The sequence below is a fragment of the Cupressus sempervirens genome, chromosome 11, assembly GCF_028749045.1.
Source record: "Cupressus sempervirens isolate cs-2001-9-10 chromosome 11, ASM2874904v1, whole genome shotgun sequence".
Taxonomy (NCBI): Eukaryota; Viridiplantae; Streptophyta; class Pinopsida; order Cupressales; family Cupressaceae; genus Cupressus; species Cupressus sempervirens.
In genome coordinates, this window is record NC_143128.1 from 54,098,068 (window position 1) to 54,170,156 (window position 72,089).

Genomic DNA, 72,089 nt, shown 5'->3' on the forward strand with positions numbered 1-72,089 from the left:
CCCTTGTCTCAAGCATTTTACATCTCCCTCATTTGCATTGTTATCGTACTAGTATAGAGTTGGAAATTTCTTAGTGGTTTTTATATTTGCTACTAACCTTTGGTAGATGTTAGATTTTTTGTATTTATGCATACATTTCATGATAAATTACTATTTCTGGTTTTCTTCATTGCATTTCCATTTCATATCTCTAGAATCCTTTGAGGTTAGCTCACTAATAGTCATTTTTTGAAGACATTCTACACTCGTTTTAGTCTAGATTCACATACTTCATTCTCATTTTGAATTTTCATATCATTTGGGATTCATAGTTGTATTTGGGAGAGCACACTCACATCCCACAATCTAAAGTACACCAATAAGGCCTCTTATGGGCTCCCTTATTGAGCTGCTTTGAGGTTGTGTGGGAACTCTTTCTTTTTGGTTGTATTAAGTTGTAAAAATCAAAGTCTAACATTAGTTGTTTTTGATTTTTTTTGAGTCTTTAATATTCATATGAACAACTAATGTTTGTTTGTTTACACGTGCTCCTGACAGGTTAGGTTTTGACACATACAAAACCTAATGTGAATGCCTCAATGTTGCATCTTTTCCTTCAAGGATTCAATGCATTCAATAAGGAATTCTTAGAGGATGGTTTCGATATGTTGGATGATGACTTGGATGATTACCTAGGAGTGTCATCTTATTTTCTAGAGCTTACCAAATGTTTGTACATCTAAATCCATCTTCGTAAAGAAGTTAGGATTTTATATGTCTTTGTTGTCTTTGGGAATCTCTCAAAGTCTAAGACACATAATATATACTAAAAGATGCTACATAATTAGATTGGTACGTAAGAAACATGTCTGATGGTTTCTCATTATATGATTGTTTCTATCCCTTCTCCTAAGAAGGTTAAATATATTTATTTTAATAACTGCTCACTAAGTTCTCTCGATTAAAAAATAATTCATATGAATCGATAAATTAATTCTTGCAATAAGAAAGAGAATGAGATTTACACGTATTATTTATTGTTCATTACAATAAGAGGATTTAGAGTTATCTATCTTTTCTATCAAAGTTGTAATTATATTGTTGATGCATAAACAATAAAGTATGGATGAGTTGTCTAAGGTCTGAGTGAATACTAGGGCCATTGGTGTTGTAATTTTTTTTGAATAAGAATTGTTTTTGGAATGCTAAGAAATAGATTCACATATTTTTTTGGCTTGGGACACTATAGTGGTATCAAAGCTAGTGATTTTTCTAGCTTAAGTATTCAAGTTTCAACTTTGCACATTTTAGTTTTTTGTACTGCAATAACTGAGCAACCAGATATCACTTGAGGGAGATTAGGAAATAAAGTAATTATATAGAGAGTATAGAAACTCAATTTTCATCTATAGAACCTATTGAAAAGCATAAGAAGCATAAAGAGATAGACAAATGATGCATAATAGTTACGCAAGAAGAGCGTTTGATAGGTTGATTGATATGATGACACAATTTCTTCACAAGATGGCTAGTAATCTGAACACGCCTAGACACTCAACAAGTGGAGAAAGTGCATGTAAAGGTAATAATTTGAATACCACTTAGAGGCACACTCAAAAGATAGTTCTTTCTTTGCTACAAAATTAACCTGGCCTACTTTTTAAAATGAGGATGCTCTAGAACTTTAAGCCCAAAATTCATTACTTGACAATATTAAGACTTTCCATGTAAATATATCTCTTCCTAAGGAGATCTAATTTCATTTACCAAATAGATTATCTTAAAGAAGTCCCAGAATAGTACAAACCTAATCCTAAGCCATAAGAATGATAGAGAGATGTGCAAAAAGTCTTGGGCAAGTTAATTCTCTCCTCCGATGATGGATCTAACAAATGCTCAATTTGTGCATGTGTATAGAAGTTAGACACATATATGACCATTTGAAAAATGAGAAAATATGAAGTAATCAAGTTTTCTACCTTGGACCTAGATGGTATTGCACATGCGTATAAGTAGTCAAGGTCACAAATCCATCACCTCATTGTTAGAAATGCTTTAGAATAACTGAGAGGGGGGTTGACTCATTTATTCAAGGTCCAAATGTCCTAATAAAAACTTTTTCACCAAGTAAAGTGAGTTCATTAAACTATTCATGCATTAAAGCTTAAACTTTCCTACTTAGCAGGTTATTGTAAAATCTACATGCAAAAATAACACATAACACAGTGATTTATGTGGAAACCCAATTTGGGAAAAGCCACCAGTAACATGATACTCAATTCTCACTCTTCTGAAGTGATGCCCTATGAAAGGCCTACCCTATTAAAGGCTACAACACATTGTTAAATGTGACTTGATTAAAGGATTTCAACCACCATATTAGAAGTGGGCCTGGTTAGAGGACATTAGAACATTCTCCTGGAATGCCACCCTATTAAAGGATTTACAAATGGCTATTAAACCAAGTCCATAGGATTTTACCCTAACTAATACAATTGTTAGAGAGTAACAACAAGGGCTTTTGACCTGATACAAATCACAACTTAACTTGCAGATTTCATATCTCAATTCAACTCACACATTTGCCTAGTTTTCAGTCTTTGTAACTTTGATCGCTTGTCCTCCTTTTAAGATTCATCTCCTTGAGTCTCCATGCTCGATGTACCAATGAAATCTCCTATATGGTCACTTATCAAAGCAGAGTCTTTGTGCTCTATTCTTCCTACTCGATGCCTTCTCCTTGAAACCCTTCAACAACTTTGCAACTTGGCAACTCTTGCTTCTTGACCTGTAACTCCTTAAATAGGAGTTTGGAATACTCTTCCCACTCATAATTTTAGTTTGAATGGATTAGGTAGGATTCAATGAATCTACCCCTTATCTTGTTCCTTCTAGAAACATCATGAAGAATCCTCCTGAATTTTCTCAAAAATGGTTTACCTAAAATTTTGTGCCTCTAGCTCATCATCCTTATCCTCTGTCTGGTTCACAAAATTCAAGGTAACAAATTTATCAGCTCAAATCTAGAAAACCTTTGACTTTTCAAATAATGCAGTAGCTCAACACTATTGAAATTTTGGTGCTGAACACATATTGTGTTACTTGGTACCAACTAGATTTTACTAACACTCGACATCTACTATGGATTCACTTGCCATGAACTAAATTTTACTGATGCTCGACACCTATTACTTGCTCGATACCTGAAATTTCTTAGCTCCTTCTATTTCACTCAACACACACTAGATTTTGCATTGGCTTAGCACTTATAAAAAATCTGCTTAGCATGAACTAGCTTGCTCGACACTCACTAATGAACTTAGTCAAGCTTTGTAGACAGCTTTGTTAGAACTTATTCTTCCAAAGTTTCTAAGTGTAGCCAACATATGTATCTTCAAGTATACTATTAATTCATCATTTTATCATTTTCTTAACTGATCCTTGCACTTCATTACAAAACCATAACTCAACCTTTCCCTTAGGTGCTTTTGTTACATCTCATTGATTAAATCCTCTTCATCAATCAACTAAGTGATAGTACTTGGATCTTATAAGCAATTGTCATGCTAACAAATAGCAGGTTTGACATCAATGACAAAAAAATAATTTAAAATATTCTTTATCAACAATCTCCCTCTTTGTAAACAATCTTCTTTCTTCAATAATGATCTTTTCAATCAGATTTCCAACACTCATATGATGAATTCTACAAAATTTTGATTAAAAGGCATTTGATGCCTATTTCAAGGATTTGACTCAATTCAAAGAGTGTGGTTTAGTGGAGAAAAATTTACCAAAGTTTCAAAATTTGATGGTGCAAGACATCACAAATAAAATATTGGCTATACTCTTCATTGAAGGATTAACTGAATATCTTATGAGGCCAGTCAAGGCTTTTGAGATACTTAGCCTACAACATTCCATCAAGTGGGCTTTGGTGTTGGTGACTACCATATTATAGAATAAGTTCTAGGCCAAACAAAACCTTCATTCCAAAGAAGTCCTTTCACAAATGTCAAAAGACCAAGAGTTTCCCATTGAGACCAAACATTGAGATATGAAAGGAACTAAAAAGAAGCTATGTTTGAACTAAAAGGAGCCAATGTCACTTGAACATAGATGCCTTGAGAAAGAACATGTGGATTACATAAAAATAAGGTATGATGATGAATCAAGACCTAAGGAATCCAAACCAAAAAATGAATAACCCCAAGAGGACATGGGAAAATAATAAGATCAACTAAAAGAGGATGAGGTCATTTTGGAAGGCACTCTTGCCATGCTTTCTAGTACTCCAAGATACAACATGGAATTCTATGAGGTCAAAGGGTAACTACACCCATTAACATCAATGCCACTCATAACTTTATTAATGAGGGATTGTCTACCAAGAAAGGCCTCAAGTCAAAGGACTCTGAAGGATTTAGTGTTATGGTACCTAATAGTTTCACCATCCAATGGAATGAAGATCTACCAAAAAATTTTTAATCCAAGAGAATATTCATTGATGGTGATTATGCCAAATAGTATGTTCTATCCACAAGAAATCTCATATCTATAAGTATGGAGTCTTATTGACCCATTTATGATCATACTCTATACGATGATTATGACATAATCTGAACCCTTATTGACATTAGTTCAACGCTAAATAATTATGGTTTATATTTAGATTAGTTCTATTGTTACTAGAATTTACTTCCTTCATGTGGTGATTAACAAAAAAATAAGAAGACTTACCAATGTTTGGATGCACATTGCAACTCAATCCTTTACTCCCACCCACAATCTAGATAAAACAAAATGAAGCGAGTTTCAATTTTTTTTTGTTTATATCCCAATTTCATTAAAATTTAGACATTTACCTTTAGTGACATCAAAAGTTCAACAACAAACTTAAGTGATGACAAAATTTCAAACTTTTTAGGACATTAAAAAAGAAGAAGTGAAAATCACAAGCCAAAATGGCCTTTGGTTGAAAATGAAGGGCAAATGTATTAGTGCACACAATGATAGGCAACAACCTACAACACAACAATAAATTGTGAGCCTCTTATCTGGGATGTCTTCGGTTTGAATCTACACAAATTAAACAATAATAATAACTATAGTTAAGCATAAATAATAATAAACAACCTTGGCTTTAGCCTATTACCAATCAATAAAAAAATAATAAGCATGCAATTATTATTTTTACATGCCTATGATATTTTAAAACATGGAAGATGAAGGATTTGAGCAAGAAAAATTCATAAATCCTGTAGAAATCCTACATGCAAGACCCTGTCATAGAGAATCAAAGACAGTAGAAGGCAAGGGTTTGACTCTAAAATATGCAAGAATATATGATCAGACAAAAATAATGAGAAAAAATATACAATAGATCAATCCTTATAGAAGGAGATCATAATACCTAAAAGGGAAACCCAAAGAGTTAAAAGGTATTTAATAATTAATATTTAATTATTAAATAGAAATGAAAGTGCATAAAGGGAAACCTTAAGAAGGGAGTAAAGTTAATTTAATATATGTAATTAAATTAATTCTTTACTCTAATAACCCCCTTAAGATGAGAAACACTACAACTACAAACAATGCATGAAAAGGTAAGGAAACTACAATGATGAAAGCATAAATGGGTCCCAAAAGTATGGCTTGATGAGGTACCCAACACAACCAAATCTCTAAAAAATGGAGAAATGGGGATAATCAAGTGGGAAAAAACCTACTCCAAAAAGAGATAGAAGAATGCTAAAACAATAAATAAGGAAGGAGTAACTCATCACTAAGAGCCCCCAAGGAAAACTTCCTTCACCCCAAGCATAGAAAACTATTGAAGATACCATAGGGATGCAAAAGGTTTAGTGAAGATGTCAACAACCTACTCAGCAATAGGAATATACTCCAAGCTAAGAGAGCCCTCCTGAATCAAATGCATGATGAAGTACATATGAAGCTCAATGTGCTTGGTCCTTTGATGCTTGACTGGGTTGTGATAAATGTGTATAACACTTTGATTGTCACACCAAAGAAATGTGGAACTATCAGCCGAGAAACCAAACTTTGTCATCAACTTTTGAAACCATAAAGTTTCTTGACTAGCTAGCATAGTTGCCAGGTACTCTTCCTTTGTAGATTATAATGCGCAAGTATGCTACTTCCTGTAGGACCATGTGATAGGACTAGAACCAAGACAAAAAAGAAAGATAGAAGTAGACCTCCAATCATCAATATCACCATTCCACCAATAATGTGAGGATCTCCTAATGTATAGTGAATGCCATAACATGTAGTACCTTTAATGTACCTTAAGATATGTTTGGAAGTTTGATAATGAAGCTCATGAGGATCATATGAGAATCTAGAGACAAGTCCTATAATAAAGGAAGGATTAGAATGTGTGTGTGTCAGGTACAACAAACTACCGACAAGTTGTCTATATAAAGTGGAATCCATTGTAGGAGTAGAGCAAGTAGTAGATAAAACAACACCCAACTAAGAAGGAGTGGGAGAAGGCTTGAAATCAAGCATGTTGAATCTCTAAAGCATATCAAGAGCATACTTATGTTAGAGTATAGATCTCCCATCTAAAGATTGAATAACTTGTAGGCCCAAAAAATGATGCAAAAGTCCAAGGTCTATAATCTCAAATTTCTCTCTTAAAGCTCATTAAACACTCTAAATCATAAAGGGTGAGCTCCTTGTAATAAAGTGGTCATAAAAATGTAGCACAATTATCAATAGATCATCCCTATGACACTGAATGTACATTATAGGGTTAGAATGACATTGTAAGTGTGATGCAAGAAAGAAGGAATACATCTTCTCATAACAAGATCAAGGGGTTTGTTTGAGACCATATAGAGACCTCCAAAGCCTACACACCATAGAAGGGTCTTGCACAAAATCATGAGGTTGCTTCATATAGATCTTCTCATTAGGAATCCATGCAAAAAGGAACTCTTCACATCCATCTAAAATAGTATACATCCCTGAGAAGCTACACATGAGAGTACAAGGTGAATATAATTCATCTTGGCAATAGGAGAAAGGGGCTCGGAGTAATAAATACCCTCTACCTATGAAAATACCTTTGGAATAAGATCTACCTTATGCCTATCAATAGAACCATTTTCAACATACTTGGTATGGTATACTCACTGACACTAAACCAACCTTCTTCCTTTTGGAAAATGACAAAGATCCCAAGTGTGGTTCTTCATCAAAGAAGAGTAATTGTCTATTGCCTGTGAAAAAATTTGTGGATCATCTAAAATGACATGACTCAATAGTCTAGTACCAAATGAATGAGCATGAGTCTGATGAGCATCTAAAGGATTTCCTACCATAGGTAGCTGCATCAATAATATCATGAGCCCACTTGGGCACCCATTGAACATCTAGTGGAGGTGGAGAAGGTGAATCATCATCAGGATCATCCTCAAAGGATAAATAATACTATAGAGGATAAGAGGAAGTAAAAGGTAGTGAGGAAGAAGCTGGTGATAGAGGTTCCATCTGAGGATAATGCTCATCAAACTAGATATCTTTCCAAAAAAAGACCTCTCTAGAATCATGATCAAACAATGTATATGCCTTTACATCCTCACAATATCGAACACATATGATAGGTCAAATCTTCCTCTTCATGGTTTTCCTTTGAGTATCTAGAATAAATTCCCAAGCCTCACTACTAAAAATATGGAATGTAAAAATATTGGGCTTGACATGAGTCCAAGCCTCCTCAAGAGTCAAATGTCACAATGCCTTATGCGGCATCTAATTTTGGATATAGTTGAAATGGAGAACTTGTAGCTCAAGGTTGTATCATACAATTGGCCATCTCTCGTAAAGTCATGTTCTTTCTTTGAGAAACCCTATTCTACCGAGGGGTATGAGGAACTGTGAACTGTTGTTGTAAACCATGCTCACTACAAAACTATGTGAAAGAATGATTGACATATTGCCTCCCATTGTTAGAGTGTATATTAATGAAAAAAGACCAAACTACTTATCCACATATGGATTAAAGATTCAAATTGAATCAAAGACATCAAACTTGTACTTGGAGAAGTACACCCATGTGCATCTAGAGAAGCTATCGATGAAGGTAAGAACATACTGGGCACCTAAAAAAGATGGAATGGAAAATGACATAAGATCATTGTGTATCAACTCTAATGGTGCCTTAGCATGTGTGGATCTACTTGTTAGAAAAGGATCTATGTGATGTTTTCCAAGTGCACAACCTCGACAAAAATTGTTAGTATAAGATATTTGAGGTAGTTTAGTCACTAGTTCTATTGGGCCCCCGTTGCACCAAAAGCCATGACTATTAGTGAACATGGAACACCACATAATTAACCACCTGTGGGCAGGGGAGCGCGTCACATCACCCAACAATCTCCCCCTCGACGCGCATACCAGGTGCTTACGCGGGTCGGGATGGCACCGGGGAGATTTGAACCCATGACCAAGCCAAAACCAGGCTCTGATACCAATTGTTGGGCCCACTTGCCATTGCACCAAAAGCCATGACTATTAGTGAACATGGAACACCACATAATTAACCACCTGTGGGCAGGGGAGCGCGTCGCATCACCCAACAAGTTCCTGTGTACTCATCAAAAGTAGATATCTGTAGTTGACATGGAAAAAATGCTCATGCCAAATTTTTTGCATTGTGTTTGCATGAGAAACAAGAGAAAAACATATAGAATTAGAGCTCTCAAAGCCATCAAATTGATATAAGTGAGACTGTAGATCAACACTACGAATAACAACAACCAAGTTAGGATCATGGAGATTTTGAATAACCACATCATGTGGTGAGAACTTAACTATCTTATTAGAGACAAAATGAAAAATTTGATAGATAGACATGAGGTTCGTACAAAATGGAGGGAACCAATAGAACATCCCCTAGAGAACCCCCTTCTAAAGACATTATGCCAGAACTTGAAACTAAAAGTTGTGTAGAGTCACCAACTATAATATGTGTAGTAACACTCTGAGCAAGTGAGGTAGCCAAATTAGGTGAATGTGTCATATGGTGTGAAGCACCTGAATCAATGATCCAAGAAGAAGGGGAAAAAAAGCTCATGTAGAACGAACATATCCTTTTCCTAAAAGAGGAGGTGTTGGCTTCAAAGAAGAAATAATATATTATTGTATGACCTCCTCTAAAGCCTCAAGAAATTTACAACACCTAGAAATTGGATGTCCTTCATTGCCACAAAAACTACAACGATCACCTATAAACATCTTAGTCTTGGAGCAAGACTCACCATACTTGGAAGGTTTACCCTCTAGAGTGGGATTTTGTGTATATGATATAGGAGATGGATAAGGGGAACTCTTACTACTAGTTGAATTTTTTTGGGGCTTCAGTTTCTACTTTGGCTTCCTTGTAGATGTTTGAGAAACCAATGCCTCATTCTTTGATGTTGTTAGAGAGTCCAACTATGTAAGCTTAGCATGTTAGGTAGACAAGAAAATTTAAAAGTTTCCTCGAAGCTTTGATAGAACTAGATAAATGTACTCCTTATTAGTCTTCACTTTCCCACAACCTTGTAATAAAGATCTATGTTGTTTAAACCTCATCAGAAATTCCTCAATGCAGAGAAAAACATCAAGTATGAGTGACATACGCTTTGAATCAATATGAAGTGCTCTGAACTCATTGATGGTACCAAATAATTCCTTGAACTTGGCCCACATCTCTCAAGGAGTATCTGTTGGAAATAGAGATGGAGTAACTGAGAGGGGAGGGGTGAATCAGTTACCACAAAAATAAATCCATAGATCCTTAGATGTCTTAAAATATAGCTGCTGATAATCTCACAAATAAATATGAAACTTGATAGATGTTCTGATAACTTATTTAGCATTTAAAGTGATAACATGCAAGCATAAAGAAATAACATGAACACAAGAGACACCATATTTAACGTGGAAACCCAATTTGGGAAAAACCACCAAGTAACTAGTTACCAATTTTCACTCTTTTGAAGTGAGCCCTGTTAGGAGCCAACCCTGTTAAAGGTTACAAAACACACTATTAGGTGTGACCCTATTAGAGGATTTGATCACCTTGTTAGAAGTGGCCTTGTCAGAGGTCTTTAAAACAATTCAACTGAATTGTCACCTTGTTAGAGGATTTACAAAATGGCTGTCAAACCAACTCTGTTAAGAGATTTTGAATCACTGTTACAATGATTAGAAAACAACAATGAAGTGATCTAAAATATATGCAACTTATCTTTACTGAATACAGATCTCTGTTCTGCTTCACTAGATCCTCACTGATCGAATGCAACTTTGTAGCTTCATAGGGATATCTAATCCTTCCTCAACATTCGCTCATATATTTTCTTATTCATACATTCACACTTTTATGCATCCACACAATTCTTCTCTTTTTTGAATTCACAACTTGACCTTTCATATATACCTTACAGATTGTCAAGTCGGCTCAATTAAAAGTTACAACAACTGAAAAAAATAAATCAGTCGACTGCATAAAAAAATTAAACTTAATTCTTTAGAACAATAAAATTCTTCACTACCTGACCCAGCTCGGTGACCACTGCTCAGAATGGTTTCCCCAGTGTTAACCAAATGGAGCTTGGTAAACACTACAAACCTTGTAACTTCCTTCGGAGATCGAGTTAACTCGATAAATACTGACCTTCCTTTGTTTACCGAGTGAGCTCGGTAAAAGCTAATTTTTCTTCGCTTACCGAGTGAGCTCGATAAAAGATAACTTTCCTTTGCTTACCGAGTGAGCTCAGTAAAAGCTAACTTTTCTTTGCTTACCGAGTGAGCTCGATAAAAGCTAACTTTCCTTCGCTTACCGAGTGAGCTCGGTAAAAGCTAATTTTTCTTCACTTACCGAGTGAGCTCGGTAAAAGCTAACTTATTGTGTAATGTTCAAGAATGCTCAGTAGTCACTATAAATTGCTTTGCTAACCATCTGAGCTCAGTAGACTCTGTCTAATGGTTGATATGACATTTGTGTAACATCAAAGACAATACACAATTAACAATTGTATCCAACAATATCACACCCATCAAGATGAAACTGCAAGTTGTCAGAAACATTCAAAGAAATCTAACCCATGGCCTCATCCATCTTATTCTTGTTCTGTATGGTCTGAACAAAACTTTGGAAAATTGATTATACTTTATCTAAACAAGACCACAAACCCTTTGAACAAAGAATTCATGTAATGGTAGTTATCCATATGTGATAGTTATGTGGGTTTAGAGGATCTAGACAAGAAGAGGTCTCGACCATTTTTTAGAAGATGTCTTTTTATATAGTTCTAGTTTACTAATGTAAATGAAAGTAACGAGAATAGAAAAACACCACCACAATGCAAAAAATTGAACCCCAGTAGCTAGAAAGAATGCTTATACAATGATAAGAGAAAAAAAAGATTATGTTGAGTACCATATCTATCTTTGAAAAAATATAATGAAAATAACAAAGAACCTAGAAATTTCTTGAGAAGATCTTTCTTACGCATCTTCTCGATAAAAAATTGGAGCTAATTTGAGAAAATTAGGCCCCCCAAAATGCAAGAAAGATCAACTAGCTTCAATAGAAAAATAGATACCATAATTGAAAAAAAACCTAAAAAACCCTCCATAAATGCATCCATCTTGGAATAAGCTTTCTGATGATATCTCATTTGCCCAAAAATGCCTCTATATGCCTAGGATATCACAAAAAAATGACAAGCTCTCTAGAAGCAAAAAAGAGCCTAAAAACCCATTTTAGGTGCTAAAAAATAAGCCCCCTGGGCAAACATGTGACCACGAGTGGGCTTATTGGGGGTTAAAACCCTTGAGCGATGTGCTAGTGGTCATTTTTGGCAAAGGGGGTGTGACAATGGAGATTAGGGGGTCTAATGGTGGAGGTTGGGTAGAGTGTGACCAACGTGTCTTGGTGGCGGCATTTCTCCTATTGGACAACACCGAGGTGACCACTCGGTGGAGTGGTAAAAAAACACACCACATTTTTTAAAATGCAAATTTTTTAAAAAAAAAATTTCAAAAATTTCTCATTTTGTGTGCCAAGAGGGTCATACACCCCTTGAAGGCAAAAATAATTTGGCACTGAAGTCAATTGTCTCCAAAATTGAAGTGTTTTATATGGAAATGGAGATTTTTGGGAATTTTGATTTCAATGGTGAGGTCTATTTGAGCCAAAAGTGCATTAAAAATTAGAGACCCCAATATCTAATAAAAGATACCCAAAAATGCTAGATCTAATAGAACAAACCCTTGTTCCTATTTTCTTTAATAAATTTCAAAAAGTTGCAGCAATTTTGACTTTGATACCATGACAAAGTACAACAAATCCATAGATCTCGTAGAACACTTGTGGCACAGGAGCATTCCAAAGTAATGGAAATCCTGTATGTAGGAGCACCAAGCTTAGATTTTCTGGACCCTATGTTTCATGTAGTTAGGGTTCTGTTTGAGACATGTCAGTGGGACTTTTCCTATCTGTGCATAATGATTGGAGTGATTACATTGGAGTTAGAGCCATTTTGGTGGTTGTTGGTAACATGTTCCCATTTCTTAGACATGCTTTGGAGATTGCTTCCACGAGATTCAATTTGAGTGGGTTGGTTTATGTGCTCTTGGATGTAGACCATTGGATGGCATTTGGTCATATGGCTAAGGCCACACAATGTTATTTTACCCTATGAGTTAGTTATGCATTGTAAACTTAGGGCTTGTCCTAAGTATGTATTTAAATTTAGTCTATCAAGTTGACTTGTGTCTTGAGTATGTATTTAATGAGTGTTTATTTTATGTAACTTGTTAGGCCAACTTGTGGCTTGGTTTAATATAAGTAGGGGGTCTTTTCTTATCTTGAGACATTATTGAGGCATAAAGGAAGCATTGAGTAGCTAAGAGAAGTGAAGTTCAGTAGAGCTAGTAGATAAGTGTGGGCTTGGGAAATATGAAGGTTGCTTGGTGGCTTGCGATCACAAGTTTAGATTATTCTTGGGGTTTCTACTAGATTCTAGGTATGGGCTAACTAGAGTTGGGATCTTGCAAGGTCTTTTAGAACTTTTATTATATTTTCTTATGTATTTGGTTGTAACTTGGAAGGCCTTATAACTAGGCATGTTGAATGTAAATCTTATGATTATATTATAAGAATTGGCGTTGTTTTGGATCTAAATCTCTGAGTTATTGTTATTCTTCCACTATGTGGTTATTTTTTATGGGCTAGGTCATCTCCTTTTGGAATACATTTTCCCTTTACTATATTAAGTGGTATTAGAGCTAGTTGATCTTGTGGATTTTTTACTTTGAGTTTCCAAAGATCTTGGAAGATGCCTCCGAGAAGATTGGCCCAAGGATAATTGTAGATCTTTGTGATGATGTAGAGACTAAGATTTCAAAGAAGGTTAAAGAAAATTTCAGATCTAAGATGGAATTAATGAAGAATAATATGGATGTTGAGGTCATAAGAGCTATAGCATGAATAATGAGGAATGTGGGTACAAAAGATGGTTATGAGAAAGTTGTTGAAGATATTGAGGTTACTAGATCTAATGGTGAAGATAGAGTTGATTAGATTGAGAGGCTTGTGGATGATAAAACTAGTTGGTTGGATAGATTTGGAGCTTAGTTGAAGTTGAAACATAAGATGGAGGTTTATAATTTTTTAGGTGCTTTTAATCTAGAAGACCTAATTGATTGGATTAGTGAGGTGGAAGATTGCTTTGAGTTAGAGTATATTCGTGATCTACTCAGAGTGAAGTTAGCACAAGTGAAGATGAAAAGATATACTACTTTATGGTAGAAACAATTATACAGAGATAGAAAAGAGGAAGGGGAAATGAAGACCATTGGGTGGATATTGATGGTGACTAAGTTGAAGGATAAATTCATTCATGTTGATTATGAACTAGAATTTTTTAAAAGATTGCATAATTTGAAATGAAAGGATATGAATGTGAAGGATTACATCGAGGAGTTCTACAAGTTAATTATTCAATTTGGACATAGAGAACTTTCTAAAGAAAAGGTTGTTAGATATATCAATGATTTGAGACTCAATATCTAGGATGAGATTGGTATGATAAAGATTGATTTAGCTAAGGATGCTTATTAGTATGCTCTAAGAGTAGAAGATAAGTTGAAGAGAAGACATTAAGATAATTCCTAAGGGAAAGAGAAGCAAGAGAAGGATAAATAGATTACCAAGGATGAAAAAAAACCTATTGAGCAAAATAGAAGAACAAGGAGAGGTGCATTTAGGGGAATTCACTATAGATTTGGTGAAGATGGACATAGATGTTTCTAATTTCCCAATATAGATTGGAAGGTTGGTGATCAAATAATTGTTATGGTGAATTAGAATGTGGGCTTGGTGAATGAGCCTACAATGGAGGATAACTTGCTAGTTTGGTGAGTATTTTTTGGTAAAAAGGTGTTGGAACCTTGTCAAAAAAGGAAAATTTTCAAGACTCAATGAAAGTCTAGAGATAATTGTTGGAATGTAATTGTGGGTGATGGTAGTACTAATAACCCAGTTATTGAGCAGATGATTTAGAAGCTTGGTTTAAAGAGAGTGAGACATCCTTGTTCTTATAGGATTAGTTCATTGCAAGATGAGCATGGTTTGGAAGTGAGGGAGAAATTCCTCTTTAATTTTCATATTGGGCAATATGTGGATCAAGTTTTGTGTGATATTGTGGATATGAAAAATTATCACATATTACTTGGTAGACCTTGGTAGTATGATTTTGTAGGGCAACACATGATTGTGTCAAGAATGTGCTTTGTTGAGAAAGGTGGTAAGAAGTTTTTCTTGATTCCTTTGTCAGATGTAGAAGTTGGTAGGAGCAACCTAATTTTTGGTAGTTGAGTTGAGTTGAAGGATTCCCAAAGGGTTAGAGATCGGTGTGGAAATCAAACATGTTGTGCTCCAAAAAAAGGATGCAAAGATGCAGAGTAACAATTGTTTGTTATAGGGAAGGATTTGTAGAAGTGGAACAAAGGCAAGAGTGTACAAGTTGATAAGTTGGAGGACATGTATGTGAAGAACCAATTTGGATTTTATGTGCTCAGTCTTGGAAGATTTTCTTCAAACTTTTAAAAAAAATATTTTCTTCACACCTGGGGTGTTTGATGCAGGAGTATCCTAAGGTAGTGGCAATCCTATATAGAGGAGGATCAAATTTGATTTTTTTGGACCCTATGTTTTGCATACTTAGGGTTATGTTTGAAACATATTGGTAGACCTTGCCCTATGCATGCATAATGATTGGAGTGATCGTATTGGAGTTAGAGCCATTTTGGTGGTTAGTAATCTGCTCCTATTTCCTAGACAACCTTTGGAGATTATTTTTGTGTGCATCAATCCAAGTGAGTTGTCTTATGTGCTCTTGGATGTGGACCATTGGATGGTGTGCGGTCCTACGGATAAGGCCACATAATTTTATTTTACCTTATGAGTTAGTTATGCATTGTAAACTTGGGACTTGTCCTAAGTATGTATTTAATTTATTCTATTAGAGTGACTTATGACTTGAGTGTGTATTTAATGTGAGTATCTATTTAAAGTAACTTGCTAGGCCAAGTTGTGGCTTGGTTTAGTACAATTAGGGGGCATTGTCTTATTTTGAGAGATCATTGGAGCATGAAGGAAGCATGGAGTAGTTGAAAGGAGCGAAGTTTAGCAGAGCTAGTAGCTAAGTTTGGGCTTAGGAAACAAGAAGGTTAGTGGTTTGAGAGCACAAATTTAGATTCTTCTTGGGGTTTATACTAGATTTTGGGTATGGGCTAGCTAGAGTTGGGATCTTATGAGGTACTATAATTTCTTATGTATTTGGTCATAACCCGAAAGACCTTACAGTCGGGCATGTTGGATGTAAATCTTCTAATTCTATTATGAGAATTGGCATTGTTTTAGATCTAAATCTTTGAGTTATTGTTATTCTTCCATTATGTGGCTATTTTTTGGGGGCTAGGTCATCTCCTTTGAGGATACATCTTCCTTTTACTACATCAACATGCATGCAAGAACCTATCACAAAGAAGCAAAGATAAGAGAAGGCAAGGGTTTGGATCTAAAATATGCAAGAATATATTATTAGACAAAAAAAATGAGCAAAAATATACAATGGATTAATCCTTATAGAATGAGATTGTAAAACCTAAAAGGGAAACCCTAAGAGGTAAAAGACACTTAATAATTGATATTTAATTAGTAAAAAGAAGTGCAAGTGCATAAAGGAAAATTTTAAGAAGGGAGTAAAGTTAATTTAATCAATCTAATTAAATTAATTCTTTACTCTAACACAAGAATATTGTACTTGTCTGTTGTGAATGTAGTTATTTTTGGAAATATTTTCAACGAATAAATTTTATTTAAATTTTAGGAAAATATAAGTTTTTTTTGATGAATCTTTATGGGGATTTTTGTCAAAGTTTTTCAGATAATTCTCTTTCAAACCCTAGATGATACTAATTATTTTCCTCTAAAGTTAAATATTATATTTTATACTGGTTGCTCATATCTAAGTTTTCAATAAAAATTTAACAACATGAATCTATCATTTACATCTCACAGAGTTTTCTAGTCAATACATGTTTTAAATTTCATTCTAAATTGTAAACCACAATTATTCCACATATTTCATTCCATAAATTTCAACAAATAAATTTTAGCAATGTGACAGACACGAGGTAGACATATAGTCCAAAATAATTTTCACATAGGGATTCTCAACCCTACCTCAATTCAATAGCTAAAATTATGGACAATCTCATGAATGCTTGCAATCCAAATTACTCCTAAGTTTTTAATAATTCTTTGACTTCAATTCCCAATTTGTTCTTTCAAAGCCAAAAATCCTCTAATATAGAGCCCTAACTGTACCTAGGGTTTATGTTATCTAATTTTTCTAAAAATTAATAAAAGAAAGAAATAATTTAATTATCAAACCCTCTCATGCACACTTAAAATACTTTATAAAAAAACTATTTTCTTTCCTCCAATTTATTTAATTGTGCAAGCCTTTTTTAAAGCACAATTCATTATTTGAATTTATAATAATAATTAAAGCCCATTATTCAAATGTAACTCTAATTTAATCATTATTAACTAAATAATTATGATAAATTAATATTGAAGAATTTTAATTCCCTTTACCCAATTTCAAATCGAGGTAATGGGTCAGAGCCTATATTATTTATTATTATCATGTGTTGAAATTAGTTACTATTATGTATTAAGCTCGAGTAGACTCGAAACCAAGACCTCCCAAATAAGAGGCTCACAATTTACCATTGTATTATAGGCTCTTGTCTTAAAATCAAGTCTTTTAAAATTAATACACATATTTAATTAATTAAATATCATCATATTTAATATTATATTATTTAAATCAAACAATATTTAATAATATGAATATCGTAAGATTAATTGAAGCATCATAATTAAACCATTTACCAAGTAAACTATATAGCCAGAACCATATTAAAACAACATGAGAAAAAGTAACTAAAATAAAAATTAAACAACACGTGCAAAGGAAAACTCACAGGTTTCAAAACAGGTAGATAGGCATATACAAGTCCTCCTTATCAGGATAAGTAATTAGGTTGTTGTTGGAATTGGATCTAAACATTATCTCCCCATTCTTACCACTGAGCTCTTGCGATAGGGCACACTCATCTTGGTAATTTGAGGAAGTCAATGTCCAATAGTTACAAAATGCATAAAATATGATCATACATATATATATATATATATATATATATATATATATATATATATATATATATATATATATATATATATATATATATATATAAAGTGGTGTATCATGTAGATCCTGACTAGTAGGTGACTATGACTCCCTTCCTTAGCCATATCAGGCACATCAAACAAAAGTGCAAAAAAAAAAATGCACACCATACACATGCAAGTACAGGATAAGTAGTATAATAAATCATGAGTATGAATAGCATTATAATCCAATATAATTAACTCATCATCATGATGATAGAATAATCATCAAATAACACATGAAATGAATCAACTATGAAATCAATCTAGATATATAATCAAGTCATGAAATAATGTTATATAACTATAAATCAACTATCTCTAAAACTAAAACATGCATGAAATAGGCCTAAAAGAGTTTGACAATCTTAGTGTAAAAGAAACGTATGGGTGCACACTACACAATAGATGGAGGCAACTTAGACTTTCAATTTCATCAAAGTCTATGTTCATATTTGGGAGAAGGTCATCAAAGCTAGAGTATGTAGAGAGAAATTCTAGTAATGATGCCTTAGATTTAAACCATTGATTATCAATGTGGTGGTGTGAGTGAAAACTCAAGTCTTAATATTGGGAGTGTATAATTTCAATAATACAAATTGATACAATCTCAATAAAACTTGCATGCAAGAACCTATCACAAAGAGGTGAAGAGAAGAAAGGATAAGGGTTTAGCTCCGACAATATGTAAGATTGTATTATCGAACTAAAAGAAATACTAAAATATAAAATGGATCAATCCTTATAGGAGATCAAAAACATAAAAGAGAAACCCTAAGAGGTAAAGTATTTAATAATTAATATAATTACTAATTGTGACTAATGCAAATGCATGAAAGTGAAATCTTAAGAAGGTAGTAAAGTTAATTTAATTAATACAATTAAATTATTACTTTACTCTAACACACACACCCCCTTAAGATAAGGAGCATTGGAGCTAAAAATAATCCATGAAAGATAACAAAGGAACAACAATACTAAAAGAAAACTTGGGTTCTGACAATATGGTCTAATGAGGTACCCAATCACAACTGAATCTCTATGAAATGGAGAAATAGAGAAAACCACATGGGAAAATCCCTACTCCAAAAAGAGATATAAAGAATGTTTAATGTTGAAAAATAAGGAAGGTAGGCCTCACTAAGACCCCCCAAGGACAACTTCCTTCACCCAAAGCATAGATCATAGTTGAAGATATCATAGGGATGCAAAAGGTTTATCAAAAATGTTAGCAATCTGCTCTACAGTTGGAATCTATTCCCAACTAAGAGAGCCATCCTAAATCAAATGCATGATGAAGTGCATATGGATCTCAATGTGCTTGGTCCTCTAATGTTCAACTAGGTTGCTAGAAATATGAATAACACCCCAATTATCACACCAAATAATAGTAGGACTATTAGGAGGGAAATCAATCTCTGTCATCAATTGTCGAAGCCATAAAACCTCTTGATTGGCTAGCACTATTGCTTGGTACTCTACCTTTGTAGATGATAAAGTGTGAGTTGCCTACTTCTTGAAAGTCAATCTAATAGGACTAGGACCAAGGTAGAAGACAAAGCCAAAATTAGACTTATGTTTATTAATATCACTAACTCAATTTGAGCCTGTGTAACCAACAATGTGAGGAGCCCCTAATATGTATTGAATGCGATAAAGTTTAGTGCCTTGTATTTACCTCAAGATACATTTGGGAACTTGTCGATGATTCTTATTAGGATCATGTGAGAATCTAGAGACAAGTCTAATCGTAAAGGGAAGATCAAGATAAGTCTATATTAGGTACAATAAACTACCCACAATTATCTATATAATGTGGTATCCACCATAGGAGTAGAGAAAGTGGTAGATTAAAAAACACTTGACCAAAAAGGTGTGGCTATAGGCTTAGAATTAAACATGTCGAATATCTAAAGTATATCAAGAACATATATTTGCTAGAGTATGAGAATCCCATCCAAATATTGAATAACCTATAGGCCCAAAAAATAGTGCAAAAGACCAAGATCTATCATCTTAAACTACTCCATCAAAGCTCATTGAACATTCTAAATCATAGATAATGAGACACATGTAATAATGAGATCATCAAAATATAACATAAGTACCAAAAGATTAGTCCCATGCCATTGAATGTATACTATAGGATTAGAGTGACAATAGGTGAAGTGTGAGGCAAGAAAAAAAGATCACATCTTCTCATACCAAGCTCGAGGGGCTTGTTTAATATTGTATAATGACCTCCTAAGTATGTAAGCCATTGAAGAGTCCTACACAAATCCCTAAGGCTTCTCTATATAGATCTCATCATGAATGTCCCTATGCAAGAAGGTAATCTTCACATCCAAATGATATATTGTCCATCCTTGAGAAGTTGCAAGAGAGAGTATAAGGAAAATAGAAATCATCTTGGTGATAGGAACAAAGGTCTCAGCGTAAGAAATACCCTCCACTTGTGAAAAAACCTTTGCAACAAGACATGCCTTATAACTATCAATATAACCATCTACAAAAAAACTTGGTACAATATACCTACTTGTGTTGAACCAACTTTCTTCCTTTCAAAAGATGACAAAGATCCGAAGTGTGATCCTTCATCAAAGAAGAGTACTCCTCATCCATAGACATATCCCACTCAAGGTGTCTCGTTGCCTCTAAAAATTTATAAGGATCATATAAAATGGCATGACTTAAAATATTAGTACCAGATGTATGAGCACAAGTGTGACGAGAATATGAAGTATCGTCTGCCAAAGGTCCAATTGTATCAGCAGTATTTGGTGGAGGTGGGGAAGGTGGATCATCATCTAAGTCATCCTTAAAGGATATAGAATACTAAAGAGGAGAAAAGGAAGTAATGGGTAGTGAGGGAGAAGCTGGTGATGGAGGCTCCATATAAGGATAACACTCACTATCCTAGACATCTCACTGAAATAATACCTCTCTGTAATCAAGATCAAATAACTTGTATGCCTTTAAATCCTTACAATAGCCAAAAAATATGAGTTATTAGCTCTTCCTCTCCATGGATTTCCTTAGAGAATATAGAATAAATGCCCAATCCTCACTACCAAAAACTTAGAAAGTAGAAACATTAGGCTTGACATGAGTCCAAGCTTCCTCAAAAATCAAATATCACAATGTTGTATGAGGCATATGAAATTGAATATAGTTGGCATAATTGACAACATCAACCCAAAATGAAGAGCTCATATACAATTGGACATCTCCCATAATGTTGTGTTCTTTCTCTTAGCAACTCCATTTTACTAAGGGCTATATGGAATTGAAAACTGATGTTGTAAACCATGCTCAGTACAAAAGTCTCTAAAAGAATGATTCAAATATGCCCCCCCATTTTAGTGTGTATATACTTGAAAAAATTACTAGACTACTTCTCTACAAATGTCTTAAGGATTCAAAATGAATCAAAGACATTTTACTTGTACTTTAAGAAGTACACCCATGTATTTCTAGAGAAATCATTGGTGAAGGTGAGACCATAACAAGCAGTAGAAAAAGGAGTGAGGAATGACATAAGATCACTATGTATAAACTCCAATGGTGCCTTAGCATGTGAGGCTCTACCTATCAGAAAAGGATCTTTGTGATGTTTTCCAAGAATGCAACCTTGACAAACACCATTAGTACAAGAGATCTAAGGTAGCCCAATCACTAGCTCTTGTGTGCTAATCTGTTGTAGATATCTATAATTGACATGGCCAGAATTTTCAAGCCAAAGCTTTCTCACTATGTCTCCATGAGAAACAAGATAAACACTTATAGAATCAAAGCTCTTGAAGCCATTAAAATTCTATAAGTGTGTCTCTAAATATAAAATCCTTGTAGTAAAAATTGAGTTAGGATCATAAAGGTCTTGAATAACTACATCATGTGGGGATAACTAAACTATTTTACTTGAGAAATATTGATAACTCTAATAAATAGACGAGAAGTTCATAGAAATGGAAGGAACCAAAAAAAATCCTATAGAGAGTCACCATCTAATAAAATAGTTCCATAATACTCAAAGAAAGTAAAGTAACCAAGTCAGGGGAGTGTGACATATGATGCGAAGCATTAGAATCAATGATCAAAGTAGTAGGAAAAGATAAAGCTCATGTAGAAAGAGCACAATCTTTCCATGAGGGAGTTAGTGGTTGCTTCAGAGAAGTAATATTATGTTTTTTCTTGGAGGAATTCTTACTGTAGGTTGAATTTTATTTGGGCTTTAGTTTCTACTTCCCCATAGATGTTTGAACAACCAATGCCTAGTTCTTTGATCCTATGAAAGAATCCAACTATATAAGGTTTCCTTTCTCTCTAGTCAACTAATCACAAAAAACCTCAAATATGGGCATGGTGAATCTAGGACCCAAAGAATCCATGGTGGAATCAAAGGTAGATGAGAAAATCTAAAAGTTTCCTCAATGCTTTAATAGAATTAGATAAATACACTCTTTATCAATTTTAACCTTTCCACAGTGGTATAGAAAAGATCTTTGTTATTTCAAGTGATATAAGATCTACCTCAATATGAAGTGCTCTAAACTTATTGATGGTACCAAATAAGTCCTTGAACTTGGCTCACATCTCTTGAGGAGTATTAAACCCATCGAGATGAAACTACAAGCTATATGAAATATGCAAAGAAATCAAACCCATGGCCTCAACCATCATAGTCCTATGTTGCCTGACCTTAAGGATCTCTATAAAATTGGTCACACTTCATCTAAACAAGGCCACAAACCTTTTGAACAAAGAAGTCGTGTCATGATAATTATCCATGTATGATAGTTATGTGGGTTTAGAGGATCTCAACAAGAAGAGGTCCTAGTCATTTTTTAGAATGGGTTTTTTTGATGTATTTGTGGTTTCCTAATAAATGATAGAAATAAGAAAGAAAAATACAACCACAATGCAAATAACAGAACCCAAGAAGCTAGATAGAAATCTTTTACAAGAAAAGAAAAAAAAAAGATTTAGATGTGAAAAATGTGTACCATGAAAATATTCTTATGAAAATATCTAATGATTTGGATAGTGCCTAGGTGCATGACAAATTGAAGTCCATCAAACTTTTGCTCAAATTGCAATGACATGAGCCATTGTACCTATTGTATCTTTGACCTGCTAATGTGTACCCTTGACCTACTGATGCATACACTTCAAATATTTTTAAGGTATGGGTACTTTGGAAGTGCATGCACTTTTTCTAAACAACTGCTTTTAGATTTTTTAGTATTTTTTAAATAAATCAAGTGTCTTTTTAAATAATGCACTTTTTGAGGGGAGGGGATTATTTGTTTTGTTGAAAAAATAAAAAAAATTCATCTCAAGAAGCATACACAACTAGGGGTAAAAAATATTTTGTGTCCCAGAGCAAAAATGACTAAATTAGACATGCCTTGTATCAAAATAGGGGTTTTCAGGCATTACAAACTCAATGGTGAGGCTCGTTTGAGTTCAAAGTCCACTAAAAAATTGTAACCCCCTTATATTAATAAAAAAAATTAAACATTCACAAGTTGATCTACACAAACCCTTGTTTCTCTAATAGGTTCAAAACCTAAACAAGGTGTAGAAAATCCATGCTAGATACCATATAGAATTTGAACAATACAAAGTCACAAAACTTGAAGAACCTGCATGCAAGAACCTATCACAAAGAGATAAAGAGAACAAAGGACAAGGCTTTGTCTCTAAGAATACACAAGTTTGTAATATCATACTAAATATTGACCAAAATATATAATAGATCAATCCTTATAGAAGGAGATCAAAAACCTAAAAGGGAACCCTATAAGATAAAACATCTAATAGTTAATATAATTATTAAATGTGACTAATGAAAATGCATGAAAGTAAAATATTAAGATGGTAGTAAAGTTAATTTTATTAATATGATTAAATTCATACTTTACTCTAATAGAGAGGAGGCATGGTTGAAATAAAGAAAGGCAGTAGAAGAAGAGAATAATGTAGGGACTACACTAGTAATTTCTCTTTCATCTATTCAAAAATATTCAAGTTTAATTTCTTTATTGGTGTCTCTATGGTGTTGCAAATATTTTAATGTGGTATAGATGATAAACATTTTTCTATCATTTCGTTTATCTTATCGATAAACTTTTGGGGTGATGTGTCAAAGGTATATAGGAATTGGATATTGTTTGTATATGGATTACTATTATTTTTAGGGAATTTATGTCAAGGTGATACTTGTACTATGTGGAATCAATGTATACATGATGGTTGATTAAAACCCCAAGTGGAACCATATTTGTACTAAACATTTCTATTAAATATCAGTAAAATAAAATATTGTAACAATCAAAACGTGTGTTTGTGTTTTCCCCTATATGTCTTTACTCTAAATCTTTGTATGGAAAATGATGATTACAACCATATTCAAAAATATTTTTATGTCACATTCTCCTTTGTTAAATTCATAGTGACTTAGCTTTGTAGTTTCAAGAAAAAGATCACAGACAACAAGATAGTGTGCAATGGCCCTAAAAATATATTTATTGATGTAATATGTCACATGCTCATAATATATACACCATATAGAACTAAAATATTTTGAAACATTAATAGAACTCACTAGTATCTACTTTCATCATTATGATATGATGTCTAACATGCACACTTGATTAAGACACACATGTAACATCATAACAAGCATGTTACCTAGAAGTCAATGAGTGGAGAAAACAAAGATGAATATGAATATTATAGTTCTATCACTTTAAAATTAAGTTTGCATTAATTAGGGTTGACACTTTGAAAGCAAACATGTCAACAATATCTTATAAAGCTTGTTTTTCCTTAGGATCTCTATATGAGTGATAAAGGTTAAGTCAGAATGATAAGATCAATTTTTTAAAAAAAAAATTCAATTAGGTTCAACATAAATATGTTTCATGATTATTACATCACATTAATTGCTAATGCTAACCTATAACTATTTTAAAATTAAGGAATGATTTTCATGAGAAGTCTTCCTCTCCACAATTTATTTGCCTATTACTTATAATGAAGGTTGTTACAAAAACTATCACCTAGTATAGTTTGTGAACCCAATATATTATCATATACTCTATTGTCCCCTCTATAAATCTCCTAAAAGTATGGGGTTTTTATGCACAACTTCACTTTCAAAAGGCTTCTATCTATTATATCTACACTTTAACAATATGTCATTTACAATAATTTAATTCTTATTTTAATGATCGCATAATTATGGAAATGATCTTAGCTTTGCATTGATTAACTTTATATCCCAATGTTTTATCAATCCTTATTGGAATGTGCGGAATTTATATAGATATAAATATTTATCAATAGGCTTGAATCATTTTTGATATCTTCTTGGTAATTGGGGTTTGCAGCTGTACCATATTAAATTGGAATCACTCCAATTTAATGAAGGTTTAACACCTATTTAATCTAAGATCATTAATCTCCTTCTCTCTTTCATCTCTTCTTCCCTTTTACGTCCTTTCCCTTAGGTGGAATTGGGTTAAAACCTAATAGGTCCTTACTCAAAGATCCTATCTTAATGGTGTTAAGCTCAAGGTATGATCTATCTCCCCCAAGTCTCTCCTTTTCATCCATCTATCCACTTAGAATCTACTACTCGCACTAAAAGGGAATTCCCACAAGAATCTAGGTCTAATTTTTGGATCCTATGGTTTGTTTTGGAGCCCCAAGATAGCCCTAGTGGTTTGTACACCTAATAATTAAGGTATAAATGTACCCCTAACCAATTAGGGTCATAGTTAACCCTTGATGAAGCCCTATTTTGGCTCCTCTCCTTAGGTCTCATGTTCTAGGATGTTTGGGTGTTAACTTCTAGGTCATTTGGCTTGCATAGTTAATTCTGAGCTCTATACAAACCCATACAGTTTCTCCATTTTTCATATCCAATAATCACAACATCTTGATCTTAAGTTCTCATACATCTAAAAGCTCTAGCTTTCAAGTGTTCAAGTTTCAAGCATTTCATTCAAGCATTCCTCTATTGAAGATCAAGGATTTATGCATTTAATCAATTAAAGGAGATTATCTTCAAATATTCTTCAATCCATTCAAGATCCTTTGTTACATCTTCTATATCCATTCATCTTCATCTTCTTGGTCCAAATCTATTGGTGAAGTAAGTCCATTGCATTCAATTCAAGAGATATGACTTTTGTAAGGTGAATTCATACATTTAATTTACATTCATGATATTTCTATTTTTTCAATTCAAGGTTAATTCCTAAATTAGGGTTTGAATGAGGCAAACCCCCCATCAACAACTAAAATCCTTCTTGATTGTAGGTTACAAATATTGAATCAACAAACATGTTGTAGATCGAAGTGCCCTTTTTAGCTTTCTTCAAAATTGTGAAATTAAAATCAACATCACATACCTTTCATCAAGGGCACATTGTACCTGTGATGCTCTATTTTAATCCTAAAGATCTAGTTCACCCCTTATAGTTTGCTAAAAGATTGCTGGGTTTCGTCCATTGTGAATTTTTAGGATTGGATCTGACAACTTTAACTCTTTTTGACCAAGAACAACAAGTGCAAACAGATCTAAAAGATGAATTCCTTTTCCTCCTTTGTATTTTCAACATATCTACATATATCTAGATTTTATTACACACACATATACCAAGGTTTTTAAAGGAATTGGATATCTTTCCTCTTTTCTTCCTAGATCTAGTTTGCATTAGTGCTCCTTGTTCATTCAGTTAGCAATAATCTCTCTAGACCTAGTTCTCTAGAGTTAGGTTTGAGAGGATTATTTTCCTTATCTTCTATCCTTCTATATCATATACTTGCATATATGAGTAGGTTATGTGATGAAATTAGGTTTTCTATCCTTGATTCACATTTCCTCCCCCACATTTATTGGTGACCTTGACTTATGATATGTCGTAGCTCTTTATGATCTAGATTTCTCTTCTCCTATTCTTCAAAACCTTAGTGACACTATGGTTTCTCATAATCCTAATCCTTATGTGGAGAACTTCCCACTCATCTCATGATGAGGATGAGGCTTTAAGATTTCCTCTTAACAAGTTGATAAGCTTACTACTAAGATTGATAAAATTCATGACTAGATTTTATAAGAAAATTACAATACTGAGACAATTGCTACTTTTGGTGCTCTTAAAGAAAAATCCATAATGATGAACACCGTATTAATATTTTGCATGGTCTTAGTCACCTTATTCATACTCATGTGAAGCCTTTGAATAGAGTTTCTTCTAAAGCAAGGATGACTCCTCTTGTTTCTATGCCTATTTCTTGCATTTCCACTTATGTTCCTCCTATTATGACTACTCCTACTCAGGTATCTAATCCTATTAGTATCCTTCTTGTCCCTTTTTTTCCTATGAGAATTCCACCTATTTCATTGCAGACTTCACATCCTTTATATAATAATATTCCTATCATTTATCCTAATTCTTCTATTGTGGTTTCAACTATTCCACCTGTAGTTTCTTCCATCCTAGTTAATCATAGAATTTTCCTAGCATGTCAGATATGCTTGTTCCATCTATTCCTTCTAATGATTCCACCATCCTTAGTCTTTCTTAGACAATGTCTTCTTTATACCAATAAATTTTTTCCTTCACTTAATCTAAGTTTAATATTCCTACATGTGATATGGGTAGTCCTTTTTCTTTTGGCATTATCTGTATTGCTCTACTTTACAAGATGATATGCCTCACCTTGACACTTACAATGGTAAAGGTGATCTCGTGACACATCTTAAGACTTTCCAAGTTCTATGTAGTGACTATACTCATGACTATATGATTTTAGCTAAGTTGTTTTCTCCCACTTTCTATGACAAAGCTTTTCAATGGTATTTCTCTTTGCCACCTTATTCTATTGATTCTTTTCATAAACTTGCTAATGCTTTCATACAAAAATTTTAGAAAAATATTGTTCCTTCTATTTCTTTAACTAATTTGATACCTTTGTCTTTTGACATTATCCATACTGCTATCCTTTACAAGTTGATTGTTGTAGGGGGCCTAGGTCCCAAATAAGGTGGTCAAACACCAATGAGGAGAGTCATGGAGGTCAATAAGTGTCCATGATGACACAAGATAGTTTAAGCATTATTATCATGCATTTAGACGAGTGGTTTTCATGTTCTAATAGGGTTAGAAGCAAAGTCAAAGGGTGGTCAACGATTGGTCAAACATTGGGAGTTGACCAAAAATCATCATTTTCAAGTCTCATAATCTTGTTACATATTTTGGGGTATTTTGGTAGACATTTTGAAGTTTTTATATATAGATTGTGGAAAAATTGTAAAATTGCAAAAATACCTCGTGTTTGCAATACTACTAAAATTTATTTGTTGAAATTTATAAGATACAGTATGAAAGAGAATTTTGATTTGCAATTAAGAAATAGAATTGTTTCATGTGTTGTTTGAAAACCGCATTTAGATGTAAACTGTAGAATCATGCTATTGAAAATTAATCTAGAAAACTCAAGATATAAGCAACCAAAGAAAAGTCAACATTAAATTTTAAAGAACAATAATTTTTATTAGTTAGGGTTTGAAAGAGAATTATCTGAAAACATTAATAGAAACCCTCGTAAAAATTTATCAAACAAAACATATAATTGCCCCCAATTTAAACAAAATTGTTGGTTGAGAATCTTTTTGAAAAATAAATGCATTCAAGATAGAAAAATAATTTTAAAAAGTTATGATTGCATGTTTTAGAAGATCTTAGCCATGTGAAAACACAAAATTTTATAATTCTATTCTTTTTAGGAAAATTCAATTTTCAAATTTATTTTAATATTATTTTTTTTTTAAAGAAAAACTTCTTTATTTATTAAATTTGAAAATTCAAATTTTGGATTTATTATTATTTTTTAAATGGAATTATTTATTAATTCTAAAAATTAAAATAACATTGATTAAAAATAAAATATTATTATTATTTATTAATTTCAAAAATTAAATTAATACTACTCATTTAGTTATAAAGTGGATGCTAGTATTAAAGAATATTTAAATTTAGTTAAAATATTAGTTGCATATAAACGAATTTATATATATTAATGCAAGTGGGAAACTAAGAAATATATAATTATGATTTAGTTATATTTTAAGAGAAGTTATAATGTAGTTTATTATATATAATCTTCCAGTTATGAATATTTAATATTATGAGAGAAATTGTAAATAACTTAATTATAATTATAATTTCAAGTTTGAGTTATCTCTAGTTGCATCATGAATTAAAGGAAAAGTAAATATTAATATTGGACTTAGTATAAGTCAAATTAATATTTTAGAAATGAAATTGATATTGATATTTAATCTAATAATATACACTCATGTTATTAATTAAATCATTCATGATTTAAAATTATTTAAATTAAAAACATGATTATGCTGCATGATATTTTATATGCACAAAATTTTTTGACATTTAAATACTTATTGATTTAAATAAGTATATTAGCATAACAAATTATATTAACATATATATTCTTATTTTATTTCTAAACACATCCTTATTACCCAAAAAAAACAAGAGAAATTGGTGGAATTGAATCATGTGGCTGAAAACTATGTCTTTTTTAATATTCTATTTATAGTCTTTTGATGTTTATTTTCTGATGGTTTTCTTTGTGGGTTTTATAGTTGGCCAAGTTAGGATATGCACCAGAGGTGTTTTTAAGATTTCTATTATGATTATTTGATTCGATATCATGATGAAATTTATGATTTGAATTGAGATTTATGTTTGTTGAGCTTTACGTTATTGAGCATTTATGAGAACTGGGTTTTGAGATCCAATGTCATTTTTGGGTTGCCTATTAAAGAACCAAATTCGATCAATATTACTTTTGTGGTATAGGACACAATTTTGGTTTGTGAGTTTTGGGAAGGTAGTCTAGGTGCATGTCTATGGGAGTGGCTTGCAATGGGGGTCAAAGCCCAAAGTGGCTACTAGGATAACTCATTGTAAGTTGTGTAACAAGTGATAACATAGTAATTAAAATACTTTCCTCCCCCATGCCTTGAGATAAATTAAAAAGATAAGTTATTTTTCCTCATCCATGCCTTGAGTGCTTGTATAGACTAAGGATGAGAATGAGATGAAACCTTGAGAGGTATGACTAGTCTCCTTGTCTTTGCGAGAGGGTATTTTGGTTCTGCATAGAGTCACTAGGGGGTCAAGGTCCTAAGAGATTGCCAAGGTAACTTTAGAGTTGGCTCATGTGATAACACTCCATAGTATGTAGCTTAAGTCTCTTTCATGATTTTTTAAAAATATTTTCCTTTAATGATGTACTTGATGGATATTACTTTTAATGGTGTATTTATTATGAGTTGTTACTCATTTATTGGATATCATTTATTATTGATAGTTGACTTTTATTAATGAATGATCAGTTATTCATTGGTGGTGTTTTCATTGTTGAAGTTAGTGATTGGTGGCTTAATTTTATTGATGACAGTTGTTATATATTGGTTATTGTGCTTGTGACACTTGACATTGATTTGGAGGTGGTTGTATCTTTTTGGTTTTGACATTTGTTTTGTACTTGGTATTTATATGTTGATTTGGTATGTGGTGTTGGTATTGGAATGAGTATCCTTTCAATTTTGATTATGTCTTCTTCTTGCATAGTTTGTGTTACTCTTGAGGTAGTTTTGGCTATCAAGATTCCTTGCCTAGGATTATTTTATGATTTGATTATCTGTGTGTGGATTGTACATTATCTCTCCTACACGGTGGGAGTGGGAGCCTGATTAGCTAACTATGTGGTCGAGGGGTAGTGTCCTCTTACCATTTGGGTCTCCCTCGGATTGACAAATGTTGGATGCTTGTTGATATAGTTGTATCTTTATCCTTTTTATTCACATCTTGGAGACTTCTATTCAGTTGATGTATATATATTTACATGTATCTTATATGATGTACTTATATCTATTCTCGTATACCTTGTGACATGTGCAATGGATGTTATCCATTAGATGTATTTCATTGTATTAGTTGTATTTATGATTTTAGTTATGAGATAATGTATCTATTATTTCCTTGTGATCATGACATTTTACTTGAGACTTAAAATAATTAATACAAACTTTTTAATGTGACTCAACATGAATGAACTCTTGAGGAATGAAAATTTGTATTTGTAATTGCTTATGTGTACTTGATGTGTGTGTATATTGCTTCCACATTGCTATGTTGTGTTGTTTAAAATTCAAAAAAAATTAAAATAGTTTAGTAAATATTGTAACATGTTAGGTTTATGTCTCTTGGGTTCCTGAGTGGGACATTACAGTTAGCATGATTGACATGTTGCATTCATGACTATGTTTGGCATTGATGTTAACATAGTATTTTTTTTCTATGAAGACTAATAGAGTAGTAGACAGAGAATGAGATTGCACAAATGGAGTATTGATGATCAGGTCAAGCATAGTTATGGACATGTTCTACAATGTGTCTTGATCAAGTGGTTAAGTGTGCATATCAAGAGTCAAAGACATACAAAAGATATCTTTGATTTACAGAGGACAATTTATTGATAGAGTACTTGAGAAGTAGTTTCTAATGTTGGATTGTATCTTCTAACAGAGATAGAATCATGATACGTGTAGTTAGATAGTAACAATAAACAACCTGATGATGATGTCAGTAAGTGTGCAAGGTCTAAGGATGCACGTGTGAGAATTTGTAAATATTGTAGGCCGACAATGATATGTAATTGTAAAATAATTAATTGTCTTGATGAGGTCCTATCATAATTAATTGGGAAAGCCTCAAGACCAACTCAAGGAATTATTTTGAGGATATGGCATAAAGGAAGCATATTTTCCTTGTTGTGAAGTGGGTAATTCAAGTGTGATATGTGAAGTAATTTGGTAAATGTGAGTAAGCGATCTAATGGATTATTGGATGCAAAGTTGGTGATCTAGTATTAAGATCAGAAGAGGAGAAGTCTAGTTAGAGGATAGAGAAGGAGCTCTAAATTTCTATTATTTTACAAGGAATAATACAAAGAATAGTTGGATAGTGAGTTTAGTGGTCTTGCCCTTGAAGTTGTTTGGACAATGGGCCCATTTCCTTCTACAGCTCCTAATAGGGTTGGCACAAATTCTAATAGGGTTGGAATCATTTAACAGGGATTCAAAGTCTTATAACAAGGAACATTTATATTAGTACATCTTTTTGTGGGTACCATCTCGACCAGGGCTTTCCCTATGATCAAAAGTTTCCCTAGCTACATATTTGGTGTTATTGTGTGTGAGTATCTTGTTATGGTTGCTGATTATATTGCTCAAATGGTTAAGGATTAATAAGGCTAATAAATGTTATAATAGTTGGATAATTTATTCAACCTCCCTGCCCTCACCCCTCTCAGTTGTATTGGTGGACTTTACTTTCAAAAAAGTAGACATTTTTACAAAACCTTTTCTGGAGGACACATTTGAGTACTTGAGAGGTATGCTTGGGGTTATGCTCTAGCCTACTTTTGAGTAGTTGATGTAGAGATTGCATCAATCTAGTGGTAATGGAGCAATGTTTATTTTATCTAGACTAGATACTTGATGCTTCCTTTATGGGGGAGTATATGTATTTGAGTTGAGTCATGAAGGACTCTTGGTAGTGATACTTAATAGTATCTTTGGATAATTGAGTTTATTGCAGATCTTATGTAGAGAATTGACATAATGATACATTTATCATTGATGTCAATGAGGAAGATAGTAATACATACAAAAATCCTTGAATATTACTTCTTATTAATGAGAGAGTAACACATGCTTGTATATTATTGATTAATGTCAAGAAGATGCAGAAGAACCTATCCTTTTGGGGAAAGTTGTTCCTGAAGGAGATATTTGATTGATGAAGAGGATTTGAAAAGATTAATGAAGATGATTTGAATATTTTATTGATAAAGAGGATTTGAAAAGATGATGATGTATGAGGGAGATCAATACCTTCCATATGCACATTCGTTACATAATTGATGACATTCATGGATAACATGAATGGGGGAGCAGTTGCAATAGAGACTTTTGGTATTCATAGAACTTAGATGTTCTTCATTTATGTTTCCATAAATGCCAAAGGGGGAGATTGTTAGCATGAATGCTTATGGTAATCCTATGGGAGTATCCTAGCATTTTCAGTGACATCATTCATAGGTTATGTGTTGTAATCATGACAAAGTTTGTCATCAATGTCAACATATTGGTTATTCTGTGAAGACTGGCACTACAAAAAATAGAGTTTAGCTTCGCAAGGTTTGAGAAATAAAGACAAGCTTATAAGGAATTGGATATTTTTCTATTGAGTATTTGGATTCTACAGTTAAAAGTGCATACATAAATATGAAAACTAGACAAAGTTATGATGCTTAATAATGTCTTTAGATTCTTGAGCTTATTGCAAATCTTATGTATAGAATTGACATAATGATACATTTATCATTGATTCCAATGAGGAAGATAGTAATTCATTAAAAAATCCTTGTAAATTACTTCTTATTAATGAGAGAGTAACACATGCTTGTATATTATTGATTGATGTCAAGAAGATGCAGAAGAGCCTATACTTTGGGGAGAGTTGTTCCTGAAGGAGATATTTAATTGATGAAGAGGATTTAAAAATATTAATGAAGAGGATTTGAAGATTTTATTGATGAAGATGATTTTAAAAGATGATGATGTATGGGGAGATTAACATCTTTTTTATGCATGTTGGTAACATAATAGATGACATTCATGGACAACATGAATGGGAGAGTAGTTGCAACAAAGACTTTTGGTATTCATAGAACTTAAATGTTTTTCATCTAAATTTCGATAAATTCCAAAGGGGGAGATTGTTAGCATGAATTCTTATGGTATTCTCATGGGAGTATCCTAGCATTTTTGGTGACATCATTCATAGGTTATGTGTTGCAATCATGACAAAGTTTGTCATCAATGTCAACATACTGATTATTCTGTGAAGATTAGCACTGCAACAGATAGAGTTTAGCTTCAAATGATTTGAGGAATAAAAACAAGCTTATGAGGAATTGGCTATTTTTCTACTGAGTATTTTGATTCTATAGTTAAAAGTGCATGCATAAATATGAAGACTAGACAAAGTTATGATGATTTTAGTGAAGGCATCATTCAGATAGAGTTTCTGTGTAGCAGTTATTATTGTTTGGATTGTATCTCCAAACATACATGAAATATATTAATGAGGACTTGAAAAGAGGTAGAAGACCTGATGGATATGTTGTGGTCAAATGTACACATCCTAATGAGCATCAAGTGAAGATTTATGAAGACTCTGACCCAACAGTTTGTGTATAATTGTGAAATGATGTAATATTTTATTGCAATGTGTAAATGTAATATCTTAAATTGCTCCTATATTATTATTATAAACTGAGAAAGCCTCAAAGATGAATCAATAATTGTTTTTAGGACTTGGTATAAGGGAAGGATGATTTCCTTGGTTGTAATAATGAGTGAGGTCATTCTTGTGATATGTGAACTTGTGGATGAGATCCAATTCAGATACTGTATGATATGTGATGTTGAGAGTGGGATATTTTATTAGACGAGATTACATGCAAATATATTTTGATCAAATAAGTGAGTAGTGAAGTTGAGGAACTATGAGAGAACACAAAACTGTATCTAGTAAACAAGTTATTTTTTGATAGTGTTGATGTACCATTGTATTATTTAGTGAGGATAGTACTGAAACTATTTGGACAATGGGTCCATCTATCTTTCTAAAAAACTCCTAATAGGGATTTAAAGTCTCCTTGATACGTACTGAATCAATTTCATTGACTCCTAATAGGGTCCATCCTTTCACAAGGAACTTTTATATTAGCATATTATTTTGTGGGTATCATCCCCATTGGGGTTTTCCCTCTGACCAAGGGTTTCCCTGATGCAAGAGCATCCTGGGTTTCCTTGCAATCCTACACTTTTTTTCTTTTTCCCTGTTGGTGCCAAGTGATCCTTTGGGTGTCGATTTCCTATTGGTGTTGAGTGATCCTTTGGGTGTCAAGTTCTTGTTGGTGTTGAGTGATCCTTTGGGTACCAAGTTCCTATTGGTGCCAAGTCCCTATTGGTACCGAGTGATACTTTGGGTGCTGAGTTCTTGTTGGTGCCGAGTGATCCTTTGGGTGCCAAATTCCTATTAGTGCCAAGTGATCCTTTGGGTACCAAGTTCCTGTTGGTGTCAAGTGATTCCTTTGAATGTTGAGCTCGTGTGAATGTTGAGTGTTAGTTTTTATGAAGTCTTCTTTTTTCGTGTTATCTGTGTCTGGTTCCAGTTTGGGCTGACTTTTCTTGCATTTAATTTTGGTGTAGGTAGTCGATATCTGTTATGGGCCAACTTGTGGCTTTCTTTGTTCTAGAATATTTTGTAAGCCATTTGGAAAGTATATATAGAGTGCTTAGGCTTAGATTAAAGGTAGAATTTAGAGAGGATTAAAAGGAAATGCATATGTGTCATGAAATGTGAGTGTAAAGTTGGATCGTGGATTTGGAAGTTGTATTTTGTATTTGGTTGTAACCCAAAAGGCCTTGCTGCTAGGCATGTATAAAAATATTTAGATGAATCAATAAAAGTGTTTTTCTCTTCTTCCTCCTTTGGTTGTTGTTCCTTATGTTTTCTTTCATTTTGTCAACTCTTGTAGGGTGGTTTGGATAGCTAGGTGAGCCTTTGGCCCTATTTATTCATCCTTTGATTGCATCAGTTGGTATCATAGCTTAAGGTTCATCCTTGTGGAGATTGGATCATGTCGAACCCTAATTTGGATTTAGTTGTAGGGTGGCAGATCTGTAGATTTGACCTATAACTTGCAGAGGGTTACGATCTTGGAGGAACCTGATTTGTAAAGATGGTTCATGGTAGAAGAAATGTTGATGATGCTATATTGGATCAAGTGAGAAAATTGTAGCTAGATTAGATGTTGTGGAGATAGCCTAGAGGAGGGGAGGACATCTTGATGGTGTAAGTGATGATGAAGTAGCAACACCAAACCATAATCTAGAATCTGAAGAAGATTAAGATGAGGAAAGATTGTTGTGAGTGTTGTCTAGGGAAAATTCAAAGCCTGTTGTAGAAGTTGTTCCTTATGATGGAAAATTGGATACCAATGTTTTGTTAGATTGGATCTCTGATATGGAGAAGTTCTTTGAGTCTGAAAACAATCTTAATAATAAAAAGGTGAAGATTGTAGTCACTAGGTTGAAAGGTCATGCATCACTATGGTGGGAGCACTTGCAAACTGATAAACAAAGGAGAGGAAAGGAGAAGATTAGAACTTGGCCAAAGATGGTGAACAAGGTAAAGAAAAAATTCCTCTTTGCTGATTACCAAGTTAGCCTATTGAGAAAGATGCAAAATTTGAAACAAAAGGACATGACTGTGAAAGAATATACCGAGGAATTCTATAAATTGGACATCAAATTTGGACATGTGGACGATGATGTTGAGAAAATTGCAAAGTAAATTAATGGATTGAGATCTAGAATTCAAGATGAAATAAGTTTTGTGAAGTTGGAAAGTGTAGAAGAAGCATATCAATATGCCTTGAAAGCTAATGAGATCTTGATGAAGAAGCATGAACAAAGACAAAGAGGTAGAGGTGGGAGATTCCAAAGAGGCAAAGGTAGATCTTATGGAGAAAGTGGCAGATCTGATAGTTCTATGTAGGACAAAGGCAAATCTGAATGGAAGAATGATGACAAAGGCAAGACCGAATGGAAAAGTTGTAATTCTTACCAAGGTACTAATTCTTACCAAGGAAGAGGTAATTCCTATTCTAGAGGTGGATTTCATGGTAATTGTTTCAGATGTGGTAAAGAGTGACATATATATTTTGAATGTAGATCCTCTAAAAATAGGCAAGGTAATAGAAATCTTTTTGATTCAAGGAGATGATGAGGGTTCACCAAGTCGACTTGAGGCTGGAGAAAATTTGATGGTGAAAAGAACCTTATGTAATAAGGGAAGTGATGAGGAACCTGTTTTAAGGAGAAGTCTTTTCAAGACAAGATGTAAGATGGTTGGAAAATGCTACAAAGTGATCATTAATAGTGGAAGTTCTACAAATCTGGCATTAGAAGAGTTGGTTACCAAGTTACAGTTGCAGAGGCTGAAACATCACAAACCTTAACATGTTTCATGGATCAAAGATGAGCATGAGATATTGGTAAGTGAGCAATGCCTTTTGAATTTCAAAATTGGACATTACTTTGATGAAGTTTTGTGTGATATTATGCCCATGGATTGTTGTCATATTTTTTTAGGTAGACCTTGGCAATATGATAGATAAGTTGTACATGATGGAAGATTGAATCAATATACTCTTTGGGTAAATGGGAAGAAACAAACATTGCTACCTTTGATTGAAAGTCCAAATGAGGTTAGTTGCACTAGAATAAAATTTTGCATGGTTAATAGGAAACAACTTGAAAAGGAAATGAAAAGGAATCAAGTCTATTTTGCCATAGTTTCTAGAGGACCAAGTGTTGGTAGTAATGGTCGAGCAGTAGAAGATAGTAATGACCAAGTGACAACAGATAGTGACAGTCGAGTACTAGTAGAAATTAAATTTTTTTTGAATAAGTATAAAGACATTATTTTTGATGATATTCTTGATGGTTTACCTCTAGTAAGAAGTATAAGTCATTGTATGGTTCTGATTCTTGAAGCTAGTTTGTCAAATAAGGCACCATATAGATTGACACCTACAAAGAATGAAGAACTTAACAGACAAGTGCATTAGTTGTTGTAGAAAGGTTTGATCAGAGAAAGATTGAGTCCATTACTATACCTTCTATATTAGCATCTAAAAAGAATGGAGAATGGAGAATGCGTACTAATTCCAGAGCTATTAACAAAATCATAGTGAAATATAGGTTTCCTATACCAAGGATGGATGACATAATGGATTATTTGAGTCGAGCAAAGTATTTTACCAAGATTGATTTGAAGAGTGGCTATCATCAAATCAAAATTAGAGAAGGTGATGAATGGAAGACTGCTTTCAAGACAAAAAATGGTTTGTATGAATGGTTGCTTATGCCTTTTGGTTTGACTAATGCACCTAGTACTTTCATGAGGTTGATGAATGAAGTTCTGAAAAGATTTTTGGGTAAGTTTGTGATTGTTTATATAGATGATATTCTAATATTTAGTAAGACTAAGGAAGAACATCTTGAGCATATTAGACAAGTATTACAGAGGTTGAAAGAGGAAAAATTGTTGATTAATCTAAAAAAGTGTTCTTTTATGCAAGAGGAGATTGTGTATTTGGGATTTGTAATTTTAGCTGATGGTTTGAAGATGGATCCTAAGAAGGTTAAAGAAATTTTGGAATTGCCTACACCTAAGAATGTGGGTGAGGTAAGATCATTTCATGGTTTGGCTAGTTTTTATAGAAAGTTTATGAAGAATTTCAATGTTGTTTGTAATGCTATGATTGAGATAATGAGGGGAGATAAAAAGGAATTCAAGTGGACACATGGATTTGGTAAGAGCTTTGAGGCTTTGAAACAAAAGGTTGTTGAATTACCTACATTGGCTTTGCCTAATTTCAACAAAGTATTTCAAGTTGAATGTGATGCAAGTGATAATGCAATAGGAGCTGTATTAAGTCAAGAAAGTAAACCTATTGCTTTCTTTAGTGAAAAGTTGAATGATGCCAAAAGGAAGTATTCTATGTATGATCAAGAATTTTATACCATTGTTCAGGCATTGAAGAAGTGGAGACATTATTTGATTCATAAGGAGTTTGTGTTGTATACTAATCATAAAGCTTTACAATACTTGGGAAGTCAACATAAATTGAATCAATAACATATAAAGTGGGTTTAGTATTTGCAGAATTTTACACTTGTCATTAAGCATAAGAGTGGAGTTACTAATAGAGTTTTTGATGCATTGAGTAGAAAGACATTCTTTGTTGACTGAAATGAAGGTTAAAGTTCTTTGTTTTGACGAAATGAAAGAGTTGTATGATGTTAATCCTAAATTTTCTGAGGCGTGGAGTGAGTGCAGAGCACCAAATCTAACAAATCATATAAGTAAGTATGATGAGTATTTCATTCAAGAAGATATGTTGTTCAAAGGCATTCAGTTGTGTATTCCTAGAAGTTCTATGAGGTTGAATCTGATAAAAGAAAAGCATAGTGGTGGATTGATTGGACATTTTGGAATTGATAAGACATTGAGTTTGCTAAAATAGAAGTATTATTGGCCACAAATGTATAAGGATGTTCACAAATTTGTAAAGAGTTGTGGAGTTTGTCAAGTTGCAAAAGGAGTGAGTCAAAATACTAGTTTGTATACACCTATTATTGTTCCTAAGAAACCTTGGACTGACGTCAATATGGAATTTTGTTCTTGGATTGCCTAAGACAATGAAAGGGTATGATTCCATATTTGTTGTAGTGGACAGATTTTCTAAGATGGCTCATTTCATACCATCCAAGAAGACATCAAATGTTGAGCATGTTGTTGAACTTTTGTTTAAAGAGATTGTGAGATTGCATGGATTACCAAGAAGTATTACTTCTGACAGAGACAGTAAGTTTGTTGGCTAATTTTGGAAGACTTTGTGGAAGAATATGGGTACTGAGCTAAAGTTTAGTTCTATTCCATCCATAGATAGATGGAAAAACAGAGGTTTTGAATAGAAGCTTGGGTAATTTGTTGAGATGTTTAGTTGGGAATAAGCCAAGTGATTGGGAGATGGTATTGGCACAAGCTGAATTTGCATATACTAATTATGTGAATAGGAGTACAAGGAAGACACCTTTTAAGATTGTTACTAGAATGCATCTTAGAGGTATATCAGATTTGAGAGATGTTGCTGGTGAAGAAAAGAAAAGCATTGCAGGAGAATAATTTACTAATTTTATGGAGTCTTTGCATAAGGAAGTGAAGTTGAGGTTGGAACAGAGTAATTAGAAGTATAAGGAGAATGTTGATCAGTCTAGAAGACACCATGATTTTCAATTTGGTCATGAGGTGATGGTTCATCTAAAGAAAGGAAGATTCCCAATTGGAATATACAGTAAGTTGAAGATGAAGAAATTTGGACCTTGTAAGATCTTGAAGAAGTTTGACAGTGGTAATGCTTATGAAGTTGAGTTACCTAATGACATGGATATATCTCCTATATTTAACATTGTTGATTTGTATAAGTATCATGAGTTAGAGGATGAATTTTTTGTATCATATGACTATCCTAAGAAGCAAATTGAAGAAGTTGAATAGATATTGAGTCAGAGAACTTGTAAGAGCGCAAGAGGGAAAGATTACTACGAGTATTTGGTGAAGTGGAAGAATAGACCAGTGGAAGATGCTACATGGATCTCTCAATCTGAGTTGGATTTAGCTTAGGTTGTGACATTCCAATGATTTAGGAGAATCATTTTCTCCAACCCTGGTTGTTTGATGTAGGAGCATCCTAGGTTTCCTTGCAATCCTGCACTTTTGTTCTTTCAACCTATTGGTGCTGAGTGATCCTTTGGGTACTGAGTTCCTGTTGGTGCCAAGTGATCCTTTGCATGTTGAGTTCCTTTTGGTGCCAAGTGATCCTTTGGGTGTTGAGTTCCTGTTGGTGTCGAGTGATCCTTTGGGTGTTGAGTTCCTGTTGGTGCCAAGTGATCCTTTGGGTGTCGAGTCCATGTTGGTGCTGAGTGATCCTTTGGGTTTCGAGTCCCTATTGGTGCCGAGTGATCCTTTGTGTGTCGAGTTCCTATTGATTCCCAGTGATCCTTTGGGTGCCAAGTTCCTATTGGTGCTGAGTGATTCCTTTGAATGTCAAGCTCGTGTGGATGCTGAGTGTCAGTTTTTGCGAAGTCTTCTTTTTCTGTGTTATCTATGTCAAGTTCCAACTTGGGCCAACTTTTATTGCATATAATTTTGGTATAGGTAGTTGATATCTATTATGGATCAATTTGTGGCTTTCTTTGTTCTAGAATCTTCTGTAAGCCATTTGCCAAGTATAAATAGAGTGCTTAGGCTTAGATTAAAGGTAGAACTTAGAGAGGATTAAAAGGAAATGCATATGTGTCAGGAAATGCCAATGTAAAGTTGGATTGTGGATATGGAAGTTGTATTTTGTATTTGGCCATAACCTAGAAGGCCTTACATTTGGGCATGTATGAAGATATTTTGATGAATCAATAAAAGTGTTTTTCTCTTCTTCCTCCTTTGGTTGTTGTTCCTTGTGTTTGCTTTCGTTGTGTTAACTCTTGCAGGGTGGTTTGGATAGCTAGGTGAGCCTTTGGCCCTAGTTATTCATCCTTTGACTACATCATTCCCTAGTTAACATATCTGGTATTATTGTGTATGGTGATCTTTCTATGGTTGTTGTATATACAATTTACATGTTTTGGAATTAATAGGAATATTGAGAGTTATTTTAATTTATGTTAGAGTAAAGGGTTAATTTAATTTAATTTATTAAATTACCTTTACTCCCTTCTTAATATTTCACTTTATGCCCATGCATTTCTATTTAATAATTAAATATTAATTATTAAATATCATTTACCTCATAGGGTTTCCCTTTTAGCTTTTATGATCTCCTTCTATAAGGATTGATCAATTGTAAATTTCATTCATTCTTTCAATCTGATAATATAATTTTCTATATTTTCAAAGCAAAACCCTTGTCTCTTATTTGTCTTTTCTTCTCTATGACAGATTCTTGCATGCAAGTGTTCTTCAGTTTTGTTGGATTTGTATTGCTCAAATCCTTCATGGTTTCAGAGTTAGATTTGCATTCTAGTTTTTAAGAAAGTGTGAACGAGGGTTTGTTGGAACAGATCTAGCTATTTTTAGGATTTTTTTTTGGTGAAAATAGGGGAGTCTCTAAATTTTGGAGCACCTTGAGGCCAAACAAACCTCATAGTTGGATTCAAAAGATCTCAAAACTCCTATTTTCATATAAAATTTATTGATTTTGGACAATGTTTACTTAGGAGGCAAAAAAATTATACACCAGGGTTGTATGACCACTGGCACACAATTCGAGGCATGCATAATTTTTTTTTTTAAATAGTGTAAGACACTACAATGGTTATTAATACTGGGTGGTAGTTAAATATTACCACAATGGTTCACCTAACCATGTGGTGGCTACCTGTGGTTTGTTCAACACTGCCGGTGTTTTTCAAACTGTCGCCCTCAACTGTTCGCCACCCTCTGTCAACCACTCAGCCTAGTTGTTTCTCCACCCACATGCTCTACTGATGCCACCACCACCTAGAAGTGCCACTACCTAGCCACCATTATTTAACCTACAATCACACAGGGGGGCTTCTTTTTACCCCTTTTTCAATTTTGTTTGCGGGTTACAAATTTTATTTTTCTTTCTCGAGGCCCTTTCAATTTTTTGGTTCTAACTTAAGAATATGGAGGTATTTTTGAGAAAATGAATTATTTTTGGAAAGCTAATTTTGAGACAGACATTATGAAGAAGGTATTTAAAAAAAAAAAAATCCAGATTGGTACCTTTTTTTTGCCCAAAGTTAGATGATGTTTTCTATCTTCTGAGGGGCATAACTTACTCATTTTAGCTCCATTTTATGATCCAAAAAAGAATTGAAAAGCTCTTCTTAAGAACTTTCCTTATTCTTTGTCATTTCACTAGCATTTTTTAATAGGTTATTGTGATACTCAACTAAAGTTTTTTTCTCATTTCTTCTATACACATTCCTTCTAGTAGCTGGGGTTTGGTTTTTTGCATTGTGGGAGGTATTATTTCCATCATTTTTTGTTACAATATTAGCATATAAGAAAATTCAAACACTTTCATAAAATAGTGGCTGAGATCTCGTGTTATCTAGTTCTTCTAAACCCACATAACTCTCACACATGGAAATCTTATATGCAATGACTTCTTAGTTCCAAGAATTTGTGGTCTTGTTTAGATATAGTGCAACTAGGTTTTTAGAGTTAATATTAGACTTTGTAGTGTAGGAATGAGATGGACGAATCCATGAGTCTAATTTTTTTTTAGTGTTTCAAACAACTTATAATTTCATCTTGATGAGTGTACCACTCCTCAAAAAATGTGGGACAAGTCCAAGGACTTGTTTGGTACCATCAACAAGTTCAAAGAACTTTAAATTGAGGCAGAGCTTACTTCATTACTACCAGATGTTTTTCCCTCTATTGAGGACCTTTTGATGAGGTTCAAACCATAGAGAACTTTGTTCCATAGGTGTAGCAAAGTGAAGATAGGTAAGGAGTGCATCTATCTAATTATATCAAAGCTTTGAGGAAACTTTTAAATTTTCTCTTCTACCTTCCATTCCACTATGGATGCTTTGGGACCTAGCTAGATTTACCATGCCCACTTTTGAGGTTTTTTATGATTGATTGACTAGAAAGAAGTCCGAGATTACATAGTTGGATACTATCATAGGATCAATGACCCAAGTATTGGTTGCTTAGAAATCTACAAGGAAGTCAAAGCAGAAGCAGAAGCCCAAGATATATTTAGTACGGAGTGAGAGTTCCTCTGAGCCTACTCCAAAATCAGATGCTTTGAAATCCACTTTGAAGGGTAAATCTTCAAAGTTTGGTGAGTCTTCCTCCAAGACTAAGAAGTTTACAGGTGATCCGTGCAATTTTTGTGGCAAGGAAGGACATCTAATTTCTAGGTGTTGGAAATGTTTTGAGGCTTTAGAGGAGGCCATGTAGTAGCATATTATTTCTTCTCCAAAGCCACCACCTCCTCCTTCAAGGATAGGATGTGCTCTTTCTACATGAGCATTGTCTTCTATAGCTACTTGGATTCTTGATTCAATTGGCTCCCACCATATGACACACTCACCTGATTTGGTTACCTCTCTTACTCAGAGTGTTTTTATATAGACTATAGTTGGTAACTTCACACAACTTTTAGTTTCGAGTTCAGGTACTATCTCTTTACAGGGTGGTTCACTAAAGGATGTCTCTTGGTTCTGGCCATTTCTACAAACCTCTTGTCTATCTTTCAGATTTTTCATTCTAGATCTAGTAAGAAATTTAAGTTCTCACCACATGATGTAGTTATTCAAGACTTCATGATCCAAAATTGGTTGTTGCTACTAGGAGTGTTGATCTTTAGTCTCACTTATATTAGTTTGATGGCTTTGAGAGCTCCAATTCTATGGGCATTTCTCTTATTTCTCATGTAGACATAATGAGAAAACTTTGGCATGAGCATTTTGGCCATGTCAACTATAGATATCTCTAGTAGATGAGTACACAAGAGCTAGTGATTGGGCTACTTCACATCTCTTGTAGTGATGGTGTTTGTCAAGGTTGTGCACTTGGAAAATATCACAGGGATCTATTTTTGAAAAGTAGATCCACACATGCTAAGGCACCATTGGAATTGATACAAATTGATCTTATGTCATTCCCCACTCCATCCTTTTTAGGTGCTTGATATATGTTTACCTTCATATCATGACTTCTCTAGACAGACATGGGTATACTTTTTGAAGTACAAGTTTGATATCTTTGATTCATTTCAAATCTTTAAGACATTTATGGAGAAGCAATCTAGTCTTTGTGTTAGGCATATACACACTAATAATGATAGAGAATATGTGGATTAGTCTCTCAAATATTTTTTCACTAAGCATGGTTTACAACATTAGTTCACAGTTCCCCATACCCCTTAGCAGAATGGGGTTGCAGAGAGAAAGAATAGGACATTATGGGAGATGGCCAATTGAATGATACAATCTCAAGCTATGAGTTCTTAATTTTGGGTTAAGGATATCAATTGTGTCAACTATATTCACAATTGGATGCCTCATAAGGCATTGTGACATTTGATTCCTGAGGAGGCTTGGACTCATGTGAAACCAAATCTTTCTAAATTTCACATTTTTGGTAGTGAGGCTTGAGAATTTATTTTAGATGCTTAGTAGAAAGCCATGGAGAGGAAGAGTCAAAAACTCATCTTTGTTGGCTACTATGAGGATGTGAAGGCATATATGTTGTTTGATCTTGATTCTAGAGATGTCTTATTTTAGCAAGATGTCCAATTTGATGAGTGTTATCCTTATATGGAGCCTCCATCACCAACTTCTCCCTCACTACCTAGTACTTCCTCTACTCCTCCACATGATTATGCATCCTCTAAGGAAGATCTTGATTTTAATCCCCCTTTACCACATCCATCATTTGTTTAGCGAGTGCCCAAGTGGGCTTGTGATACTGTGGATGCAGTAGGACCCATGGTAGGTGATCCTTTAGATTCTTGTTGCACTTGCGCTCAGACTTCTAGTATTGGTCTATTGAGTCATGTCATTTCAAATGATCCACTAAATTTTTCATAGATTACAAGACACTTTGAGTGTGAAAGGGCTATGGATGAGGAGTACTCTTCTTTGATGAAGAACTGCACATGGGATCTTTGTCCTCTTCCAAAAGGAAGAAAGTTGGTTCAGTGCTGGTGGGTGTACCATACCAAGTATTCTATGGATGATTTTATTGATAGGTACAAGGTATGTCTTGTTGTGAAGTTATTTTCACAGGTTGAGGGTATTGATTACTCTAAGACCTTTGCTCCTATTTCCAAGATGAATTATATTCACCTTGTACTCTCTCTTGCAGCTTCTCAGGGATGGATAGTTTTTTAGATGGATGCAAAGAGTGCATTTTTGCATGGAGACCTACATGAGGAGATCTATATGGAGCAACCTCATGGTTTTGTGTAAGACTCTTTTTTGTTATGAAAGCTTCAAAGGTCTTTATACAATCTCAAACAAGTCCCTCAGGATTGTTATGAGAAGATAGATTCCTTCTTTCTTGCTTTACAGTTCACTCGGTGTCATTTCGATCCTGCAGTGTCATGGGGCTTACTTACTAATACTTTTGCTTTATGTAGATGATCACATCATTACAATAAGCTCATCCTCCATGATTAAAATTATTCAGCAAGCTTTGAAAGAGCAGTTTGAGATGACAAACCTTAGAGTTTTGCACTATTTTTGGGCCTACAAGTTGTTCAATCTTCGGATGGGATAACTAATATACTCTAGTAGAATTATGATTTTGATATGCTTCAGAGATTTAACGTGCTTGATTGCAAGCCTACTCCCACACCTTTTTAGTCAGGTGTTGCTTTATCTACCACTTGCACTACTCCTATAGTAGATTCTAAATTATACAAAAAGCTTGTTAGTTTGTTGTACCTCACACACACACACACACACACATCATAATATTTCCTTTATGGTTGGACTTGTCTCTAGATTCTCACATGATCCACATGAGAGTCATTGAAAAGCTCCCAAATGTATCTTATGATACATTTGGGGTACTACATGTTATGGTATTCACTACACATCAAGGGATCCTCACATTGTTGGTTATATAGACTCAGATTGGATTGGTGATATTGATGATTGCAAGTCTACTTTTGGATTTTTTTTCTGTCTTGGTTCTACTCCTATCACATGGTATTGCAAGAAGAAGCATGCTCACACATTATCAATTATAGAGACATTGTACAAGGAAACTATTCTAGCTAGTAAGGATGCTTTATGGCTTTGACAATTGATGACAGATTTTGGATTTCCTTCTAATAGTCCCACCTTTGTTTGGTGTGACAATCAGAGGGCTATACACATATCTTGCAACCCAAATGAGCATCAAAGGACCAAGCACATTGAGCTTCACATGCACTTCATTAGGCATATGATTTAGGATTGTTGATGTAGGAGCATCTTGGGTTGCCTTGTAATCTTGCTCTTTTTTCTTCATTCTAGCAATGTTAACCAAGTTGTAGTGTTAACCAAGTATTAACCTATCTTGTTAACTAAGTTGTAGTGTTAACTGAGCATTAACCTATTGTGTTAACTGAATTGGAGTGTTAATTGGTTATTAAACTATCATGTTAATTGATTTTAGTGTTGACTAGCAGTGTTAACCGAGTTTGCAGTGTTAACTGAGTGATCCTTCATGTGTTGAGTGAACCTAAAAGTTGTTGATACTCGAAAATGGTTTTTTGATGCTCGATCATGTCTTGGTTCCAACTTTTCTTGATTTTTTTGTGTTTATTTTCTAGTGTGAGCCAACCTTGGAAATTAATTTTGTTGTATTTAATTCTTGTTGTAAGCTGAATTATGGCTTAAAAGTAAATTTAATATAAGGGTTTATTTAATCTGTAACATACTAGGCCAACCTGTGGCTTAATTTGGTATAAGTAACGGGTCCTGTGGAGTCTTTAGTCATAATCATCAAGTATGGAGAAAAGGATGAAGTAGAGAAGAGAACTTTGAGAAGGACTAGTAGCTAAGGCTCAGAAACAAGGAGATTTCTTGGTGGGCTTATGAGCACAAGTTTAGATCTTCCTTAGAGGTTTCTTGCCAGAGTGTGGATTTGGACTAGTTAGGGTTTTGGTTTTGATCTTGAGGGATCTTGCAAAATTAATTACTTTCTTTGTATTTGACTGTAACTGGGAAGGTCTTATAGCTTGATAGATCACATATAATTAGTTATTTTATGAATAAGGAGTTGTCTTTGTTATCAGATCTTGTATCTTGTATTGTGTTTAGGTTGTGTGTTTATTTGCTAGGGGCTAGGAAATCTCCTTTGGGGATTCTCCTACCTTGCACTACATCAATGGCTCTCTTAGCTTTGAGTACATTCCCACTATTGATGAGGTTGTAGACATCTTCACTAAACCTTTTGCATCCATGTGGTATATTCAACTATGTTCTATGCTTTGGGTGAAGGAAGTTCTCTTTGGAGGGTTTTTGTGATGATTCTTCCTTCCTTCTTTTCTTGTTTTTTAGGTTCTTTTAACTCTTTTTGGAGTAGGGTATTTCCCATGTAGTTTTTTGTATTTCTGTGTTTCATAGAGACTTGGTTGTGATTGGGTACCTCATCAAGCCTTGTTGTCAGGACCCAAGTTTTCTTTTAGCATTTTACTTTCCTTTCTTTTTCATGCATTATTTGTAGATGCATTTTTTCTCATCTTAAGAGGGGTGTTAGAGTAAAGGGTTAATTTTATTTAATTTATTAAATCACCTTTACTCCCTTCTTAAGATTTCATTTTATGCACATGCATTTCCATTTAATAATTAAATATTAATTATTAAATTTCATTTGTCTCTTAGGGTTTCCCTTTTAGATTTTACAATCTCCTTCTATAAGGATTGATCAATTGCAATTTCATTCATTCTTTTAGTCTGATAATATAACTTTCTATATTTTCAAAGAAAAGCCCTTGCCTCTTGTTTGTCTTTTCTTGTCTATGAAAAGTTTTTGCATGTAGGTTTTCTTTGGGTTTTGTGGATTTTTATTACTCAAATCATTCAATTTCATAACTAATTCACACCCCCCTCTTAGTTATCTTGGTAGAATTCACTTTCTAACAATATCATCACTGAGGAAACATCATGAATTCTATGACTCAACTAATACTTGGACTCAAACTTGTAATAGTTTCTTGTATCCTCCGCAAGGTTCTATCTCTTTTTCTTTTGAGATCTATTGTAAAGTGATGAATAATATCTTTGTTTTCATTCCTACTTCTGATCAGTTCCAAGTGAAGCTTGGTTTACCTTAGTTGACTGCCATGTAGCTATTACTTCTCCTATTCATCAATGTATTAAATTTCTTTATGATGGTGATATTAAGATGATCAATCATAATCTTTATCATCCCTCTAGACCTCAACACTATGCTATTCTTGACTTCATTTGGCTTTTTTCTCTTCTTACTACTCCTCTTACTTGTTCAGAGTATATGTTCTACTCGTATTAAGTATACAAATACCCAAAGATTGTTGAGTTGACTATGCCTCATGTTCTTTTCCTTATAACTTCTACACTTATTTCTTTTGATTCTTCAATTTCTAATGATCAACCACCTCTTACATCTCATGATCCTCCTAGTGTGCTTCCTTCTACTAGTATAGACCCTTCTCCTACTATGGCTCCTCCTAGTACAATTCCTCTTTCCACATCTTAGCATTCTAATGTTCCTCCTCTTATTTGATCAATAGGTGAAGAACCTATGGTTTTTGATCCTCCTTTTTCTTCTCAAAAAATTTCAAATAAAACTAAGTGTAATCGATATGCTTATGAATGTTGAAAGAACCGTGAGGCTCATCCTAAAACTCGTATGGATGCTTCTCACCAACCTATGTCTATTGAAGAGGTTAATGTTGGAAATATATATGATAGACTAAGCTACTAAGAGGGGAGGGCTGAATTAGTAACCAATAAAACCTAATCCTTTATCTGACCAATTAATTCTTCATGTGGATTCTGGTCTAATTGCATGCATGAAAAAATTGAAAGCATTAAAACATTCATAACACTTTGACACACAATATGGTGACCCAGAAACCTTCCAAATAGAAAGTAAAACTAGGATGGGGATGATACCCACAAGCTTTAGTACTATAGTATCAAGTTGGCCTATTAAGGCTTATAATGATCATTTATGATGATCTGCCCTATTAGGAGCACTAAGGACTGCTAGGTCCACCTTGCAAAAGGATTTACAAACATACAATGAAGTATGCACTCAGTAAAGAGATTTACAAAAGATTGTTAAGTCTACCCTGTGAAAAGATTTAACTAATCCACCTATTAGGATAAAATAGTGGTTGATCTCTAATCCGCAACTTGGTTTGTTGAATGAGATTCCTTTGAGTGTAATGATCACCTTCCTATGATAGATAAATCCTTTTTTCTCCTAATACTATTGTACCCTTTGTATTTCACACTTATGCTCTTCACTGCTAGTTATATTCCACACATTCTTCTTATTGGATGTGATACATTACATTACATATATACCAATCCAATTTACAAATCAACAAAGTCAGCTACAATACAAGCTTACACAAAATACACAAAGTTGGCCAAACTACAGGAACTCAGGTTCTGAGGACTAGCTTGGTGAGGTTCTAATACTTGGCATCCATTGTCAATGCTCAACATCATCATGCATTTAGTAGACATAGAATCTCGGTCCATACTTATCACCTCCAAGTAGTTTGAACTCGATCTGTATTGGTGACTTAGTGAATACTGTGAAACTTGACACATAAACTAAATCACTTGATTCACACTACATAACTTGGTCAATGCTATCACAATGAGCTCAGTATAAACTGAATCACTTGGTTAACATTGAGTGGCTCGGTCAACACTAGATTCACATCACTATAACTACAAACTCGGTAAGTACTGCACAACTCGATTTGCACTAAGGAACTTAGTAAAAACTAAGAAGCATGATTTATACTACTGATCACCATCCTGGTGGAAATTGCTCGGTGAAAACTAAATACTATTCCTTGAACTCAGTAGCAACTATAGAACTCGGTAAAGCCTAAAATTCTTGGTTAACAATGTTAACTATACAATAAGCTAGGTAGATACTATCTATCTAGATAAGTGTGTCACTAATAACAAACTTGACTACAATGTCAATAGTTAATGATATGAATATTCCTATTTTATATTCTATTACTATCAATTTAGATGAAGATGATACTTTAGATGACTAATAGCATGAGATTATTGATATTAATATTGATTTACCTAACATTCTTTCTACATAACTTACACTTTCAACTACACCTGAGCATAGTGACTCTCTCTCGAGTCCTTCTTTGAAGTTAGCTATTGTTCCTACTGCATTGGACATAGCTTGTCTTGTAAGTTATCTACCTTCTCTTATTATTACTAACCAAGATAGGGGAGGAGGGAAACATTCTTGAAGTGAGTGCTCTAGCATAGTAGCCTTTTGTGTGTTTTCTTGTTGTCATGTGCTTCACTTATATCATGTTTGCTTAATGTATGTTTAAATTTTTTTAAATGACCCTTGTTGCTCTATTGGTGCAAGGTATTAAAGAAATCACCACAGTATAACATTATTCTATTTGTATCTTGCTTCTTCAATCTATCATTCTATGTAATGTTGTATGTTTTTACTTGTATCCTTTTATAGTCTACTTGGATTCACAACATGGTAGCATAAATTATTTTTGGTCTCCATAATGGTAATCCAAAAAGACTCATCTTTGAAACTCTGATGTGTCCTTATTTTATTGTGGTATAGTTCTACTTCCTTTGGGGGATGATGACATGTCATAATTGATATAATAATTACATATTATCACATGATCATACCGAACCCATAGTTATTACATCCCTTAAGTGCTCTTGCATGTTATGTTTCCATTTCCCTTGATTTGTCTTCTTCTAAGGGAATCTCATAGTGGAAATTTCCTTTTATGCATTCATGTATACTTTGTCAAAGTGATTGCTCCTATTAAAGTGTTAGCAATGACTTTAACATGAGGTAATATTATTTTCTCATTTTTGTATTCCAATCACAAGGTGGTAAATACAAATCTCAAGTCTAGCTTAGGGTACTTTATCCTTGGTTATCTAGTATGCTTCCTAAGTTAGCATCAAATATGTGCATTACTAATTCATCCTTTCTTTCAATACACATTTCTCATGAGTCCCTTTATGGAATATTCACAATCCTAAAGAATGGATTCTCTATGTACACATTCAATCCAGGAATTGAGCATCCTTGACACTGGATTTCTCTTTCCTTTACATGTACATATGCTAAATAACATGTATGGGTAACACATAACATTTTTCTAATTCCTATACATGGGTAACACATCCTTGCTAAACCTTACCATGGTGATATGTAGAACATTGATCTATGGGTAGTTATTTTGATGGGTTAGATTGTAGATTACCACTCTGTTAGTGTATTTCAATGCCATATTTTGAAGTAGTTGTTTTGGTGTTCACAGTAGGGTGGGAACTCTACTAGAAAAGATAGTCACTCTTTAATTTTTGTCAATGATCTCTCTCTCATTATGATTTGTGACTTAGCAAAGTTTAAATCCATTGAGAGCTTGATTCTTTCTCTCTTAGATTTTAATAAGAGTATCCTATGCTTTGTGCTCTACTTTACCAAGAGTCTGGATCAAGTCCATACTCTTGCTAAAGTGGGGACTAAATGTATGGCTTAACTTGGAAGCACTTCAATATAATGAAGGTTTAACACCCATTTAATGCAAGATCATCAATTTTCTTCTCTCTTTCATCTCTTCTTCCCTTTTTTGTCCTTTCCCCTAGGTGGAATTGGGGTAAAACCTAATAGATCCTCTTTAAAGCCCCTATTTTCCTAGTGTTAAGCTTAAGGTAGGATTTAGTTCTCCTAGGTCCCTCCTTTTCATCCATCTATCTACTTGGAATCTACTCTTCACACTGAAATGAGGTTCCCACATAATTTGGACCTAATTTCTAGATACTAAGACCTGTTTTGGAGCCTCGAGATAGCCTCAAGGGTTTGTGCACATGATCATCAGGGGCATATTATGTCTCCAATGGGCCAATCAGGGACATAATATGCCCCTAATGAAGCCCTATTTTGGATCCTTCCTTTTGGTCCCATGTTCTAGGATGTTCAGGTATTAACTTCTAGGTTAGTCAGCCTACGAGCATTAGTTAACTCTAGTCTCTATATAAACCCTTCCATTTGCTCCATTTTTTATGTCCAATAATCACAACATCTTATTCTCAAGTGCTCAAGCATCCACAAGCTTTATTTCTCAAGCATTTAAGTTTCAAGCTTTCAAATCGTCAAGTATTTCATTTAAGCATTCCTCTACTAAAGATCAAGGATTTATGCATTCAAGAAATTGAAGTAGTTTATCTTCAATATCTTCTTCAATATGTTCAAGATCCTTTGTTGCATCTTCTACATCCATTCATATTCATCTTCTAGGTCCAAATCCATTGGTGAAGTAAGCAAATTATATTCAATTCATTAGATCTAGATTTTGTAAGGTGAACTCGTACATTTACTTTACATTCATTCTATGCAAATTATTTTAATTTAAAGCTAATTACTAAACTAGGTTTTGACCAAAGAAAACTATTGATTTGTCATTTTGCACGATGTTAAATGATATAAATCCTTTTAGATCTCTCTCTTGAAAATCTTATCAATGACCAATTCCAAGGTTCTAGATGGCTTTTTTTCAACCTGATGAGTAACTCAATTAAAGACAAATGTGTATGTTCATGAGGAGGCCTTTGTTGGTTCCAACCAATTTCCACAACCTGTTGTTGAAATGTAACCATGAAGAGATATATTTTTGTATTTTATGTTTTATGATTAATGCAATTTATCAATGCAACTATATGAATTTATATTTTAACCAAATGTTTGAAAAGAAAATAACAAAGATAGAGTAATGATAGAATAAAGTAAATAACTGAAAGGGAAATTCCTCACAGACATAAGCCAAAGTAACAACGCACCTATGAATTAAATTATCAAAAGGATCTTGATAGGAAACCAATGGAATTAGGAGCAACACTTCCTTAACTCATTGATGAAATTTTCGATGGGAACTTCAGTAATAACCAAAAGATGCTTCACATTTCATCAAATTGTGAGGCCACAAAAAGTGCACTCACACAAGAAAAAATGCTATACAAGAACAACGATGATGCTTTCTCCAATTTGTCACAACAATAGAATTAGTTAACACAAGGAAAATACCATAACTAAAAGATTACACAATCATAACAACGCAATAAAACCATTGGCTCTATTATTATTCATGAACATGCATTCACAAAAATAAAACACTTCAGAAAGAATAACTACACTAAAAATGAGAACACCAATCACATATATTATTGCATCAAAATAATGGCCTAGACTACATATTACATCCATGTATTTAAAATAAATCCTCTCCTCCTTTTGTGTTAGGAGTGAGAACTCTTTTAATGTAAAATCATGTTTAAAAGTTAATAAAATAAAGCGAATTACATAAAAATTGACTCTCTAAATGGTGCTAAGTAGGTCTCCACCCTTGTTTGTTGAAGTTGATGAAAGATCAACCCCACAGCTCCCAAGAATCACTTGCATGCAAACACCTGTCATAGAAGAGAGAAGAAAAAAGCTATGGAGACTAGAATTCCTAGATCCATAGATGAGACATTCTTTATGAGAAAAAAGAGAGATTTCTATTATCAAAAGTGAATTAATCTCAATGAATGTTTACAATGAGAGACCATCCTTATAAAGGAGATCAAAACCATAAAAAGGTATAACCTAGGTTGCATTATAATAATTAATAAAAGAATTAATTATTAGATGCCTAAAGTTTAACTTAAGCAAACTAGAGTTAATTAGGAAATATCTAATTAATCTAACACCCCCCCTTAAAATAAACTTAGGGAGTAGCTTAAGACCTAGAAACTACTACTAGAAATAGATTTGGGTCCCACCAAACAAGGCCTGATGAGGTATCCAAGCACAACCAAATATTTGAAAAGAGGAGAAATAAAGAAAACCACATGGGAAAAACCCTACTCTAAAAAGAGATGGAAATAATGATGAAAAGAACTAGTGATGGACTGAAGAAGCCTCCAAACTATAAAGTTTCTACAAATTCTTTGGACTAAATATAGATATGATTCTACCTTCTCTATCTCCTACAACTAGCTGTAAGTAACTTCACATTATTGTCTTTGACCGGATTAGAAATATGAATTAGAATTTTTTCTTTTGCTTCTACAAATCATATGAGGGTAGAATGACTAAGGAGTAGACTTGCATTTACCTTTTTGTGTGTCCTTAGACTTCATTCTTACCCTCTATAAGTATAGGGATTAAGAGACATGTCCTTAGAAAGGACATGTCTCTTCCAACAAATCATTTACTTAACCTCCAAAAATTGGCAATCAACTAGGATTAATTAAATATTATTTATCAAAAAACAATGGTGTTAGATTAACATTAAAGTAAACCTCCAAGGATAGGTGCCAACCTTGTAAAGGAAATAAAGCAAAGATTTAACCTTTACTTATCATGCAATCTTAGATCAAACTGATCTATTCTCAAACCAGTATGCATTAACAAGTTACAAAATTAACACTCCCTCTTAACTTGATAATCATGCTGAGAGATATCATATCTAGCAACATCAATGAAGATGAACAAGCAAGATTCGATACTCTATATCTATCTAAAGCTCAACATGTGGCATCATACAACTCATGATACAATGTCATATTACTAAACCTATAGTATGAGAAATCACTACTACTAGTGATACTAGTATTGCAAAGAATACAATGTACAGGATAAATCTAAAAAGTAATATAATTTCTTTATTTATTCAAGTTGTAACTCATAGATACTGGTATTTCTATATCACAACATGATCCTAAGTTTAAGACCTACCAGAATATAGGTTAAACTTGGAGAATAATAAAATTCTTCCTTTATCCAAATTGTGACTCATAGTGATGTCTACATTACAATATAATCTTAAACTCATCTAGATCTTACAATAGAACTCTATTGTTTAGCACATCCTCTTATAATGTCTTTTATACAAGTGTTCATTATTTCAAAGATCATCACCTCTTAAATAATGAATACAAATGGTGGAGCCCATCATAGTCAATGGCCTAGCAAAATAAAATTATTTTATTAATAATTTAAAGAGTACAAATGAATTACAACTCAACCATACCAAGTCTCCTCTTGAAGTGTTCTATCGTCACTCTACATAGAGGTTTGGTGAGTATGTCTATTGTCTGATCTGTAGTGCAAATGTATTCTAATTTTGTAGAATTCCTATCTACCATGTCTCTTACATAATGGTAAGGAATTTCAATATGCTTAGACCTATCACGAAAAAATGGATTCACTAAAAGCTTGATGGAACTTTGATTATCATAATGAATAATCATAAGATTCATGGCTTGCCCAAATAATCCTACAAGTAACTTTCTTAGCCAGATTGCTTCTCGAGAGGCCATCGTTGCTGCAATGTATTCAACTTCTATGGAGCTCTGAGCTATTAGAGATTGCTTTCCACATATCCAAGATATCATCGCTGATCCTAAACTGAAATAACATCCTGAAGTACTTTTTCTATCTTTAACACTTCCACCCCAATCTGAATCAGTGAATCCATGTAAGTCTAAGCCAACTTTCTCATATTTGAGTCCAAAATTAAGAGTGCCTTGTGAGTATCTCATAATGTGTTTAACTGCAACTAGGTGAATCTATTTTGGTTCACACATAAACTGGCTTAAGGCATTAACTACATAGCAAATATCTGGTCTTGTATTTACCAAATACATAAGGGACCCAATCATTTGTCTATATAGACTAGAATCTATGGAAGGTGATTTTGTTGCCACTTCTTTAAGTTTATATAAATTAGTTTCCATTGGAGAAGACATAGACTTGCAATTCCACATTCCAAATCTCTTCAAAATATCTAATGTATACTTCCTTTGATTAAGCATGATACTGTCAGAATTTTGTTGTACTTCCAATCCTAAGAAGTAATGAAGGAGTCCCAAATCATTCATCTCGAATTATCTAGTTAGATCTTTCTTGCACTGATCTATGAGATGATCATCACCTATTATTAGTAAATCATCGACATACAATATTAGAATTACCATATCATCTTTATCTCTTTTATAATATAAATTTGGATCAAATTCATTCTTGGAGAATCCTAAGCTGGTGAGATGCTTATCAATTCTTTCATACCAGGCCTTGGGAGCCTGTTTAATCCCATAGAGAGCTTTCTTGAGCTTGCAAACAAAAGTGTTAGGATCATGCGTTTCAAATCCTTTAGGTTGATCTATATTAACTTCTTCTATAATATTTCTATTTAGGAATGTTGTTTTTACATCCATCTAATGTACTTTCCATCCCTTTGATGCTGCAATTGCTAAGACTACTCTTACAGAGGTATATCTTGCAATAGGAGCAAATGTTTCTTCTTAATCAATCCCTTCCTTCTGAGAAAATCCTTTGGCTATAAATCTAGCTTTATACTTTTCAATGCTACCATTAGTAGCATGCTTTATGATAAGTAGGAGATAATTTCCATAGCAATTCAAATTGTGATATTGCTATCAGGATTTAACTGTGTGATTTTTGAATCAAACTCATTGACCCTTGTGAGCATCACCTAGATCCAATGAGTGCTAAGTGTTCCATTTATTCTGATGAGAGATGGATTCATGTTGAATCACTACTCATGAAACATGGGGCAATGAGTTTGACTCAAAAATCACACAGGTATATCCTGATAGCAATATCACAACATGCTTTATTTTAAATATCCACTTGAAAAAAACAATAGATTTTCCCTTAGGTCTTGGAACAATTTCCCAAACATTATTTTTTATAATATATTGGTATTCTTTTGTCATAGCTTCTTTCCAAGCTATATCTTTAATAGCAGCAGAAGGATTGGTTGGTTCTATTTTGGATAAATTACTCATGTTTTCTATATAACTAGAGAATCTTTTAGGTCTTTTTGCTTTCTCTGACTGTTATGAAATGTGCAAAAAAGTCTTGAGCTGCTTCAACTATTTTGATGGCCCAAAGTGGTCTTTTCTTTGAATTTTCTTCAAGGTTCATATTTTGAATTTCATCTTTGATTTCTTCTAAGTTCTCCCTCTAGGACCTAGTTTCAATATTTCTTTCAAAACTAGATAAAGGAGAAGGTTCATAAGAACTTATGGCTCTTTTGAATGCAAGATCTTCTACAAAGATTACATCATTCAATACGTTTTTGTTCAAGTATGAAAATGCTATAAGCCTTAGATGTTTCACTATACCCTACAAAAGTACCTTTCCTCCCATAGGGTTCTAACTTGGTTCTCTTTTCTTTTGGAACATGGATATATACAAGACACCCAAAATTTTTAAGATGACTTATATTGAGTTTTACTTTAGTCAATACTTCTTCAGGAGTTTTATCTTTAAGATAGGAGTGAAGGCTTCTATTTTGAATATATATATTAGTACAAGAGGTTTCTACCCAAGATAATATTCTAGATTTTGATAAAAAAACATAGCTCTAGCAGCTTCTATAATTATCCTATTCTTTCTTTTTGCTACCCCATTTTGTCTTGGATTATAAGGAACATTGTACTCCCTCTTAATCCTTGATTCTTTACAAAACCTTTTAAACAAGTCTGAGGTATATTCTCCTTCATTATTAGTTCTAAGGGTTTTAATTTTATGCCCCAAAAATTCTTTAGTTAATATTTTCAATTCCTTAAATCTCTGTAGGATTTCTTCTTATTCTTTGCATTTAAAAAAATAAATCCATGTTTTCCTAGGGAATTCATCTATGAACAAGATGTAATACCAGAATCCTCCAAGATAAGGAATAGACATAGGTCCACATAAATTTGAATTAATTAATTCTAGTACATTATTTATTTTTCTAGTACTATCATGAAAAGGAATTCTGGTGTTCTTACCTAGAGCACACCCTTTGCAAATACTTGAGTGGTCTTTATTTAGTTTAGGTAATCCAGTAACCATATTCTTCATAGTTGATAAAGTTTAAAAATTTAGATGCCCTAATCTTCTATGCCTTATTTTATTTATATCTACAGCTTCATAAACTAAGGCTTGAATAGATCGACTAGATTCTATATTCAATTCATACAAATATCCTTTTCTCTAACCAATTAACTTTGCTTTCTTGATGGAGGAGTTATTTGCCCAAGTCAATGCTTTGCTATCCATGAATGCAACATTATGCTCATCATCTTCAAGTGTTGTAATTGAGATTAGGTTTCTTCTAATTTCCTGGTATAGAGAGTACACCTTTAAGAAGAAGAGCATTTCTTGATTTTAGTTTCAAAGTATAATTTTCAATTCCTTCAATGGAATGTGATGAATTATCACTAATGGTAAATTCACTGTTAACCTTCTATGATAAAGAGTCTAGTATTTCTTTGTATCTTGTTATATGTCTAGAAGACCCACTATCAATTACCCATGCTTTATTCGAAATTTCATTTGATAGTGAGGAATACAAAACAAGATTCTCAGGATCATAAGTATCTTCTCCCCTAATAACATTTGTACAATTTGCTTCTTGTTTGGAATTTTTAGGACAATTAGATCTCTAGTGTCCAAAGTTTTCACATTTGAAACACTTTATTTTAGATAGATCTTTCTTGGGTTTTTTATTCTTTTGATTTTCTTTTTTCTTCTTGAAATGCTTCTTCTTGCCCTTATAGGAGTTTGTATTAAGAACATGAAGTTCTTCATCTTTTATTTTCAGTTTCCCTTCTTTCTTTAGTTTTTTGGATTCCTCTTAAACACAATTGTTCTTGAGTTTGTTGAAGTCTAGAAGATTATCTCAGGCACTTATTCCTTGTGCAAATTTCTCCCATGAATCTAGTAATCCATCTATAGCCATTAGTGTTAATTATGTGTCACTAATAGTGGTTCCTATACTTGATAGTTCATCTCTAATGCCAACAACTCTTAGGAAGTAAGAATTTATCAATTCTCCTTTCTTTATTTGAATATGATTTAGTTGCCTTTTCAATGTGAGAACCCAGTTGCATTTTTTACTTCTTATGCATTTCGTAATGCATTAATCATATCAAAGATAGATTGATGTTTTGTAAGCATAGGTATGATATCATTTTTTACTCCATTTAAAATGATTTGAATGGCTTTTCTATTTCCTTTGCTCCAGATAGATTTATGAGGTTCAATTGATGGTTGTTTGGATGCTTTTTCAATGAATTGTCTTACATAATTCTCTTCAAGAATCATCATGATTTTGAATTTCTAGGCCTCAAAGTGTTCTTTCCCATAAAACCTATCCTTGGGTCTAATTGTGTATGCCATTGAAGATAGGAGATAGTTGCTAGATATATATGAAGTCTGATAGTTGAATTTTGCAGAGCCTAGGTTCGACCACCAGAGCTCTAATACCATGTAAAGTTTTTGCAAATTCTTTGGACTAAATATAGATATGATTCTACCTTCTCTATCTTCTATAACTAGTTATGAGTAACTTCATATTATTGTCTTTGACTAGATTATAAATATGAATTAGAATTCTTTCTTTTGCTTCTACAAATTGTATGAGGGCAGAATGGCTAAGGAGAAGACTTGTATTTACCTTTTTGTGTGTCCTTAGACTTCATTCTTACCCTCTATAAGTATAGGGTTTAAGAGACATGTCCTTAGAAAGGACATGTCTCTTCTAGCAACTCATTTACTTAATCTCCAAAATCAGCGATCAACTAGGATTAACTAAATATTAATTATCAACCAAACAATGGTGTTAGATTAACATTAAACTAAACCTCTAGGGATAGGCATTGATCTTGTAAAGGAAATAAAGCAAAGATTTAACCTTTACTTATCATGCAATCTCAGATCGAATTGATCTATTCTCAGACCAGTATGTATTAACAAGTTACGGAATTAACACAAACGAGGGAATGTGTAGGATTTGAGCAAATATGAAAATCAAATCTATGAAACCCAAGAATACCTACATACATAAAACCTATCACAGAGAAGAAAAAGAAAAGAAGAGGCAAGGGTTTGCTCTAAAAACAAGAAAAATGTATATTTAGAGGAAGAAGAGATTGAAGAGATAATCATTACAAAGAGATCAATCCTTATAAAAGGAGATCAAAACCTGAAAAGGGTAACCTAGTAAGTTACAAAGGGTAACCTAAAGGTGAAAGCTATTTAATAATTATTAAATAATTATTAAATAGAGAAAGCTAAAAAATGCATAAAGTGAAATCTTAAGAACAAAGAAAGGGTAATTTAATAAATGAAATAAATTGTCCTTTTTCTCTAACACCCCCCTTAAGATGAGCAACAATGCAGTTACAAACAATGCAAAAAGAACAAGGAAACTACAATGCAATGTTGAAAGCACACTTGGGTCCCAGCAACAAGGCCTAATGAGGAACCCAATCACAAAAAAATCTCTATGAAATGGAGAAATAGAGAAAACCCAGTGGGAAAAGCTCTACTCCAAAAAGAGATATTAGAAAATCTAGTCAAGGACTATAGAAGCCTCCAACTAGAGGAAGCATGAAGAAAACACAAACTCTGTCAAAAAGAAACTATTGATCTGTAGAACCTCCTTTGAAATAGAAAGAGTTTCTATATGGTAGATGATCAATCTCACCAAAATGCATAGGTATCCAGCCACTGCAATCACTTAGTACATAAGATCAAATACTGAATACATAGCTCACTCCAACAAACCAAGGAAGGATTAGAAATAATAGAAGAACCCCCCTTAATGTAGAAAAGGGTGAGGTGATAGGCAACTGAGAAAGTGGGCCAAAAATCTCCTACAAAATAGAAAGAACCAAGAACATCGAGAGTGAGGAAGAGATACTGACACATATAAAGGCATGTGTCACTGACACAGCATGGGGCTAATGTCATCGAAGGGACACTGACTTGATAAAGGAAGAGGGCGCTAAATAGCAATTACCTATCCCTCCATGGAACTTTATAATATAGTGTGAGTACAATAAATCACAATGATGAAAAAGATCTCGAAAAGCAAGGAGTGGCACTTTATCTCAGTGTGCTTGCATAAAAATTCTTACAAACAATATAAAAAATAATTAGAAAGGGAAAAGACTTGATACAACAAATAGTACAACGCAAAAGAAGAGATCCCATGCCAAGAAAATGATCCACGGACTTGAAACATCCAAGATATCCACCATAGGTCAAAAGAGAAAAAAACATGATAGAAAGAGCATGGAGTAGAATCTAGAAGAAATTACAACATTTTTGAAAAGTAGACAGAACCAACTTTCCAAAAATATAACATTTTCAAAAAACAGAGATGAGATGCTCAAGATATGCCCTCTGGAGTGAAAAACTGAACAACTAGCTTTGACTACCAAAATAGGCAACCAAATTACATCAAAATCAGAAAACACCTACACCATTGTCTCCATCTTGGAACCAGCTTTTCGATGCATTTTTTGGATCAAAAAAATACATTAGTATGCTTAAGTAATAGAAAAAAAAAATGACAAGTCCCATAGAAATGCAGAAAAATTATTTTTTTTAATAAAAAATTAAAAAAATTTAAAAAGACCACCCCTACACCACTAGCAGAGAAGCAGTCCAACAGAGGGTTGGGTAGAGAGCCACTCATAGGAGGTAGAGTGGGGTTGGTGGCCAAAGCCACAGGTAGGTGGTCGGAGGGTGGAGCTGTAGTAGCAACGGAGGTAGAGCCACTGGGCGAGCCGCCAGTGGTGATCGCTAGAGGTGACCGCAATGACACCACTAGTGGTTAATTAAACACCATGGTGTTAACACTATGAATTTTTTTGTGTATTTTTAAAGAATTTTTTCACCTCAGAGTACATGTAGAGGTTGTATGGCCCTGTTGGGCAAAAATGTTTTGCCTCCCAGATCATCGTTGTCCAAAATGGACAAACTTTATATGGAAAGGGGGTTTTAACACCTTCTGGATCCATCCGTGAAGTCTGTTTGGCCTCAAACTACTTTGAAAATTGGTGACCCCCCTATTTTCTTAGGAAATACTTGAAAAACTCTAGATCTAATCTATCAAACCATTGTTCCCTTTTTCTCCAAATATCAAACAAGCTATAGTATATCTGGCTCTGATACCATGTAGGATTTGAGAAAATATGCAAATCAAATCCATAAAGCCCAAGAATACTTGCATACAAAAAACCTATCATAGAGAAGAAAAAAACAAGAAGAGATAAGGGTTTGCTCTGAAAACACAAAATATGTATATTCAAATGAAGAAGAGATTGAAAAGATAATCATTACAAAGAGATCAATCCTTATAAAAGGAGATCAAAACTCGAAAAGGGTAACCTAAAGGTGAAAGCTATTTAATAATTATTAAATAGAGAAAGCTAAAAAATGCGGGTGAACCCACAATAGTGGGTTACACTTTTCGGAGGAAGAAATTCCTCCAAAAAAGCGCCGACTCGAAAAATTAACCGTATAGTTTCGATAGAAACTTGTTTTAAAAGTTTCGATCGAAACTAATTACTTTTGATAGAAAGTAACTGTCGATCGAAACTAACCACTGCGAAAAGTTTCGATCAAAACTTAAGTCAAGTTTTGATCGAAACTTGGAACGCGGGTTTCTCCGCGGTTTCCAAGTTTCGATCGAAACTTGACTTAAGTTTCGATCGAAACTATGAAACCCGCTAGTATAAATAGCGGCGCGGTCGGATTCTCTCCTCATTATTTCGATCGAAAGTTGGAGAGAGACTGGTATCCGCTTAATCGACCGTCTAAAAAAGGTATGAAACATTTGTTTTTTCCTTTTTTCTATTGTTTTAGTTAAAATTTATATGTTTTTTTTGTATATTTTATTATTTTTTATATATGTTTCTTTGTATATTTTATTTTACTGTTTATGCTTAAGCCTTTAATGTTATTGTGAATCTCTAAATGCACAAATAAGATTTTTTTAAAGACAATTTTCATCTATATTAGATCTAAGTATATAATATTGTCTTTTAATTTAAAGTTTATTTAAAAATTTATTATTTTAGATGTTTTGAAATGTATTTAATTTATGTATTTATTACAATGTTGAATGATTAGATTAGATGTAAATTCATTGTTTAAGTTACATGTAATTTTACAAATAAATATAATTTTGACATAGAACCATATAACCTTGACCTAGAACCATATAACCTCGACCTAAATTCATTATTTAAACTATAATCACGACCTAACCATATAGTTATGTACAATAAAACCCTAAACATATATAACTAAGTACTTAATCACATAACAACTCGCCAAGTGATCCAAACAAAAAACTTCTAGTACTATTTAAAATGATTTTACTTAAATTGTATTGTACTTTGTTTCATGGATCGAAAATGGATGATGTAAACTATTTTATAAATGTATATTCTTTCAGCCTTTCATACCCTGTGACATGTATAGTGGATGATTGTGCATTTCGAATTAATTTGCCAAGTGGCATTCGGAACAAATGTATATAAATTATTTAAATGGATTGAACTGAAGTCTAGTTAATATTATTTCATGTGGATGTGTTATTTATTTTACTTTTAGTACTTATAATTATTTAAAAATGAAATGTAAATGTGCTCATTAAGGAATTTGCAATCTCTTATGTTTTTTATAATTGTAAATTATTGTATGTAAGTTATTGTTTTCTTAGTAAAACTTTTGATTAGTTCTTTGGATCACTTGGCTAGGCCTCATTTAGAATTAACTATAATTTCAGTTTGTAAATTGAATTTAAAAATAATCTAAATATATAATTAACTATATTATAATTCAATCACATGTCTTAACTTGGGTCCAGATCGTAAATTAAATACATATATAAGAATGTCTAGATTAATTTGCATCTAGGTAAAAATATAACATACATATACATACATAAGAACATATAACTTAGAATGTGTATGACCTAAAGAATACATGTTACAACCTTTAATTAATAAAAGTTAATTATAAGAACATAACTTGATTAAATAATATACAAGTTACATAAAAAAATGTACATCATATAATCTAATGTTCATGTAAAGATTAAATATATTTAACTTAAATTTTAACTCTTAAGTTCCTTAATGCTAAACAGTAGCCCTAAATTATACTAAACCTGGTCATAATCCTAACTGCAAAACCCTTTAATCATAAATTATAACCCCTAACCTTAGATACACACTTGAAACCATAAAACTTTCCTAAATCTCAATTTGAATTGTAGAGGTCTAAATGATAAACCCCAACATTAAATAGTAAATCATATTAATACTTGATCCTAACTTTAATTATATAAATTTATTAAAACTATGTGTTAAAACCATAATCAAAAAATTTATTGCTAATACAAATCCTAACCCTCAGAATCATACTTCTAGTTCAACATGATGTAAACCCATACTCTAACCCTCTAGCCATACTTCTAGCAATGATCATGTACAAACCTATAACCTATAATCATAAATGTTAAACCATGACCCTAAATTATACTAAACCCTAGAATCAAGATGTATGTACACTAAGATACTAAAATTTGTTAAATTTAAATGCTAAACTCTAATTTTAAAAGCTAGCTAGATATAAACTAATTTTAAGTACTAAACCATTATTCTAACCCTAATCATAAATTATGGTAAGTTCCCTTATACTAGATGATAAGCCCCAACCCTTATCCTAAATTATAAGCCCTAATCATAATCCTAGATCCATAAATTTAAACCCTGATGTACAAACCATAACCCTAAAAATAATACTAATACCAATGTCAACCCATATCCTAACCTTATAAATAATACTAATAGAAATGTAAACCCAATGTACCCTAACCCTAGAATCATAACTATAACCCTAAATCCTAAATGCTAACTTGCCTACTTTACTAACCCTAATTGATCTAGACTATAATTTCTACTCAGGTACTTGGTCTTCGACCACATGATCCTAACCCTTTAATCGTGGTCTCAATCCTAAATCATAGCCCTAACCATAATCCTAACTCTAACCCTAAACCTAAAACTAAAATTTAATTATCCAAACCCTAACCCTAACCTCAAGATCTTAAAATTTAATTTCTAAACCCTTATATTATAAATGATAATTTATGGGCTAAATCATAAGATTATATATATATAATCCATGCATATCATATCAAAAGAATCATATAGAAATGTCATTTACGACATGTCCATCATATCAAAATATCAAAAAATGAGTGATATCATTTAGCATTATATCTTAATATTTAACACTAAAATAAACTAACCCCTGGGTCAACCCTAAACCAAACTGAATGTATCAAACTAGATTGAAAGGTAACCCTGGCCCTTAACTAATTAATATTATACTTATAAACCAAATTGAATTAAACCATGATCATAAACAGGTAATTATATATCTCAAGTTAATAGTAGAAACCTTGAATTTAACCTTAAATCCTTTCCCCAACCATTAATAAAATTGAACCGTTACCCTAAGATTGAGTTGAAATGTTAATTCAATTTATTAACTCGTCCTAATTGAAACCTAAGCATGTAAACCTAATCAAACAATACAAACCAAATTGAACCCTAATCCTAAAACTAATTAAACATTGATATCAAGGTCTCAAAATGATACATCAATGTTATATATATGTACACAAATAGATCTATATATGCATATGTGTCATGATATGTATATTTGCACATATCATGTGCATGTGTATATATATGCACACGTATGCATGTATATATACACATGTACATGATAGATCTATATGTGAAAATATACATATCATGTACATGTATATACACATATATCTATATATACATATATATGCACATATTTTAACTTTGTGGACCTAAATTACACCCAGACAAGTTTATGTGCACACATATGTCTAAAACCTTTGAACATTCAATCTAACTTAGATAGAAATATAACTTGAACACATGTAGTTCTTAAAAGGTCCTTGAGTTACAAACGTTATATATATAACAACATATGTGTTTTAAAATTTAGTTTTCTTTTAAGGTACATGTTCATTTAAGTTTTAGGACTTTTATATATATGTAGACATGTACGTGCATGTTTAATTTTATTAAAACAATTTAGATACAAGTTTTTTAATTTTGTCAAATTGTACATACATATATGTTAATATAAATTTCAAGTTTATTAAATGTCATACATTTTAATTTAAATTTTTAGGTTTACACATTATACACACATCTACATACATTAACATGGCTGATCAACAGCCTTCTATCCCCCCCGAGCAGCCTGTCCCCCTCGAGCAACCTATACCCGAGCTCGAGCAGCCTATCCCAAGCCCTGAGCAGCAGCATCTACCCGGGCCCGAGCAGCCTATCCCAGGCCCTGAGTAGCAGCCTATCCCCCCTGAGCATCATCATGTCCCCCATGATCAACTACCTATCCCACCTCAGGAGCTCTATGATCGCACTAACCAGGAGATTCATAGACTTCAGGAATCACTGACTAGTGGCACATGCTCCAGTGTTTATAGTGGTACATGCCAGACTATCTTACATAGCCTGACATTTATTCGAGATGAGATTCATGGCGCTGCCCCATATTCTGCACATACTATACAGGCTATCCTTGACAGTAAGAGACGAGAGGTCTCCTCTGGTCTTTCACTCCAGGAGGTGCAGGGCTTGGTGCCCAAAGATGTCCTGAAGAGGGAATGTTTCCCTCATTATCTTTCACAAAAGTATGTGAAGGGGTATTCTCCCCTTAAGTGTACAGATCCACAAATGGCTGCATTGATATACCCATGCTTCCTTACTGCCCATGGTTGTTATCCAAATAACGGCCAAATTCCACTCTATTTTGCTCGACAGCTTTATGCAGAGGTTCACTTACGCAGGGCGGTGAACTACACAAATTTACCAGGACATTTAGAATAGGGGCATGGTAGATTGGTTGATAGGCAGCCAGGTCGTCCCCCACTGGCACATAGATCAATTGTCGGAGAGAGGGCACCTTCTATTTCCCCTGTGTTAGGTCCATCAGCTGATGAGGCCATGCATAGCACTCAGTTATGTGGGGTCCTTCAGGGAGTTGGAGAGATTGCAGCAGCTGTCAGATCTATTTCGAGTGATGAGGTTTGTCAATAATTGATGTCTTGTCAGTGTTCCAGATCATCATCCTATGCTTCATCTTTAGGAGACTTGTACAGTGCAGCAGGAATCCCTTCAGTGGCTAGCTTAGAGGGTCTCACTAGAGTGTTGGCACGAGATACTATGATTGGTCTGGTTGAGGATTTATTAGATACATATAGATTTGTATCAGAGCATCTTGGCATACCCATATCAGATGTTCGAGGTCATGTCCATGGTAGTACTAGGACACATCCTCAGCCATATTCCTCTCATCGATCAGGTAGTGGTCATGGTGCTAGTGCACATGATGATCCATCTACTGACCACTCTTTTGCTCCACAGAGACATATACATACCACAAACCCTTCAACCAGTGTTATAGTGCAGGCTCAGAGTTCAGATGTGGGCCTTGATGATGTTGATTTGAGCTTGTCGACCACAAGATGGATGGACTTGTTGACACGTGATGATTCTACTTCTATGCCATCTCATGTACATAGTCCACTTGTCTCGTCATTATTAGGACATGTGCCAGTCACCAGCCATGGGGCCCGCGTAGATGTAGAGATTGAGCTTAATGCGACGCAGTGAAATCTGAATGCATTAGTGGACACGATCGATGCTAGGAAGTCCGAGTATTATCAAATGCCACCATCTACACAGGTAAAAAAAAATTTGTTCATGTTAAAATTTCAATCATTTCAAACTAATTTAATTTAGACATGTGCATGTGTGCACATGTAAATGTATATCATGCACGTAGATTCAAATGTAATCATGTAGAGAAATTTTAATTTGATGTGTTGCACGTGCACGTGTACAATGTAGGTGGACGTGCCTATTTTTACTCCAGCTTTGATGCCAGATCGTGTACATCGTCGAGACTCATTGGATGATGTCAGTAGTGGACAGGTAATGTTTATTTATGTTTTGATTAAATGCATGTACATGTATTTCAATATCATTTTCTCTTGATTAAATGTATGTATGTATTGATATCACTTTCTCTTGAATTTATATATAGGGGTCAGCACATCCTAGTGAGCACCTTGATACTAGTCGGTCTTCAGAGCGTGTTGTGAGGAGGCGTGGCGATGATATTCCTGCACCTGATGATCTATAGTTTTTTTAATCTAGATGATTTTTTGTAGACTTTCATCCAGAGAGACATTCATATATGTTAGATAGACACTTTATATACACACATGATGCATGTTATATTTATATTTGATTTGATATAGATGTACCTAGATTTACATGTCTACATGTGTGCACGCTATTTATATTTGATATTATCTTCTGATAGATCTCTAGATAGATACATGTTTTTGTTATTTGTTATTAAATGTTAAAGTATCAGGTAATTAGTTGTACACATATCCTAGAATTTTATCCCCTTAAGCCCAATGTTGTAAAATTCAAGTCCAACTTAAAACATGTACATGTTAAAAATTTAGTTTAAACAAATTGCAATTTGAACTTGAAAGCTCACATGTCAAGTAATTAGTTAAATCGAAAGCTCACATGTCCTAAAATTGAAAGCACATGTCCTAATTAGTTAAATTGAAAGTGTACATGTATGTGTTCTAAAATTGACAAGTTAAATGAAATAGAAAGTTCAATATAATAGAAAGTTAAATGAATTCAAGACATTGAGTTAAAAATGAAAGAGTAAAAGTTCAATTTAGAAAATTAGTTATTGGACACCAAATTTCAAATTGTTCAACCAAATTTGAAATAGTTTGAACCAAATTTCAAATTGTTCTTGAGTTACATTTCAAATTTTAATCATAATGAAATTTTAATTCAAGTGCACACATGTATCCTAGAATTTTATCCCCTTAAGCCCAATGTTCTAATTCAAGTCCAACTTAAAACATGTACATGTTCAAAATTTAGTTAAACAAATCACAATTTGAACTTGAAAGCTCACATGTCCTAAAATTGAAAGCTCACATGTCAGGTAATTAGTTAAATTGAAAGCTCACATGTCCTGAAATTGAAAGCACATGTCCTAATTAGTTAAATTGAAAGCGTACATGTGTCCAAAAATTGACAAGTTAAGTGAAATAGAAAGTTCAATATAATTAATTTTACAAACTCCTAATTTCATCCCCTTAAGACAAGTGGTGTTCAAATTTATTTCCCTCAAGGTGCACATGTCAGGTAATTAGTGTACACACATGTACATATAAGTTCATAATTTCTATAATTAGTTACTTTAGAAAATTCAAAATGAAAGAGTAAAAGTTCAATTTAGAAAATTAGTTATTCCACGAAATTTCAAATTGATCAAATGATTGTTCAACCAAATTTCAAATAGTTTGAACCAAATTTCAAATTGTTCTTGAGTTACATTTCAAATTAGGAGTTGTTTCTATCTCATATCAAGTGGATCAGCTCGTTCTTGGATAACATTTAATATTTTCTCATGATCATCAATATGGAGCCTCCATTTACGTATTCCAAGTCCTTTGACTGGATGAAGAGTTAGACCAGTGGCAATAACATGGTTACTATATTGATATACCTTATTGTTAGGTTGATAATCGGTGAAATGAATCCCATTTTTAAGTACTTTTATTTGCTTCAAATATGTTCCTTGTACAACAACAAAACCTGCACATGTACACATTTACAAAATATATCAATCTTGAATTTAAGTCAAAGAATTTGAATTCATTAAAAATATAGATACTTGACATACATATATACATAATTCAACTATATACTAACCTATGGGAAAAACAATTTCATCACTTATTTTAGTGTTTTTTAGCTTCTCTCTTTCCATGGTGCAACGTAATAAATAATAGCTAGCACCTTCTACATTTTTCAATTCTGCTATGACTGCAAAAACATTTCCTACACAAACTTATATATGTCAAAATTCTGGATACATGTCATTTACATAAGTACATATATATAATAAAAATTAACCAAAATTATGAAAAATGTATATATGTACATGATCCAGGTATATATATAGTTCATACATACCAACTCTAATCAATCCTGAAATATGGTTATAATCACTAGAAATCAATGGAATATCATCATAGTTTTTGTCCTCAAACTCATTCGTATTAATAACATCTAGTGGCACCAAAATCCATTCACCCACATATCCACGTTCTTGATTAATGCAACCACCATAGTCTTCATCAATATAATTAGGACAAAAACATGAGTATTCTCTTGTATACAATGACCACACATTACTATTTGTACTCATAACTAAATGCAAAGATCGTGTCTTCTCTACCCTCTTGCATGCATGCATTGATCTTCTATCAACACCTGAATGTGTACACAAGGTCCATAATTTAGTTAGAGATCATCTAAGGTAACATATTAAATATAAATTTAAGATTCAATTTAAAAATATGAACAAATTAATTTATATATACCTGATACCTCCCAAAACACTCTAAATGGTATGACTCGATCCGCTTCTGATGATGTGTTATCTATATTTGTTGGCACCGAAAAATGTGTTTTGCGCCACTCAACCACATCATGAGCATTATTAATGTGATATCCTTTATAGTCCATTTGATACTTTCTTAAAGCACGTTTGATACAAGCTCCTGCACCATCATGCTCACCCTTTCCATGTCCACTCTCAAAAAAACTCCAAATGTGTGGTATATTAAGGTATCAATGATATCTACATAATGCATAAAATGGTCTAGCTGATTTAAATTGTGCTGCACATCCATCTGACCATACAAAATGTTTTTCTATTTTAATGTTTTTGTTTTTCAAATATTCAAAAAATGTCTTAAAACAATGTTCCACAAAATGTGTGTCATGTTCTTTGTCATCAATAATATAAAAGTGATACTCTTTTTTAATGACTCGTACTTGATTTGTACTTTCCACACCATCCAGATCAATTTGTGCATGTCGATAAGACACTTGAACCATAATAGTAACCTGCTCTATATAGTAGTATTCTGCTTGAAGTTGTTTTTGAGATACGAAAGAGTAATTCTCTGCAAAGTCAACAATAGATAGAATTGTTCCGAGTGGGAAAGTTTCTCTTAGTGTTTGAAATTGTTCTGCTTGCCACTTAGCAAATAATGCATGGCATATATATGGTTGAATCAATTTACAAAAATTTGACATAAATTCTCCAGCCGATATCTCATCCTCTACATATTCTAACCTTGTTAATTCTTTTCCAGCTTTTGTTTCTGACTTTATGTACTTATATCTCTTACATTTTACCATCCTTATCGTATTAGTATCTTCTTCTCTCAAAGGAAATTTAGTCAAGTTACCACATGTTTCACAAGTTCCTCTTATGCAATCTATTTCACGGACACAATCATTTGGTTTGTCACATAAGATTGATGTTATGAATTGACTCGGTCGTTTAGGAAAAGTATTTTGAGAAGTTTCACCACTTTCTTCTATCATCTTTCGAAACCCTTCATAGTACAGATCAAATTCAACATGATATTAACAAAAACATGTTTCAAAAGATTTATTTATCTTCACAAAATAGGGCTTCAATCTTTCAAACATTGTTTGTCCAATCTTTATGTTAGGATTTAAATTACAAAATGAGAGATACAATTCATGTTGAGTGACATCCAACCAATGTTTTGCGTGTTGAATATATTCCTTAGGCCCAATCCTCTGCTTGATGATATCTCTTCTATTTGGTGAAGGACGAGTATTATCAATCCAAAATTGAATAACTAAGTTCTTAACTGTTTCCCCAATCAT